The following is a 72,089-nucleotide window of genomic DNA, read 5'->3' as shown; positions in this document are numbered from 1 at the left end:
AAGGGATCGTACTGACCACAGGGCCCGGAGGCGATGGGCCCATTGTAACCCTGGGCATGAATGTGCTGAAAGAGGTCGGACAATTCCTGGCTGAAGGCTGTAACAAAAACAACTGGACCCGTGCCACTCGAGATCCAGCTAACAAGAGAGTATTCCAGCATCTCGTGCGGGTCAGTCAGATTCAAAAATTGCCCGCTACCTCTCAGTACCTTGGTAAGGTATCGATACCACCCGAAGCCACAATGACACTGCCAGTGGGACAGACTGTACTCACTCTACCGGTGCTGGCACATGTGTCCTTAGAGGGCGTGGACATTCAAATTGAACCAATGGAGGGAGAGGAAGCACCCTCTGGACTCCTGGTTGCTCGGACCCTGGCCACCGTGCGGCACGGTCGAGTACCCGTGCGTTGCATCAATTTAAGTGGCACAAGTTTACAGTTGGTGCCCTGACAAGAGGTGGTACGAGTGTGTATAATGCCAGAAGCCCTTACTAGAGCTGACGCTATAGGGCTGGCACCTGTAGAAGGAAAGCCATGGACCCTGGAGGTGTCCCTCAATAGCCAGGAGAATGGAAGAGAACCGTTGGCTGGCGCCACCTCTTGGAGGAAATGGAGGCTAATCTGACTGAGTTTTCTGCTGGACAAGTAAGGCAGATCGAACAACTTCTACAGCGATATCAGGGAGTGTTTGCACAGCATGAAGATGATTTCGGGTGCACTCGGGACATTCAGCACGAAATACCCACCGGAAATACTGCTCCCATCAGAAAGAGATATTGGCAGATCCCACCTCAAATGTACCAGGAGGTGAAAGAGCTGTTGGCCCACATTTTGCGGAACGGTGTGATCCGTGAAAGTCAGAGTCCTTGGGCGGCTCCGATCGTGCTGGTCCTGAAGAAGGATGGTACCCTGAGATTCTGCGTAGACTATCGAAAGCTGAATGCCTGTACAGTACGGGACTCCTATCCACTCTCCTGAATTGAAGAGTCTCTATCTGCACTAGGGAGCGCCAAGTTGTTCTCTTCCCTCGACCTGGCCAGTGGCTATTGGCAGGTCCCAGTAGCTGAGAAGGATCGTCCGAAGACAGCTTTTGTTCTTCCTATGGGCCTGTTTGAGTTCAATTGGATGCCGTTCGGGCTAAAAAATGCGCCGGGAACCTTCCAAAGACTGATGGAGAGATGCTTGGGGGACCTCAACTTTGAAGCCACTTTAATATATCTGGACGATATAATTATCTATTCCGGTACGTTTGAGGTTCATCTCCGCCGATTGGAACAAGTGTTAGAACGGCTTCAAAGGCACGGCCTGAAAATTAAGCCTCGTAAGCGTCGTCTCTTCAAACGAGAAATTGAATATCTGGGGCACACTGTGTCCAGTGCAGGAGTGCACCCCACTGCGGAGAAAGTAGCTGCCGTGCAGAAGTGGCCCACACCCGCCAATCTAAGGGAACTGAGGGCGTTCCTGGGGCTTGCTGGATACTACCGCAGATTCATTAAAGACTTCGCAAAGATTGCGATCCCGCTCAATGAATTGCTGAGAGGAACGGCTGGGGGAGCCAAGCGGCAGCTAACGGACAGATAACATCCCTTTGGCCCACATGGAGAGCGCCAAACTGGGCGCGTTAGAACAGCGGTGGGTCGCAAGGATGTCCAAATACCAATATAAAATCGCCTATCGGTCCAAGGCCCTGAACACTCATGCAGATGCCCTGTCCCGGGTCACTCAGGCGGGGCCGAAGAGGGACAGAGATGAGGAGCTCGAAGGCAACGAGATCCCGGATTTCAGCCAGTTCGCCGCTGCTTTGGTCGACGCCCAGGAGACCAGAGAGGAGCCGAGACCCACTCAAATTCTGGGCCCTTTGTAAAATAGTTAATTATGGATATTCATTTTTCTTAAATCTGAGTTCTATGCATCAGCCATCGTGTCTAGTTGACATGCGCTATTTGTGTGTGTATTTTTAGTTCACTACCATATGTAGAACAGGTGTGCCATACGACTGGCTATAAAAGCCCATGGTACAGAAAGGGGGGGTTCTCTTGCTCTTCCCACCCTACAAGACACAGAATAAGGATCTTCATGCTGAGAAGCAGCTGACATGTAGGCCTGGACACGTGTTGGACAAAGACATGATTTACCAGCCAGAATCCAAGGAAAGATGGGCACTCATGATTGAATCTCTTTGTAACTACTTCATCGATTTTATATTCTGTTTCAATTATTTTTTAATGGACAATTCAAGAATAAATAGATACATTTTTTTATAAGAAAATCTTGAAATTGATACTTTGCGAAGTCCTCAGAAGAGAAAAATAATACAGAAAGAAGTATTATTTAACAATGGTGAGCCAGCCAGTCCTGATTTAAGTGAGTAAGTGAATTTCTTCCCTGAACAAAGGGGGGAGTCCTGACGAGTTGAGCAGCTGTTGTTCACGTGTCAGTAAATTCACTAATTTGTCACGAGAAGCAGAAAGGACCTACAGACTGAGGACTAACAGGAAGCAAAGGTACTAACAAGGAACAGAATCAGACAGGAAAAGAATCAGACAAACTGAAGACAGGACGTGCTGATAAAGAGAAGCTAAGGAATCTTAAGGTAAGCAAAATATGGATATAATTTCTTCTTTTGCTAAACAAAGTAATATTAATTTCAAAGTTAATGTAGGAAATGACTTAGACGTTTTGTGGCTAAGTTTATACAAAGAATGTGAATTGCAGAATTTACAGTTAACTTCTAAATTGGTAAATAGAGAGAAACACAAATTGCAGAATATTCTACATCTTGTACAGGTATTTCATAATTTTGTACTTGAGATGTCTAAGCAGGACAATAGTGTAGAAGAAGTGTCAGATGGTGACAATGATTCTGACTGTAATGTGGAAAATGAACAAGATTTGAGACACGTGTATATAACTGAAGGTGACCTTGGGTCTGACCAAGAGACGGACATACAGAAACCTGACATGGGAGGAGACATGACTGACATACGAGAAACTCACATATTAGGTGATGTGGGAGAAGACGTGAGTGACGTAGGAGGAACGGACGTACAAGAGCCACTAAAAATATCAGAGAATTCAGGAATTACCCAGGCTCAACTACAAATTAAAATGAGGAAAAATTAGCTGAAATTATACAAAATCATGCCAAAATATGATGTCAAAATCCATGCCTGTAGAAATTCAGAGACATTTGAGAGCTTTTCTGATAAGTTTGATTTATCCAATGAGGAGAGGAATCAATTATTTAAAATATGGATTCCTGTGACATTGTCCAGATGTTACTCTCCTAATGGATGGGAAAATGATTCGGACAGGTTAAAATATTTGATTTATTGTGTCACAATGGATTTTCCCAACATAGAAGATCTGCAGAAACTAAGAATTGGTAGGAAGGAATGTACATATACATTCATGTCCATATTTGAACGGTTGTACAAAGCTCTCATCAAAAATGGAAAAGTACAACAAATGATAACAACTTTTGTACAAAAATTCAAATTCCTAAATCCAGTGTCTCAAGTTATGGCATCACAAAAAATTCATTATTTGAATGTGCTCAGTTGCTGGATTTTGTTAGAAAACATGAGAATCGTGAAAAGAAAATAAATCAAGTTAAATTTATAAAACCAGAAAAGGTAAAATCTTACCAAAAGCCAATATCAAACTCTCCTAGACTGAGTCATCCCCATAGTGAACTCTATCAAATACGCAGAAGATTTCATATATGTTATAGGGTCCATCTCTTCACAGAAAGAGTTAAAAATTCAAAGCTATGACTTTTCCCTGGAAAGGAAAATGGCTGAAACTGATGGACAGAGTCAGGTGAGACGACCAGCTGAGAGTGACATCAAGGAATGTGGACAGAAGGACAGACAGTTCTCTGAGGTTTTGAAGGATAGAAAAATGTCTTTCCTAAATAGGGCGTTTATGGAGATATTTGAGAGAGACAGAAGATTTGGTTTAGGGAGTGGCTAAGAAAAAACTGTAATTGTAATGTTGTATCAAAATGTAATACAATGTATCATTATTAATTTATAATCTTATACAGTAAAATTGTAGTTACATGGTTTCTAATAGTTCATATATATATATATATATATATATATATATATATATATATACACTTGTCTAAGTAGAGATTGTGTATAATTGTATATATATATATTTATAGCAATAATTAAAGAAATTATTAATTAGTAAATTAGAATTTCACATATAAATTAAAATAGCAATATTTTGAATTACATTAGAACCAACTAATATATGTATAAGATATTTAAATAATTCTGTTTCTGTATGAATTTGATATTTCATTTTATTTTCTTATATTTCCTTAGAGTTTTCATTCCAAAGCAGGATTTGATCAAACAACTCTAAAATGGATTTATTTCTTTATTCACACAGGAAGTTGAAAATTGCATGATTTATGTGTATAACATTTTAAAATAATAACAATATAACTAGTTGAATTATTTTGTGTTGCTAATATTTTCTGTGCATGAAGTGTTCGTGCTAATTAAAGTAGCTTTACAGCATGACGTGTGACAGCTGCAGCCTTTGAACTTTGAGCTAATAAGTATAGATCCCATTCATTCTATTTCCAGCTGATGTAACTTAAAACCTGGCAGCCAGTGAAAAAAGAATCTAAGTCAAGTCAAGAGTTTTTTTCAAGTGTCTGAAATTTCAGTGACTTACTCTCATATTATATAATATTTACTTGGGGAATATTCAAAGAAATATTAAGATATTAAATTTAATTGATAAATTGGGATACAACAATTTTGGGTTAAATATATATATATCTAAAATTTCATATGTGGAATGTTTGAGTTGAACAGATCTGTGAATGTCAGAGTGAAAATGACAGGGGATGAATGTGAGCAGCTGCTAAGTTATTGAATGTGAGGCCTCATGTGTACGAGAAAAAAAAATGTTTCTTTATGTGAAGGTACAAAAAAATATATTTAATTCTAAGAAAATTATAATACATAATTAGGTATTATCTACATATATATATATATATATTTCTATATTTCTTTAATAATTATTATTTCTTGATTTAACTAATAGTGGATAAGGGAAACCACACATCAAAATGGTTTACAAAGTAAATTTACATTTAGAATCATTTTTCCACATGATAATATCCTTGAATAACTATGATATTATTATTTTTTTAATGGTTACCTAAATAGGTACACACCTCTCTTTAGACAAATCTATGCTACTCATCGATATGAAATTTATGCAAAGTATTTATAGAAGAATAATTATTTTTTGATTTGGTTCTGATATATACATACATTTTATAAAATAATATTTTTTGATATTAAGGGGGAAAAATGTGTTTTTGATCCTGATTACATAATCACTTTTGATCAATACTTATTTTTCACACATTTTAATAAAGGTAAAATATTAATAAGGTACTATGGTATAATTAAGAAGGGTATTACATGCAAAGTTGCATAATTTAATATTTTTTGGTGATACAAGTTTATGACAAATATGAAATCATCCAAATAATGGAGATATAAAGGTATTTTTTATGAAGAATGATTGTTCTGCATTTGTCATTAAAATTTAAAAGCCTTATTTTTGTTTTTATTCTTATTTTTACTCTTAATTTTATTTTTCATTTTTAAAATTTTATTCTTACTTATTTTCTTATTTTTCCATTTTTCATTTTTAATTCTCAATTTTTGATTTTATTTCGGTTCAATATCTCAATTGAGAAAACACATTAATATTTAATAAAGTAATGTCTAGTACAAAGAATATTGCTTCATTAAATATAATGATATAAATTAATAGAAGGAAAAATGTTTACATTTTCTGAGTAAACACAACAATTCATTCATTCATTCATATATTTATTCATTTTAGTTCAGGAGTATACATTCTTTGGTATTATTGGTTTAATAAAGATATAAACACACTGACACCTATGGGTTGGAAAAGGTAATTACACCTATGACATAAAAATATTTTATCACATGAAGAACTTGATTAATAATGAATCATTATCTATTATTGTTTATTATTCCAAACATAATTTATTTAATGTTTTGATAATAATTAGATGGATATTATTGATTGCTATGGTACACTGTGATATTATAGGTTAGAAAAAATTGCCAGATTTGGTATCAGATTAGGGAATGAAGACTTCAATCAAGATATCGCAATTATGAATTTTATCTTAATAAAGACTTTTCATATTTATAAATGAAAGAGACTCTCAAAAGTTACAAGAAGAAGCAACCGATATCCGGAAGTCTCAGAAGGTAACAGGTGTGAACAGGGCCGGCGTCAGCACCCGGCGCACCCGGGCAAATGCCGGGGCCCTGAGCAGGCAGACGGGCCCACTGGCGGTCGCGCACCCCGCTGGGCTATGGGCGGAGGAGAGCGGTGTCAGCGCCCGCCCTTCTCCGCCGCTTGCTCAGGGCCCCGGCAGCCCGATACTTACCTCTCCCCGTGCCTCCGCAGATCAGCTGTCTTCCTGCTCTGCGCTCCCTGTGACGTCTCAGGTCAGAGGGCGCGGTGACGTCTTTACACCGCGCCCTCCCCTGAGCCGTCACAGGGAGCGCTGAGCGGGAAGACGCCGACAACGCTGGAGTTCGGAGCCGAGCAGCGAGCGGCGGGCAGCAGGCAGCGGGCAGCGGGCAGCGGGCAGCAGGTAGCAGGTGAGGAGAAGGGAGGTGAGTATTTGATTTTTTTTTTTTTTTTAATGTATGGAGGCATGGGGCATTATAAAGAGGGGAGGGGGGGCATCCTGCATGGGGCATTATAAAGAGGAAGGGTGACAGCCTGCATGGGGCATTATAAGGTGGGGAACAGCCTGCATGGGGCATTATAAAGAGGGGGGGATTCCTGCTTGGGGCATTATAAAGAGGGGGGGATTCCTGCTTGGGGCATTATAATGAGGAGGGGTGACAGCCTGCATGGGGCATTATAAGGTGGGGACAAGCCTGCATGGGGCATTATAAGGTGGGGAACAGCCTGCACGGGGCATTATAAAGAGAGGGAGGGACATCCTGCATGGGGCATTATAAAGAGGAGGGGTGACAGCCTGCATGGGGCAGTATAAAGAGGAGGGGTGACAGTCTGCATGGGGCAGTATAAAGAGGAGGGGTGACAGCCTGCATGGGGCATTATAAGGTGGGGAACAGCCTGCATGGGGCATTATAAAGAGGAGGGGTGACAGCCTGCATGGGGCAGTATAAAGAGGAGGGGTGACAGCCTGCATGGGGCATTATAAAGAGGAGGGGTGACAGCCTGCATGGGGCAGTATAAAGAGGAGGGGTGACAGCCTGCATGGGGCAGTATAAAGAGGAGGGGTGACAGCCTGCATGGGGCATTATAAGGTGGGGAACAGCCTGCATGGGGCATTATAAAGAGGGGGGGATTTCTGCTTGGGGCATTATAATGAGGAGGGGTGACAGCCTGCATGGGGCATTATAAGGTGGGGACCAGCCTGCATGGGGCATTATAAGGTGGGGAACAGCCTGCACGGGGCATTATACAGAGAGGGGGGGACATCCTGCATGGGGCATTATAAAGAGGAGGGGTGACAGCCTGCATGGGGCAGTATAAAGAGGAGGGGTGACAGCCTGCATGGGGCAGTATAAAGAGGAGGGGTGACAGCCTGCATGGAGCATTATAAAGAGGAGGGGTGACAGCCTGCATGGGGCATTATAAAGAGTGGGGGCAGCCTGTATGGGGCATTATGTGGGGGGTAACAGCCTGCATGGAGCATTAAAAGGGAGGGGCCTGTATGGGGCATTATGTGGGGGGTAACAGCCTGCATGGAGCATTATAAGGGGGGGACAGCCTGTATGGGGCATTATGTGGGGGGTAACAGCCTGCATGCAGCATTATATGGGGACCGGTATCCTGTATGGAGCGTTATATGGGGACCGGTATCCTGTATGGAGCGTTATATGGGGGCCAGTATCTTGTATGGAGCGTTATATGGGGGCCAGTATTCTGTATGGAGCCTTATATGGGGGCCAGTATTCCATATGGAGCCTTATATGGAAGCCAGTATTCCGTATGGAGCCTTATATGGGGGCCAGTATTCCATATGGGGGCCAGTATTCCGTATGGAGCCTTATATGGGGGCCAGTATTCCGTATGGAGCCTTATATGGGGGCCAGTATTCCTTATGGAGCCTTATATGGGGGCCAGTATTCCATATGGAGCCTTATATAGGGGCCAGTATTCCATATGGGGCCTTATATGGGGGCCAGTATTCCGTATGGAGCCTTATATGGGGGCCAGTATTCCGTATGGAGCCTTATATGGGGGCCAGTATTCCGCATGGAGCCTTATATGGGGGCCAGTATTCCGCATGGAGCCTTATATGGGGGTCAGTATTCCGCATGGAGCCTTATATGGGGGTCAGTATTCCGCATGGAGCCTTATATGGGGGTCAGTATTCCGCATGGAGCCTTATATGGGGGTCAATATTCCGCATGGAGCCTTATATGGGGGTCAGTATTCCGTATGGGGCCTTATATGGGGGCCAGTATTCCGTATGGGGTCTTATATGGGGGCCAGTATTCCGTATGGGGTCTTATATGGGGGCCAGTATTCCGTATGGGGTCTTATATGGGGGCCAGTATTCCGTATGAAGCGTTATATGGGGGCCAGTATTCCGTATGGGCGTTATATGGGGACCAGTATTCCGTATGGAGCCTTATATGGGGGCCACTATTCTGTGTGGAGCGATTCACCGGTTTCTGAGCTATTGTGGAATTTACAATAGATATCACTCATGAAGTGAAATCTTTGCATTGTACTATATATATATATTTCTCCGCCGTATCTCTGCATCATGAATCGTGGTATGTGTTAAAGGGGCCCACTGAGACTCTTTCGCCCGGGCGCCAGAAAAACCTGGAGCCGGCCCTGGGTGTGAATGCTGAGTGATAACAGACTGTGTCCATTACATACAATACAATTCACACCACTGATCACCAGGACGGCAGAGGACGATGATCCTATATGTACTGTGTTGTGTTCAAGTTTCATCACGTTCCAGTGGTTTCTCATCACCTGCAACGCTTCAATGAAAGCTGGTGAACAGGTAATACCTGACATATGTGTCCTGTACATAAAGGACTGAGTACTGGTTATGGTGCTATATAAAGCAGGGAAGTGTCTAGTTAACCCTTGCTTTACTGACCAAAGACGTCACATCTGTTCCAAAAGTGACATGAGACCAGTGCGGACGACACGGAAGATTCCAGAACTATCCAACGTAAGTCCAGGTGACATCGCACAGATATTAAAGCTACATTTCATCCATGTACTTTGTTTTCTTATCAATTGACACACATGATCTTTCTAATAAAGAGTACAGTTTATGGACTGCACAATGATGAATACAATTATGGGCTGTACAATATCTACACGCTATCACTTATTTCAAAGGAGTTTTCATCTAAAGACTGTGTTATAAAAGAACCAAGAAGAAGACGAGACGACGACCCGATGACATCAGACGATGACGATTGAACCCGCGATTGCTTCAATTTAGATATAGGGAAGTATAATTATACATATTAAATGAATATTCGTCACGGCTTACCATAACATGAATTCACATCATTATATAACAATAATCAGATATTGATATTATTATTATTATTATGGAAATTTAATGATATTGTCAAGGAAGAAGGAAAGAAAAAATGATTGATGAATGTATCTTCTTTTGAGAATTTTCAGTTAAAGTCCTTATATCCTCAAAAAAAAGGGGGAGAATGTTAAATAGTTAATTATGGATAATAATTTTTCTTAAATCTGAGTTCTATGCATCAGCCATCGTGTCTAGTTGACATGCGCTATTTGTGTGTGTATTTTTAGTTCACTACCATATGTAGAACAGGTGTGCCATACGACTGGCTATAAAAGCCCATGGTACAGAAAGGGGGGGCTCTCTTGTTCTTCCCACCCCACAAGACACAGAAGAAGGTTCATGCTGAGAAGCAGCTGACATGTAGGCCTGGACACGTGCTGGACAAAGACGTGATTTACCAGCCAGGATCCAAGGAAAGATGGGTGAATCTCAACAATTAAGCTAATTATGGACAAATGGACAATTACTTTATAACTAATTATTGTATGTACCTGCTGGAATCTGATTCTTTTTAATGGACAATCTAAGAATAAATAGATACATTTTTTATAACAATATCGTGATATTGATACTTTGAGAAGTCCTCAGTAGAAAAATTAATACAGAAAGAAGTATTATTTAACAGCAGGATCCCTTCTGCGCAGTTAGAAAGCGGGTGGCATTACCAGACAGGCTTTGGGTGCAGGTGGAGGACCGAGAGGAAGCAGAAGCAGTGGAGGAACTTCTAGATAAAGAGGATTGATGCACAACTAGTGGGGACAGCAAGATTTGGACAGCAGCCCCTTGTCCTGCTGTCACCATAGTTACCCAGTGCCCAGTCAGCGACATGTAACGCCCCTGTCCATGCCTACTCGTCCAAGTGTCTGTGGTGAAATGCACCCTGTCACACACAGAGTTTCTCAAAGAAGCGGTGATGTTGTGTGCGACATGCTGGTGGAGCGCAGGCACACCTTTCTTTGAGAAGTAGTGCCGACTGGGCATCTGGTACTGGGGCACTGCGACGGACATAAGGTCTCGAAAATCCTCTGTGTCCACCAGGCGGAAAGGCAGCATTTCTGGAGCCAACAGCTTGCAGATGGTGAAATTCAGCCTCTTAGCTTTGTCATGGCTAGGAGGAAATGGTCTTTTACTTGTCCACATTTGAGGGACCGAGGGCTGGCTGTTCTGCTTAGACGGGGTTGAGTAGGGTGTCCCCGGCAAACTGCCGGTCTGTGAGGAAGATGCAGGCGGAAAAGTTAGGTTGCCTTGATCCAAAGGTGGTGCTCTCGATGTCGAAGAGTGCTCAACACCAGCTGGTGTTTCCACTTCCAAATGAAATGATGACCTGCCAATCACACTGGCTGTTGCGGGTAAAGAGGTGGCAGGTCTGCGTCCAAAAACATGTGTGACTGCTGTCCCCCCAGTCACAGAGGATGAAGAGGCCGCGGATGCACAAGATGGGGCAGATGGTGGTTGGCCCGGCCCACTAGGCCGCATTGTAGCACAGTGAGCTTCCCACTGCAACTTATGCTTCATATCCATGTGACGGTTCATGCATGAAGTACTCAAACTATGGATTTTTTGGCCTCTACTTAGCTTTTGGTGACAAATATTACAGATAACACGAGTTGGGTCATCCTTACCGATCTGAAAAAAAGCCCAGGCTATACAAGGCTTAGAGCCCATTCGACCTGAAGAGCCAGCACGACTTGTGGTCAGAGGCAGAGTTGTGGTGGAGGATGCAGTTGTTGACGTGCTTCCAGTACTACGTCTCTGTCCAGGAAGGCGCAACCTAACTTCGTCGTCAATAGCATCCTCCTCCACCTCCTCTTCTGACCTCATCTACTGGCTGACTGTGGGTTGACAGTAAGTGGGTTCTCCAACCTCGTCATAATCACCCTGTGTGTTCTCACACCCGTCGTCCTCAGAGCCAACCTCTTCCTGCCCTGACCGAAAAATCAAGTTGTCGCTCCAATCAGGTATTTGAGTCTCATCATCGTCTTCATCATTGTCTCCACCATCAAGAGTTACAGTTTGGGAACGAGGGTCTACATTATGCTCAGAACCTTCTTCATCTGGTCCTGGATCCGACACATAAAGATTCTGGGCATCAGTGCAGATCATTTCCTCGTCTGGATTAACAGAAGCTCTGGAGCAGACCTCCGTTTCCCAGGCTATAGTATGAGTAAACAGCTCTGCAGACTCAACCATCTGTGTTACCCCATACTCAGACCGGCAGCTGGAGGCTTGGGAGCTGTGAGGAAGCAAGTGCCATTGGGGTGACACCTCTGAGGACTGGAGTATTTGTGATATTGAAGTTGAGGTGGAGGAGAGCCCACTTGAAGGAGCACTTGATATCCGTTGAAGCACCTGCTGTTTTTGTGCCTCATCTGGAATTTGTAGCGATGGGCGTGTCCGTAAGAAAGGGATCGTATCACATTGTCCACGAAAAGAAGTAGACATCTTAGTTTAGCAGAAAGATGGTCTTTCTTCTGCAAATGTTACTCCCCCCCCACCGCGGGGGGGCTCGACCCACCAGCGGACAGGCACCAGTATTGGGAGAGGGGGGGATGGCCGTCAGGGTCCACCGCGGCTCTGGCACAAACCCGGCGACACGGATGTCGCACGGGCAGGAACGGACTGGCCGTGTCGGCTTCGCACTCCAGCGCAGACCCTCTGCCCGCTCGCGCCCGTAACCTCAAAGGGATGCGCAAGCGGCTTTTCTTCCCAGGGCTGTTCCCCGCCCAGCAGGAACGTGGGGGAGCTCAGGTCGGCCTTCAACTGTACTCCCTTACCTCCCTCGCCCTCTTTCCTTCTTCCGTTCTCCATCTAACCCCACGGCTCTGTGGTGTCCGCTCTCCCTCCAGCTCTCTCCTTCTCACAGGCGGACTACCGCGTGTATTCTCACTGTGGCGAATCTTTTGGGCCCAGGCATAAGAAGTTGTCGAGGTAATGGATAATATGTGCCCCCTTAGAAATGTCCATTACAACCCATTCGAGGAAGCAACTAAACGCCTCAAATAGTGAGCAGGATCTGGACCACCCCATGGGCAAAACAGCGATCTATATAGTATGCTCCTTCCCAGAAGCAGCCCAATAGGTGGACACTATTCGGAGGCACCGGTAGTAAGTAACCGGAACGCCGCATCAATGTCTGTTTTGGCCATTAGGGTGACCCTTCCCAACTTCTTGATCCGCCTGATTGCCTTGTCAAAGGATGTACAGTATATACTACTGTACTTGGTTCTGCGTCGATGTTATCGTTTATTGACCAACCCTTGGATATGACAAATGGTGGATTAGTCCGAATGTATTGGGTTCCTTTTTTGGGTGTTGTTAGGCTGATTTTAGATTTTTACTCCAGCCTTTCTTGATTTTAGAAGGGCATGACATGCCGATATCTGTGTCTCCTCCTCCTTTTACTCCTCCACCTCTTTTCTTTTCGCATGACTATATTTACTTGTCACTTTTCCATGTGTTAGTTGTGTCTTCTGAGCAGTTTGTCAGCTTTTGGACACCTTTGAAGGTGTTTTCTAAGTGTTTCTATGTGTTTTTGTTTGCCTGCCATTGGTTTTAACAGTGTTCGACGGTGTTCGACGAACAGTTCGGCGAACATATGGGTGTTCGATGAACCAAACCGAACCCGAACACTATGGGGGTGGCTCAACTCTACTCTTCACTGGTCTAAGTGCCAGCACACTCTCTCACAACTCTGAACTAACTCAGCTCCTGGCTCCACCTTCCCTATATATATGTCCCTAAAGGGCTCCCTCTGCTGGTGTGAGGTGGAAGGGTGGAGGTCTATGAATGTAGTGAGGGCCTCTTATAGAGAAGTCCATCCATGCACCCTACTGGGTTCTGTGGCACCTAGGCGTAGCAGGGCGCCACATAAGGGCTGTAGTCAGGACCTGGTAGGAGCCCCTACATTCTGCAGCCTCCAATAATATATACCCGAAAGGAGTCCATACATTCTGCTGCCTCCAATAATATATACCCGAAAGGAGCCCATACATTCTGCTGCCTCCAATAATATATACCCGACAGGAGCCCATATATTCTGCTGCCTCCAATAATATATACCCGACAGGAGCCCATACATTCTGCTGCCTCCAATAATATATACCCGACAGGAGCCCATACATTCTGCTGTCTCCAATAATATACACCCGACAGGAGCCCATACATTCTGCTGCCTCCAATAATATATACCCGACAGGAGCCCATACATTCTGCTGCCTCCAATAATATATAGCCGACAGGAGCCCATACATTCTGCTGCATCCAATAATATATACCTGACAGGAGCCCATACATTCTGCTGCCTCCAATAATATATACCCGACAGGAGCCCATACATTCTGCTGCCTCCAATAATATATACCCGATAGGAGCCCATACATTCTGCTGCCTCCAATAATATATACCCGACAGGAGCCCTTACATTCTGCTGCCTCCAATCATATATACCCGACAGTAGCCCATAGATTCTGCTGCCTCCAATAATATATACCCGACAGGAGCCCATACATTCTGCTGCCTCCAATGAGGCAATGCCCCATCACTGTCACACAAACACAAACAAAAGGTATATGGCTCAATGTGCCTGACAGAAGCTGCTTTGGAGGTGGTAGTGACCCCCTTATCATTTGGGCTCCTGCGCAGCTGCACAGGTTGCACCAATCATTTGTCCGTCGCTGGTCCTACAGTTATATGAAAAAGTTTGGGCACCCCTATTAATCTTAAGCTTAATGTTTTATAAAAATTGGTGTTTTTGCAACAGCTTTTTCAGTTTGATATATGTAATAACTGTTGGACACAGTAATGTTTCTGCCTTGAAATGAGGTTTATTGTACTAACAGAAAATGTGCAATCTGCATTCAAACAAAATTTGACAGGCGCATAAGTATGGGCACCCTTATCATTTTCTTGTTTTAAATACTCCTACCTACTTTTTACTGACTTACTAAAGCACTTTTTTGGGTTTTGTAACCTCATTGAGCTTTGAACTTCATAGCCAGGTGTATGCAATCATGAGAAAAGCTACTTAAAGTGGCCACTTGCAAGTTTTTCTCCTGTTTGAATCTCCTCTGAAGAGTGGCATCATGGGCTCCTCAAAACGACTGTCAAATGATCTGAAAACAAAGATTATTCAACATAGTTGTTCAGGGGAAGGATACAAAAAGCTGTCTCAGAGATTTAACCTGTCAGTTTCCACTGTGAGGAACATAGTAAGGAAATGGAAGAACACAGGGAAAGTTCTTGTTAAGGCCAGAAGTGGCAGGCCAAGAAAAACATCAGAAAGGCAGAGAAGAAGAATGGTGAGATCAGTCAAGGACAATCCTCAGACCACCTCCAGAGAGCTGCAGCATCAACTTGCTGCAGATGGTGTCACTGTGCATCGGTCAACTATACAACGCACTTTGCACAAGGAGAAGCTGTATGGGAGAGTGATGCGAAAGAAGCCGTTTCTGCAAGCATGCCACAAACAGAGTCGGCTGAGGTATGCAAAAGCACATTTGGAGAAGCCAATTTCTTTTTGGAAGAAGGTCCTGTAGACTGATGAAACCAAGATTGAGTTGTTTGGTCATACAAAAAGGCGTTATGCATGGCGGCAAAAAAACACAGCATTCCAAGAAAAACACTTGCTACCCACAGTAAAATTTTGTGGAGGTTCCATCATGCTTTGGGGCTGTGTGGCCAATGCCGGCACCGGGAATCTTGTTAAAGTTGAGGGACGCATGAATTCCACTCAGTATCAGCAGATTCTTGACAATAATGTTCAAGAATCAGTGATAAAGTTGAAGTTACGCAGGGGATGGATCTTTCAGCAAGACAATGATCCAAAACACCGCTCCAAATCTACTCAGGCAATCATGCAGAGGAGCAATTACAATGTTCTGGAATGGCCATCCCAGTCCCCAGACATGAATATCATTGAACAACTGGGGGATCATTTGAAGAGGGCTGTCCATGCTCGGCGACCATCAAACTTAACTGAACTGGAATTGTTTTGTAAAGAGGAATGGTCAAAAATACCTTCATCCAGGATCCAGGAACTCATTAAAAGCTACAGGAAGCGACGAGAGGCTGTTATTTTTGCAAAAGGAGGATCTACTAAATATTAATGTCACTTTTCTGGTGAGGTGCCCATACTTATGCACCTGTCAAATTTTGTTTGAATGCAGATTGCACATTTTCTGTTAGTACAATAAACCTCATTTCAAGGCAGAAACATTACTGTGTCCAACAGTTATTACATATATCAAACTGAAATAGCTGTTGCAAAAACACCAATTTTTATAAAACATTAAGCTTAAGATTAATAGGGGTGCCCAAACTTTTTCATATAACTGTATATATATACTGCAGATTAGCATCTCGCTTCAGGTGACGGTCAGAAGTTTATCTCAATGGGTGGCAAAATATTGCCCTGTGAGATGCCTGCCTAAAAATTCTGCCTTAGAATGGGACCGAGTGTGTGAAGCGGGATCAGGAGCTGTGCCTGGTTCACACACAGTAAACGCTGACTGTCACACAGCTGGCATCTGTCTCAAACAGCAATTGCCGGAGCTAAGCATCAAATGCAGCTGTTAACCATTTAGATTCTGCTGTCAATTTCTGACATCGGCATTTAAATGGAGCAGTTCCTGCTAAGGCGATTGTGGGGTACCGATAAGCTGCCGGAGGCCAAGGGAAGGCCTGATCCACTGCCATTTAGGCTTCCCAGTCACATTAAGAGGTGGGAAAAAATATGTTGTTCACCCTTCTCGATTTATTGCAGTCCGTGGACATCGGACTGCACTCGGATGTCTACCGAGTGAGGTAAGATGTTTTCCACGGACCCATAGACTTGCATTGCCAATTTTGATCCAACACTCGGATGAAAATATGACATGTCATCAATTTTTTTTTTTTTTTTCCCCTCGGATGACTGGGTCAAGTGCACAGCCCCATATAATAACATGGATACGAGGGCTATCCGTGAAAACCAAGGATAACACTCGTCCGATATAATAGGTTGTATGCTTGAACCCTTGCTCTGATTCATTCTCAGCTGGACTACCGCAACTCTACTAAATATTCTCTCTCTTACTAAACTCTCCTCTCCAATCCATCCTAAATGCGTCAGCGGGGTTCATATTTCTGTCCACCTGTTACACCGATGCTTCCACCCTGTTCCAGTCATTGCACTGGTTGCATCTGCTAAAGAGTACAATATAAACTTATCAATATCACCCACAACACTCTCCACAGTTCTGTACCACCCTGCATCTCCTCCCTCACCTCTGTCTACCACCCTATCTCCGTTTTCTGTTCTGCTAATGACTGTACCCTGACATTCTCTATAATCCAAACCTCCCACTCAAAAACTTCTCTCATGCTGCTCCAGTTCTCTGAAATGCATTACCCCAAACAATCTGGTTAATTCCCAGTATCCACAGTTTTAAGTGTGCTCCAAAACCACATTTCTTTAGACTAGCCTATCACAGTACCTCACTAATCTAATCATTGCCCGTTCTCTCTTCTTAAATTTTTAGAATCTTGTACCTTCTGTCATCTGTTCTCAACAATCCGTGCACTCAGTAGCACTTTGTATCTGTCCTTATACAGGTACTGGCTGATGACTGGTTCATGAAGTGTTATGTGAATACCCCTATTTATTACAATGACGACTGGACTATACAATACAAGCCCCTTTTGCTCATCCCGCTATTTTCTAATAGATTGTAAGCTCTTGCGAGCAGGGCCCTCACTCCTTTTAGTTTTTGTTGAATTATGTGTTACGATGTAATGTCTGATATTGTTTTTACAAGTATTGTAAATTGCTGCGGAATATGTTGGCGCTATAAAATAATTATTATTTGCACTCATGTATATTTAGAATATGGAAATAATTTTTTATATTCTAGAGTACTGATATAGCAGCCGCCATATGCTGTGCTATGTTAATAGTGGAGCGCACCACATCACTGTGCGCTAGTAGTGGACTACAGCTGTCTTATTAGTGGCTGCTACATCTGGATTTAGAATATTGTAAGCGTTAATTAATAATAGAGAGAAAAAAATGTCTCTGGAGCTCTACACCACGGGCGGACCCTGGGAACCTGTTATAAAAATGTGAATGCTATTCCTGGGAGTACAGCAGTGTTTCTTTACACCTGAATATCTGACAAAAGAGAGAAGTACTGCATAAGGCTAAGTGCCCACGATGCAGAAATGCTGCATCTCCCTGGCAGGAAGAACGCATGCGGATTTTACATGCGTTTTTCTTGCCAGGTAGAAGCGTTTGTCAAGCGTTTTTGCATGCATTTCTGCATGCGGGTTATCAAGCGCTTTTCCAAGCGATTTTAGCATTGCTTATAAAAGTGCTTGACAATTTGGTCACACTATATAAATCCTTGCAACCGGCATGGATTTATATAGTGTGACCAAGTTAATAGTTAAAAAAAAAGAATAACAATGGTAAAAAATAAAAAAAACATTATACTCACCTTCTGATGGCCCCCGGTCATTTCTCCGCTGCGTCCGTTCTCTTGCACGGCTCGCGGTGGTGTGAAAGGACCTTTCATGATGTCATTTAGTCATGTGACAGGTCACGCGACGTTCTATGGTACCCGAGTCCCCTCTTCTCCAGACCCGGGTACCATCCGCACATTGAATCGCTTAATATCCGCATGTGCACATGTAGTCATGCGGATATTAAGCGATTCAATGCAAGTAAATGGCGGCAATTACGCTGCGTGTCCGCAAAATTAATGGACATGCTGCGTATTTTTCAGCAATGATAAGCCGCAGCGGAAATTTCCGCAGCATGTGCACAGCACATGCGGATTATCATTGGGGACCATGCGGCACGTATTACCAAGCGTTTTTTTAAGCGTTTTCGCTGCGGAAATTCGGCGTCAAAAACACTTGAAAAACGCATAGTGAGCACGCAGCCTAACTCTTCAAAGGTGTTGTCCATGATTAGAAACTTGTGTTTTTTGTCTAAAAACAGCACCACAACCTGTCTACAGGTTCCGTGTGGTATTGCAGCTCAGCTCCATTTATTTCAGTAGAGCTGAAGTCCAATGCCAGTCACAATCTATGGACAGATGTGATATTGCTTTTGAAAGAAAACAATAATGTTTTTCTAATCCTGTATGTGAAGATCTGAGGTTGTGGGTTGCAATAATCACCTAGACAAGTTAACGATGCAACAATAGTTTATCTCTTACATCCAAGGTTTTACTACAACTCTAGGTAAATGGCCAAAATACATTGCCCCCAGTGCACAAGATACCCTTCCTGGGGCGGTAGTTCAACTGCCTTTGTACCAGGCGATACTCACTGTTTCCCAATTTTTGGTTGGCTCACAGATTTCGTATCGCCAACCAGTATAGTTTGTATTCACATTCCTCGCTCCTCCAGACGACAAGATAGAACAATAGAGACACAGGTATCCAGTAGCAACAGTCCTTAAGAAAGTTCATCAAATCCAGATGACAGATTCCACAACTGTAGCACATTTATCCAGCCCAGTGATCAACCGATCTTCAAACTCCATAGGCCATTCATCCATGGGTCCAGGACCTCAGCCTAGATCCTTTCCCTTCAACGTCATTTCACCAACTTCCTAAACATGGGGCTTTTTTTCCTCCCTTCATGGGAGCATTTGAGGGTCATCAGAGAGGTTCACATACAGCTATTTGAATTGGTTTTAAAAATAATATTTTTCTTTCATATATTTTCACGCTTTGGGTGCAGTTTTTGTTTATGTCCTAGATTATATTTATGTCTTTTTAGCATTGTATAAATAAAGGTTACATTTTATTATTAGATCCCTTTATGATTTCTGACTTTTTGAGACCTCTATATACATTTGACCATTAACCTGCAGATTAACTGCATATCTGCAGGTTAATAGCCTTTCTTTCACGTGACTGGTTCCCTTGTAGGGTTGTCGTATGAATGCAATCCTTAATAAACCCAATCCTGTCTATGCTATATATACCCCTGTCCAGATCTATATTATAAAAGTATACAGTTGACATCTATCTGATGGATACATTTTTTTGCCAAACCTGTTTTCTAGTTCGCCCGTTATATTCATGCTGCAGCGTGGACTTACTTTACAGAGTGTTTCTTATAGCAGCGTGCTTTAGTAGAGGCATTTCCATGGGGATTTTTCACTTGATGTGATATGCATGTAACATTTTACTGTATATGCCGTGCTGCCAATGTGGTTTTCTGTAAAAAGATGTAGTAAATTAATTATTAAAACACTGCGCTACGACAGCCATCAATTAGATCCCATAATGATACAATAACCAGTACAGTTCTATTATCCTCATTAGACAGTGGTGTACACAGTTTATTGTATAGACCTTTGCTGCACAATGGGACAGTGTTCATTTATGTAAAATAATCCATAGATGTGGGACAGGTCCATAGGGATATGTACAAACACCCTCCATATAAATGTGCATATATAAGCTAACACTGCCCCCTACAGCTTCAGTGGCTGATCTCAGGTGCCCACAGGGAATCAGTGCCCGTGTATTGTTAGTAGACTTCCATTGTAGTCTTTATTAACACATCTACAGCCCTTTGTATTATTCTGAACCTCCATAGAAGTGAATGGAGAAAGCCTATCATGCACAGCCACTTCTATGTTCATATTAACTAGAGATACAGCCTTATCTCGATAGCTGCGGGGGGCTACAGAGGTGGAGCCAACATCTATTAGCCATTTATGGCTTATTTGGTGGATATATCTGAGAGGGAAATAACCCTTTAATTGGGTTATCCACTACTAGACACCATCTATTGATGGGCCAAGGGAGGTGAGAAAACTAAAAGAAATTGATATCTCCAGACCAGCGCTGCATACCCCACTGGTTACCTGAGGTTAACAACCGGTGGGGGCAACGCATGAGTGTTGCAGCTTCTGATTGGTTGCAGCATTCATATTTCATCTAAGCCAGAAGAAGTAGTGCTCACATGACACCCCTGCCAGATGTTGATGTCAGAATAATGGCGGGATACACAACAATGAGTATAAGAGGGCACTGGTTTGGGAGGTGATTTGGGGATTTTTTAATATTTTCCCTTCCTAGGTCCACAAATAAGACCCTACAAGTTCCAGGGAACATAGGTACACAGAACACCCTTTTTGGGCTGTGCATCTTCTCTATATACAGTGGGGAAAAAAGTAAACTGCTCAAAAAAATAAAGGGAGCACTTAAACCACTGAATATAACTCCAAGTAAATCAAACTTCTGTGAAATCAAACTGTCCACTTAGGAAGCAACACTGATTGACAATCAATTTCACATGCTGTTGTGCAAATGGAATAGACAATAGATGGAAATTATTGGCAATTATCAAGACACCCTCAATAAAGGAGTGGTTCTGCAGGTGGGGACCACAGATCACATCTCAGTACCAATGCTTTCTGGCTGATGTTTTGGTCACTTTTGAATGTTGGTTGTGCTTTCACACTCGTGGTAGCATGAGACGGACTCTACAACCCACAGAAGTTGCTCAGGTAGTGCAACTCATCCAACATGGCACATCAATGCAAGCTGTGGCAAGAAGGTTTGCTGCATCTGTCAGCGTAGTGTCCAGAGGCTGGAGGCGCTGCCAGGAGACAAGCCAGTACACCAGGAGACGTGGAGGGGGCCGTAGGAGGGAAACAACCCAGCAGCAGGACCGCTACCTCCGCCATTGTTCAAGGAGGAACAGGAGGAGCACTGCCAGAGCCCTTCAAAATGACCTCCAGCAGGCCACAAATGTGCATGTGTCTGCACAAACGGTTTGAAACAGACTCCATGAGGGTGGTATGAGGGCCCGACGTCCATAGATGGGGGTTGTGCTCACAGCCCAACACCGTGCAGGACACTTGGCATTTTCCACAGAACACCAGGATTGGCAAAGTTGCCACTGGCGCCCTGTGCTCTTCATAGATGAAAGCAGGTTCACACTGAGCTCATGCGACAGACGAGACAGAGTCTGGAGATGCCGTGCAGAGCGCATAGTGGGCAAACAACCTTACGCGGTGAAATGAGCTGCATCTGGATCTCGTCCACCTAAAGGGACTGTCAGCACAGAATGACTGTTCAAACTAAGTCCCAACTCTCGGTGCTTCGGGGCCAATCACTTATATACACCTTCCCACCTGCTTGTTTTCCCTCTATCCACACCCTCCTCTTCTTTGATTGACAGCTCTGGCTTCATAGAACCAGAGAAGGAAGGAGACAGAGGTAAAACAAGCAGGTTGGAAGGTGTATATAAATGATTGGCCCACGCCGTGATCCATGGAGCGCTTGTACTTGGTTTCAACAGTCATTCTGTGCTGACAGTCCCTTTAAAATCAGTGTTTCCCAAACTCCAGTCCCCACGGCCCCCCACAGGTCATGTCTTCAGGATTTCTATAGTATTGCACAGGTGAGAGAATTCCTGATTCCTTGATGATACTTTCATCACATGTGTAATACTGAGGAAATCCTGAAAACCTGACCTGTTGGGGGGAAAACCTGACCTGTTGGGGGCCATGAGGACTGGAGTTTGGGAAACACTGCCTTAAATGGAGCGGTGCTGCAGTTTTATTATTCAGCGATTAGCAGGTCCCCCAACAATTTCTTAAGCAATGAGAAAATGCAGTCCCTAATGATGTCCTCTGACAATAAGCGGATCACGGACAGCAGATGCATTGGGTTCTGCATTTCTTGGAGAATGGGATGGGGCAGCTTCTGTCTTCTCAGTGATACAATCAGGAAGGAGATGCAGCGTGAGACAATCCCTGTCTAGATCTTTGATCTGATCATCAATACAGAGGGCTGATTGGTGAAGACAGAGGGAAAGGCTAATAAGATTATTAAAAAAAAATTAGTTTTTCAGCTGGTACTTCCTCTGGGGTCAGTATGCCAACCTCATTGACTTCACCTCCACACAGGGCGATGCTGGCTACCACGCCTCTGTAGTGATCAAACGTTGAGTCAAACAGCAGGGCTTTAAGAGGGCTGCCCTTTTCAATCTTGGGACTAAAACACAAAAATAAGACATCCTGTTAAGGGGTATAAAGGTAAGTAAACCGCGTTCAGTCCGGGGTGATGAATTCTAAAAGACAAAGTTTATTCTGCCATCACATAACGTTTCGACCTGTTATAGGTCTTTATCAAGTATATACAAAGACATACAGGGATACTGATCCCCCTGGTCAGTGGCCAGAACCCTGTAAATTCCCCTTAAATGGTCCAAAACTGAAACTGTGGGAACAATCGAATCCACTTAGGGTTCAGCAAACTTACAGTCAAGGGTTTGATAAAGTTATCTACACCCTTGTGTCTCCGGAAAGCATGGCGTACGTTCACGTGCTGAAAATGCCGACCAGTGCTGGAGTGAGCGGAGGTCCGCAGCTTGTGAAACTACAGATCCCAGCAGGCTGACGGTCTCTCATCAAGTTATGCTGGGAGCCGCAGTTTCACAAATAGTGCTAGAGGATCCATGTCAGAAATATGAGGCTGAAACTAGGGTTTCTCCCACAAATATGTAATCGGACGTGGAGCAGATGTGCACGTGGATGAGCCATATTCTCTATCTGTGAACATACTACTCTCCTTCACTCAGATTGTAAGTGGTTCTGCAGCGCATCTGTGCAGAGCAAGCTGTCAATCAAAATCCGGGCCAGGTTTACAGCCGTCACCTCCGATATAGTGAGCGGTGCTGTGATCCAAGACTGTAGCCGCTCCGTGCACAACGATGAGTGAAGGCCGGCAGCTGCAGGGAGGAAAGAAGTTAATTTTCTCCCGGTACCTGCATTATCAATAAGGCGGCCATTGTAACAATATTTATCTGCAGATTAACCCTATACCTGCAGGTACATAGCATTTTTCAAGGTGACAGGTTCCCTTTAATAAAGAGAAGATGGATAGAGCCGCATTAGTCCATACTCACGGTGGAAGCCTCCTGACAACTTCTTGAAGAACACTTTCCACATTTGTTCCAAGCTTCGCCGAGATCTAATAGAAATAAACAGAGAAATTAATTTCTTAATACAGTTTAGACCTCGGCTCCAATGAATCACAAGAAATGAAACCTGTTTGAAGCTGACAAGCAATCAAGCCCCTCCGTAAGCCACACAGAACATGGCTACTTATGTCATCTGCAGGTGATTAAAGGAACCTGTCATGTTGAAATGGTATAAGATCTGTAGGGGGATGTTGTAGAGCAGAGAAGTTGATCAGACTGATAGACATATCTGTGGGAAGAGAGTCAGTAAGACTTGCATTTTATGCAGAGAAAGTCCTGCCGTATGTACAGTAGTCCAGTGGGCGGTCCTAAGTGATTGACAGTTCCCTGTATTACCATGCAGGCAAAGATAGCTGTCAATCACCAGCATGACCGCCCACTGGACTCATCTATACAAACAGCAGGATTCCACTGAATAAATTGATACAGGAAAAATATCTATCTTTGTACTGTGTTAGCCAGTAGATAGAAGAGTATTTAGATTTGAGAGTCCTCAGTGGTTGATACTTTTTAATGGCTCACGGAAAAGATGGTAACAAATTGCAAGCTTTCCAGACTACTCAGGTCTCAGGTCGGCCTGATGAAGAGGCCTGAGCAGTTTGGAAAGCTTGCAATTTGTTACCATCTTTTCCGTGAGCCATTAAAGGTATCAACCACTGAGGACTCTCAAATCTAATGAATGAATTACAATTTATACTGAATCTTCTCCCACAAACCTATATATCGTTCTGCTCAGTTTCTCATGGATAAAACCTGTAAGTCTGAATGGGGCTGTAATGTTATTACAATCATGTAAACGCAGATCACAAAATCTTTCAGATGATCTTTTATTTTTAACACTCAAAACCCCTATGGATATTTATGTTTACTAAAGGATTCCTTACCCATTCTTCTGACAGCTCTTCTTTAGGTATGGACACATACCGGCATCCGGCATAAAGACATCTGGAGACTTTTCCTTTTTCTGTGATATTGGATAATCTTGTTCATTTCTAACGCTTTAAATCTTCCAAATTCTTTCCGAAAAATGTATCATAAAGCGACTTCCTCAGGTCAGTTTTGCTTGTGGTTGTGTTACCATTATTTGTGCCAAATGTATCAAAGAGTTGCACGATGTTTGATAAATGTTTATGTAGCACTTCCATCTTTATTTATTTTACTCACTTACCTTCACTCACCATCCTATTCCGCTGCGCTTTACAGACATTATCATCGCTGTCCCCATTGGGGCTCACAATCTACATTCCCTATCAGTATGTCTTTGGAGTGTGGGAGGAAACCGGAGAACCTGGAGGAAACCCACGCAAACACGGGGAGAACATACAAACTTCTTGCAGATGTCATCCTTGGTGGGATTTGAACCCAGGATCCCAGTGCTGCAAAGCAACAATGCTAACCACTGAGCCACTGTGTATCTTTATCCACTGAGCCACTGTGTATCTTTATCCACTGAGCCACTGTGTATCTTTATCCACTGAGCCACTGTGTATCTTTATCCACTGAGCCACTGTGTATCTTTATCCACTGAGCCACCGTGTATCTTTATCCACTGAGCCACCGTGTATATTTATCCACTTTTAACGTCACCCGTCGTTCTTAGACCTGTGTAGCTTACCAAGACAAGTTTCTAAAAGTTGCAAGAGTGCTGTAAAATAGGAAGCTGCACATTTTTGCGCAAAAATGATGCGTTACAAAATAGTTTCGTGTTTTTTTAACGCCAAAAATTGTTAAAAATTCCTCGCTACATTGCCCCTTTTCCAGCCAAATTTTGTAGAAAATAAAATAAAAGACAAGGTACAGACAGCGAAGTTAAATTTGCCTACAGGAATGATTTTGATCTGGAGCGCATTGTACCCGGATACAGTCACTAGCGGGAATGTCAACCATCTTCTCAATTTGTTTCTCCACCCTCTCCGGATCTGCATTCTTCAAGTCTATCTAAGGCTATGTGCCCACGTTGCAGAAATGAAGCAGAAAATTTCTGCTTCATTTCTGCAAGTCCTCTCCCGGAAAAACGCATGCGGAATTCCGCACGCATTTATCGCGCGTTTTTCGTGCGTTTATCTCGCGTATTCCACATGCGGAATTGCCTTGCGTTTTTAATGCATTGCACAAGGCAATTCCGCTTGTGGAAACGCAAAATTAATTGACATGCTGCGGATTTTTGAACGCAGCATAAAAACTGCAGAAAAATCCGCAGCATGTGCATAGAACTTGCGGAATCCCCTTGGGGACCATGGGGTGCTGATTACCATGCGTTTTACAAGCGTTTCCGCTGCGGAAATTCCGCATCAAAAACGCTTGTAATCCGCAACGTGGGCACGCAGCCTAAAAGCAAAAGTATAAATACTAATTATTTATCAAAGCTGGACAAAATCTAGAAACCATATAATAAAACTGGCATAAAATATAGTGCTGAACAAGAGTTTAGGGAGAGATGTACAACTGGCACTGGCCTTTAGAAGGGATTGTGTAATCGCACAAAACTAGCAAAAATGTAAAGTGCCTGTAAAACAAGGAACGTGCAATTTACCTCTTAGTAAAAATCCTATTCTTTCTCAAGAACGGGAGGAATTTTAATTTCATGATTTTTTTTTTAATCAAATAATTTTTATTGAAAAACTCCAAAAACAAATTTTCCATCTTTCAAATAACATACATGACATAGTAATTCCATAGTATAAAACATGAACAAAGTATCTGAACTTCAATTCCCTAACCCACCCTAAACCCAAATCCCAACACTCCAGAGAGAACCATTTTCAGAGCAGTTCTAGAATAACGGACTACAGCATTCGTAGAAGGGGGAAGAAGATAAAAAAGTGACTAACAAAGGGAGAGCAGCGTTTTAATTTTATCATTTACTGCTTGATGCCTGAGCCGGGAAGTGCACGCTTGAAAACTGTTGCAGGCTGCTGTAATCACAGGACACAAGCAAACAGCATGGCATTTCCTATCAGCAGGGAGGAAGTAAAGGGAACAGTAATGAAAGTCTCCTCCTACTCCGCTCCATAATGAAATGAACAGTGTGCATCCTACAAATGCGATGCATACAGCAAACAATTCATTTTCCATACACAGGTTGTGAGTTGACCACTGGATATACACATGTGTATAACTAATTACCAGAACTGGAAATCGAAAAAAACGACGAGCAAGTTTGGGGTGAATCCTGCCTTCATTACTGCACAGCCGCTCATAGAGGGATCGGTACTAGGAACAGCAGGAGTGCCGGCGATGTTCACAGATTTACCTGCTGCGGGACTGAAGGAGTCTGATAGTGTTCGGCTCTAAGCTTTTTACCTTGTTTACGACAGGAATAATTGAAAGCTGTGCTTAAAAGGCGAGGAAGAAGTTGGTCACCGTCTGCGCTTGAATACCCTTAAGGGGGGAAAAAATATATATATACATATATACAAATACTGAAACATCTAAATGCATTAGAACATCAAACCTGGTGAAGCGGTAAATGACTTGTCCTCCAGTGATACAGGCTACTGTCATTCAGTAATTATTTCATAGGAATTTTACATTTTATGTGATCACCACACTAGAATGTAAATGATGAAAACACAACACAACTCCTCACCATATGAAGATATTTTGTGTTTTATAGAACAGCATTTCTGTGGAATAACACGACTGATTTACTGTGTATGCACCATAGCCTTCATTTGATGTCACTTACTGTCACCTGTCACCTTGCCCCAACTCTGCAATCCCCAATATCAGTCCATGACCTCAATGGGGTCACTATAAAATTCTAAAGAGGACTGGTCATGTCTCTATTAGAAAATAGATAAACTTAGGATAGAAACAATATGAGCATATACCCCGCTATAAGTAAGTAAAAAGCAATAGTGAATATATATAATATAGGGTACTTAGTAAACATGGTTTTTGATTTAAAAAAAGCCATCCCACCCGCACCAAGGTGTACCCAGTCAGTTATGTGAAATATATAATAAGATACACTTTAGTACAATATTAGTGTTTTGTCCCTTTAAATCTGCTGCTACTTCTGTCACCATGGTAACTGCTTTCATACTCAGCCAATAGGATTGCTCGGTTTGAATTTGGAAAAAAAAAAGTCCTATATCGTCAGTTTGTTCCTTCTCATCTGAGTGTGAAGACAGACACCTGCGATCAGCGAGAGATTATAGGTATAAGACGTGATATAATATAACGGACGGAGCCACATCCCATCACACGCACTCAGCGACCACAACTGACAGGAATCAGCACATTTACCAGACAATAAGTTATTATTCCCCAACACATGATACGCTGAGACACCAGTGGGGGGCGCCACACTCGTTACATCTCCCATCTGGATGGATCCAGCGACGAGATCCTGATATTTCCCCCCAGCTCTGCTCCTCCATAGGGAATGGCCCAGATGCACGCAGAAAGGACCGAAGTGTAATACTGCTAGAACTCTGCATGATATCACATCCTCCATATATACCACATAATAAAGGGGTGCTCCCACTGGGACAGGTCATCACCTATCCAGAGATCAGTGATAACTTGTTCCAACTAGACATCCCCTTTAATGGAAGAGATCACATCTCTAACAGTCAATACGCTATTCATTCCCAATCTTCCCTGGCCCCAGTAATGCCCCTGAGTATATCGCCAAAATGAGCCAATCATCAAACCCTCTGCTGACTGTTCCCGATGTTTTATAGAGTTTGGAGACGTTGCTACAAGAGAAGATATCAGCGGACACCATGGGGGTGGAGTATTCTGCCAGCGATGGAGCAGGTAGTATCCACCAGTCTGTGATATCTGACCTTCCTCCATATTCTGCTCTTACATGCGTTTCTTCAGCTTTACCCCTTCCCGACATAACCAATTTATGTTTTTTTTCTGTTTTTTCCTCCGCTTTTTCCAACTTTTCTAACTTTTTGATATCTGTCCACATAGTGTGAGGTCTTGTTATTTTGTAGGATGAGCTGTCCTTATAAATGACACCATTCATTTACCACATAGTCCTAGAAAACGGGAAAAACATTCCAAGTGCAGTAAAAGTGCGAAAAAAAAAGCCTGACATTGTTTTTCTGGGAACGGTTTTAACGGCGTACATTGTGTGGTAAAAATGACCTGGTAATAGGATCCTACTCCTCAGTGTGATTACAGCAAGACCAAACTTCTCCAATAGTTTTGGCAAAAGAAAAAAACTTTTTTTTGATGCTGTCACCATTTTTTCTGAGACCCGAAACATTTTCAGTTTTCGGGTTGATGGAGCTGTGTGGGGGCTTATTTTTTGAAGGGCAAGAGGACTTTATTGATAACATTTTGGGACACATATGTCATGGTCATCGCTTCTTACAGGATTTTCTGCAGTATTGAGGCGAACGAAAAAATGCAATTTTGTCTTTTTGAATTTTTTTCTGTGTTCACTGATCGTTTTTTTTTTATATTTTGATAGATTGTATTTCTCTGAAAGAGACCACACCACAAATGTGTATATTTTTATTATCTTTATTTTTAGTGGGAGGTGAGTTGAACGTGTGGGGTTTTAATAAATATATATATACTTTTTTTCACTGTATTTGTATACATCATCTGATTGCTTGTGCTATATACAGCGATACCACAGTAATGCTCCATATAGCAAAACCACGGTCTTCTTTACAGCCCAAATGAAGCGTTATGATGACAGACACGGAGGCTTCAGCAGACCCCCGGATGTCATAGCAGTCCATCGGCGCCCTATGATCGCGTCACAGGAGCGCCGGTGGGCGTATGGAACGACGCGTCCCAATGCTGGCACACTGTTAATGCTGCTGTTAGAGATTGACAGCAGCACTGAACAGGTTAACAGTGGTGGGCAGATCTTCGCTCCACTCGCAGCTGTTAGAGGCAGGTCCTGGTTGTTTGTTACAGCCATTATCTGCCATGTACGGGGCGAGCTGACCCTGCTCCATACACCCGCTACTGACTTATACCATACATGTACGGCAGATGTTGGTAAGGAGTTAAAGCGGTTGTCCAGCTTTGGGGCCATTTTTTTACTTTAATGCAAGTATTTGGGGCTAAAATCGATTTCTGTAATTGAGTTTCATTAAAAATGTTGCCTTCTGTAGCATCTGTGCTGCACTGTCTATTGCTGGCTGCAAAATTAGCTAACTGAGAATCTATCAGTGAGCTCCTTAGTCTTAAGGGAGAGTTTGTAGATCTTTAATCTGTTTTTTTTTCCTGAGTGCCTATTAGCTGATCTATGCCCAAAGAAAACACAAAACTTGAATGTGCAGGGAAACAATAAGTCTGTAATAGTCGGTGTAAAACACTTAATGAAACCTAAATGTAAAAAATTACTTTTAGTAGTAAATACATGACATGAGAAAATATACACTGCTCAAAAAAATAAAGGGAACACTTAAACAACAGAATATAACTCCAAGTAAATCAAACTTCTGTGAAATCAAACTGTCCACTTAGGAAGCAACACTGATTGACAATCAATTTCACATGCTGTTGTGCAAATGGAAGACAATAGATGGAAATTATTGGCAATTATCAAGACACACTCAATAAAGGAGTGGTTCTGCAGGTGGAGACCACAGACCACATCTCAGTACCAATTCTTTCTGGCTGATGTTTTGGTCACTTTTGAATGTTGGTTGTGCTTTCACACTCGTGGTAGCATGAGACGGACTCTACAACCCACAGAAGTTGCTCAGGTAGTGCAGCTCATCCAGGATGGCACATCATTGCGAGCTGTGGCAAGAAGGTTTGCTGCGTCTGTCAGCGTAGTGTCCAGAGGCTGGAGGCGCTACCAGGAGACAGGCCAGTACACCAGGAGACGTGGAGGGGGCCATAGCAGGGCAACAACCCAGCAGCAGGACCCCTACCTCTGCCTTTGTGCAAGGATGAACAGGAGGAGCACTTCCAGAGCCATGCAAAATGACCTCCAGCAGGCCACAAATGTGCATGTGTCTGCATAAACGGTTAGAAACCGACTCCATGAGAGTGGGATGAGGGCCAGACGTCCACAGATGGGGGTTGTGCCCAATGCCAGACCTCATGTGGCTGGAGTATGTCAGCAGTTCCTGCAAGATGAAGGCATTGAAGCTATGGACTAGCCCGCCCATTCCCCAGACCTGAATCCCATTGAGCACATCTGGGACATCATGTCTCACTCCATCCACCAACGTCACGTAGCACCACAGACTGTCCAGGAGTTGGTGGATGCTTTAGTCCAGGTTTGGGAGGAGATCCCACAGGAGACCATCCGCAACCTCATCAGGAGCATGTACAGGCATTGTAGGGAGGTTATACAGGCACGTGGAGGCCACACACAATACTGAGCCTCATTTTGACTTGTTTTAAGGACATTACATCAAAGTTGGATCAGCCTGTAGTGTGTTTTTCCACTTTAATTTTGGGGGTGACTCCGAATCCAGGCCTCCATTGGTTAATAAATTTGATTTCCATTGATGATTTTTGTGTGATTTTGTTGTCAACACATTCAACTTTGTACAGAACAAAGTATTCAATGAGAATATTTCATTCATTCAGATCTAGGATGTGTTATTTGAGTGTTCCCTTTATTTTTTTGAGCAGTGTGTATATATAATATAAATAATTACTGCAGCTTTAATGCTATTTATTACGTCTCAGGAGGAGGACGGAAGAGGAAGAGGACGGAAGAGGCGGAGGACGGAAGAGATGGAGGACGGAAGAGGCGGAGGACAGAAGAGGAGGAGGACAGAAGAGGAGGAGGACGGAAAAGGAGGAGGACGGAAGAGGAGGAGGATGGAAGAGAAGGAGGACGGAAGAGGCGGAGGATGGAAGAGGCGGAGGATGGAAGAGGCAGAGGACAGAAGAGGCGGAGGATGGAAGAGGCGGAGGACGGAAGAGAAGGAGGACGGAAGAGGAGGAGGACGGAAGATGAGGAGGACCGAAGAGGAGGAGGACGTAAGAGGAAGAGGACGGAAGAGGAAGAGGACGAAAGAGGCGGAGGACAGAAAAGGCGGAGGACGGAAGAGGCGGAGGACGGAAGAGGCGGAGGACGGAAGAGGCGGAGGACAGAAGAGGAGGAGGACGGAAGAGAAGGAGGACGGAAGAGGAGGAGGACAGAAGAGGAGGAGGACAGAAGAGGAGGAGGACGGAAGAGGAAGAGGACGGAAGAGGAGGAGGACGAAAGTGGAGGAGGATGGAAGAGGAGGAGGACAGAATAGGAGGAGGAGGACAGAACTGCACCTTAAGATCCCTAGGGGGAAAGGGATGGTAGTAATATAGTGGTAGTATATCCGTATTAGTGTAATATGAGTAATAATACTAGTGATAATAGTAAGAAAGTAATAAAATAACAGTAGTAATAGTAGTAGGTAGAATAGCAGTGTGATCCAGGGTCCTAGGACTGATCGCCTTTTCTCGGGGTCAAGAAGGAATTTTTCCCCTGTGACACAAATTGGCTGAAGGTGTCCTGGGGTTTTTGCCTTCTTCTGGATCAACACTGTAGGTATAGGGCAATATTAGTAGTGATAGGAAAGAAGAATAATACTGTAATAAGATAGCACAATGTAATAATAACCATATCAAATAGATTTATAAAAACAAATTAAAATAACTCCAGTAGTACAATAATTAGTGTAATATTATATAACTTGTAATAACATTAATAGGTTTGATCCAGGGTCCTAGGACTGATCGCCTTTTCCCGGGGTCAAGAAGGAATTTTTCCCCTGTGACACAAATTGGCTGAAGGTGTCCTGGGGTTTTTGCCTTCTTCTGGATCAACACTGTAGGTATAGGGCAGTATTTGTAGTGAAAGGAAAGAAGAATAATACTGTAATAAGATAGCACAATGTAATAATAACCATATCAAATAGATTTATAAAAACAAATTAAAATAACTCCAGTAGTACAATAATTAGTGTAATATTATATAACTTGTAATAACATTATTAGGTTTGATCCAGGGTCCTAGGACTGATCGCCTTTTCCCGGGGTCAAGAAGGAATTTTTCCCCTGTGACACAAATTGGCTGAAGGTGTCCTGGGGTTTTTGCCTTCTTCTGGATCAACAGCTTTAGGCATAGGGATTTTAGTAATACCATTATTAGAATCACAAGATTAATAAAAAAAAAATTAGAATTACATTTTTTTAATTAGTTTTATAACAGTTACAATTAATTGCATTAATGCAATAATAATAAATAGTAAAAATGGTGGTAATAATAATAATACAAAAAACTAGTCCCAGTTAGTAAGTTAGTGTAATGTTAGTGTAGGGACCCATCTGAAGAGGTCGCCTTGACGTTGGCAGATGGGCTCGCACAATTTGCTCAAAATGTGCGCTAAGAACCTCATATTTCTATGTACAGGAGATCTAGCAGTAATACCATTCAGGAGATATCTGTGTACACACATTTTGTTATATACTTTTGTGCAGCACACAGGGCAGGTATACAGGTACAGGGCGAGAGTGTTACAGTGATATTATAACTCGGCCTTAAGGATAAAATGCTGATAACTACAGATCCTGGAAACACATTCGAAACTAGACCTTGTAAGTAACTGGTTCCCAGCTAGTGGTAAATATGTACAGGGCAGTCCGGTACCAAGACCTGCTCTATAGGACACATTATCATCAGGCAGGTCCTTACAAGATCTGCGGCAGAAGTGTGGCTGTGTAACACAGTCCTGCTCCTGCCTCAGCTGCCCACAGTGGAGCCAACCTTGATCCTGGCAGCTTAATCCATTGTATGACACAGTAGGGGGCTTCCACAGCATTTAGGCACTTTAGACAGGAGAGGGAGGCATGATCATGGTGGCAATGAGTTTCTATGGCAGCTGAGATCTAACAATGGACCCCATGACGGCCATTTTACTGCTCCTATTAGACCCCGGCTGAGGAAAGGTCTATGAGGACACCGGTCAGACTTATGTCGCCTGCTCTGCACATATTAGAAATACCTAGGGCTGATTAGTTTGCCATTTGTAAATCTGATCCAGCAGCGTTGGGCTACCACTGACGTGATCAGGGCTATTGAGCTCCTAGATTGGGCAGAGGAGCTCAGTATTCAGCAGGAGCTGGCCGAGGAGAGCAGAGCAACTTGCATGGGGCTGCTGCACAAGAAGCAACTCACAAGGTGGAGATTTACCCGGAGACGCTGTGCTCGGGCTGTGATCTGCTGTGCAGGCTGCATAGTAGATGCCTCGAAGGACCCGAACTTCACCCCTAACAGGCACAGCAGAGCTCGGACGGCTGCAAGTGAACAGAGAGCGGCTGATTAGTAACTGCTGCGTCTCCTGCAGCTCAGATAAGAGCCGCACAGAGCGGGGTTCAGTAATGATGAATATGGGAAGTGTCCGCCCCTCACATGCCCTAAATGCGGCCTCCAGAGGTAAAGTTTCCCCTGTAACCAGCGCCTCCTCCCACCTTCTCTGCTGGCATGCTCCATTACTTAAAGGGGATGTCTGTAGAAAACAAGTTATCACTTATCCACAGGCTCGGTGATCACTTACTGATCGTGGGGTCTGACCGCTGCGAGCCATCGTCTGATCGGGAAGGAGTGGAAAGTCAGGGATCAACTGCTGCTCCATTCATTCTCTATGGGGCTCCGGAAAAGCCGAGCTCAGCGCTTGAATGCCACATAGGGAATGAATGGAGCGGATCCTGGAGTAATAACATGCCCTCCTCTCCTCAGCTTTCTGTCTGTGTAAGTGGCTCAGCCCTTGTCTCCCCTTCTGCTCCGGCTTCTGTGCTGGTCCTTGTGAGGAAGAGGAAACCCTCTGCCCTTCTGCTCCGGCTTCTGTGCTGGTCCCTGTGAGGAAGAGGAAACCCTCTGCCCTTCTGCTCTCAGTCCTCTGCGACTTTTCACAATCGCTCAGTGCACCCATTATATGTAATAAGGATCATTCTTCATCCCTTGTCCAGCTTTCATCCCCCCCAGTCTGACCAGCGGACAAGATAATAAACATGTGAGTGGAAGGTTCACAATTATTAGATGTGTTGTGAAAAGTCTCCACAGCATTATCCGGAGAAAACTGCAGGGTGACCGCTTGTGAAACCAGCACAAAATCCAGCGGACAGCGCTTCCCTGTCCCCCGCCTGTCTCCGTATCCTGGCATTCAGCTATTCCATTTGGTGCTTATTCTGGAAGGAAAACAAAAATATGATGTTCTTACACAGACGCCTGAAGACGCAGCTTTTCATCATCCATGTTGGGCTGTTGTATGACTTGTGGATTACTCTGCTTGCTGGATTCTTGCATTACCACAAACACTGCCTTTATTTTGTGATTTCTGTGCCGCTTCCCACTTCTATTGGCACTGTGATATATCAGCACGTGAGGGCTGCCACAATCATGTGTCAATAGGTTATTGCTGGAGCCTGTGATATAGAGACCATCCTGGACCAGGGAAGACTTGGTACAGAAGCACCTAGAGAGGGGGGTACAGGGGCTTCATTTCAATTTTAAACTTAGCTGGATTGTGTTTAGCTACAAGAATGGAAAGTAAAATAATAAAATCTTAATTTTTTTTTTCTATTTGGCAAAATCGTCCATCAGAGGTTTGGCCACTACCGAAAAGTTTTTGATGAACTTACAGTAGTAGCTGGCGAAACCCAAAAAACTTTGTAATGCCTTTAAGTCTTGAATATAATACCAATCCAGTACCGTCCGGACTTTGGCCAGATCCATGCAAAAACGGTGAATGATAAGAACTAACCCTGAATGGAGAACATACATTTCTCTGGTTTGACAAATAATTTATTATCTTTGAGTATCTGTAAGACCTGCCTGATATGTACCTGATGTGACTGGAGGTAAGTAAATTAATATGTCATCAAGATTGGTTTGTTGTGATCTACCTGCCAGATGACTAAAAATGTCACTAACAGTGTTGAAAGAAAGCGGGAGCATTAGTCAACCCAAATGCCATCACAAGCTTTTCATAGTGCCCCTCAGGAGTATTGAAGGCCATCTTCCACTCATCTCCTCAATGTGAATGAGATTATAAGCCCCCCTGAGGTCTAGTTTAATCAAATCGTAGGAGCCAAATTTTTTTCTAAAGAGGTCGGGGATGAGAGGGAGAGGATATGCATCCCAGACCGTGATCCGATTAAACTCGCGAAAATCAAGGCGGGGGCGCAACCCCCAGTCTTTTTTTTTGACAAATAAAAACCCCACTGCAACGGGAGATGAAGAACGTCTTATAGGGCCCAATGGTAGACTAACTGACCATTCTGTTCTGAACTGCCACCCTAAGATGGCTTCCCATTATATACCTACTGTATAAGTGCTCCCTCTAACGGCTTCCTCCACCCACACCCACTACTGGTTCCCCCTACCTTTGGGTTCCCCCCACTCCAGCCAGGGACAGGGCTCAGCAGCTGCACTCTGCATGTTGGATGCAGGTGTTTTGGGGGGTTCTGTGCAGCACTCCCATCTTACCTGAGTGAAGGGAGACACCACACCTCTGGGTGAGGTGCAGTACCACTGTGGCGACTGAACACTCAGGGGCGCCACATTCCCCCCCCCCAGTAAAACACAGCACGTCCGCGGGCTGGAACAGATCAAAACCAGGCATAACTGACATGCAAAATTTTTAAGATGCATCAGCATATTTGACCATAAAACAACATTTCTTCCCTTTATGGGAGGCACATTTCTTTTAACGTTACTGGTTACATTATAAAACATCATAAGAGTATTGTCATATAAAACAATTTTCAAGACAGTTCCAGCACCAGGGTGCAACAGTAGCAGCATGAGGGACCCGTCCACAACCCCTCAACGTAGGCCCTGGGCATGGCTGCAGGGCATAGACGATCCAATCCTGGACCTCGTCTTCCGCCACGCCAAACGGGTTTTTGTTCTGAGGTATATTTGTAATTATAAAACCAATAGGATGCACTTTAAGAAGTGCTAAACTATGTACAATGTCAACGTCCGGCTTCTCACAGTCCTCAGCCTGTCAGTCTCTGTACCCTGACGGGTAACTGGGTAGCAAACATGAAGTCAACTGCACCCTTCCGGGCAACTTATGTACAGTCCAGTTAACTAAAACAGTTTAACAGTGGGGCCCCCTCCGGGGGAACCCCTGGTTTCTGCAGGCTGACCCAGCCTGGTCATCAGCCTCAGGCTGCAGGGGGACCAGGGATGGAGCAGCGCCAGCCGCATTTGGGACAGGGACATCACTCCGACCTGCTCCCGCGACTGCGTCAGCTCGGCCTGACACCTCCCGGTCTTTACGCAGCTTCTCTCCACCGCCTCTCCTCTTTCGGGGGCGGTCCCATGGCACTTTGCTGTCGGTCACTCCCTGTGTCGGCCTCCCCGCGTTGACGGACACATCTATGCGGACAGTCACTGTTGCAAGGGGCAGGGCCTGCTTTTGGAGCCATTCTGGGACCCGGCCCACGACGGGAGGTTCCATTCTGTTGTTCTTTAGCACGCACATAATGGCGCCCGTTCTTCTGGGGCGGGCGCCACATTCAAGGCAGAAAACACTTCTTTAGGCGCACATTACCCGCAGATGGCAGGCTGGTCACGTATCCTGTTCGTGACGCCAAGTGGTGACTCGCTGCCCCCTGGGCCGCGGGGCACACGGCAGCCGGGCCGTATGGCTGCTTTGGGGAATATCACGGTGGCTGGCCCGGGGCGGTCAGTGCAAAAGGGATTATTTATAGGATTTGTCGTGAAGCCACCTGTGGTGTCTGGTGAGGATCACCAGCGCTGCAACAGTCCTCTGAGGCAGATGTTAGGGCACCTAGAGATGGAACGGCTCCCCACAGGTGGAGCGGGCCTCAGGGCAGTGTAAATAGATGGAGGGTGCGCTGGGCGCTGTAGTGCAGGGAGGGAAATGGCACCAGTGAAGGAATAGACGGAGGCAACTCAGTGCAGTCGTCCAAGATTTTAATTCACAGTTCTTCAGGAAACACAAAATTGCAAGTTACAGGTGAAGGCCTCCCACGTTGCGCCGTGTTCACCCTGGCAGGGGTTCAATCCTTCCTCAGGAAGTTTAGGAATGCTTGGCAGAACCCCACTTTCTCGTGTTCCTACTTTGACCGTCTTCACACTAGGTCCTTCTCCCTGCTGCCCTGCGCTGCCCACTCTCAATCCCGCTCGGGTATGCTGAAGTCCTTCCTGTACGTCGGATCCGGGACCAACCTGACCCCCTGGAGATTAGAATGGGGCAACCGATCCCTCTGTCTTCTGACAGATGCGGGGCGTATGGGTGCTGTCCTGCACGCGCCGTACCCCTGGGATCCCTTCTTAGAATGGAGCCTACTCCCTTCTCCCCTCCGGGGCCTCTATCCCGGGCCCTTCTTGTGGAGCAGAGCTCCTGCTGAGCCTCTGCTCCCAGACAGTCCTCACTGACCGTCTGTACTGTACTAACTGACCATTCTGTTCTGAACTGCCACCCTAAGATTGCTTCCCATTATATACCTACTGTGTGCTCCTTCTAACTGCTTCCTCCACCCACACACACTACTGTTTCCCCCTACCTTTGGGTTTCCCCCACTCCAGCCAGGGACAGGGCTCAGCAGCTGCGCTCTGCATGTTGCCCTTCCAGCCGGTCTGAAGCAGTGTAATGTTGGATGCAGGTGTTTTGGGGGGTTCTCTGCAGCACTCCCATCTTACCTGAGTGAAGGGAGACACCACACCTCTGGGTGAGGTGCAGTAACTCTGTGGCGACTGAACCCTCAGGGGCGCCACATGCCCACGATGCAGAAATGCTCTAGATTTTTCCTGAGTGTTTCTGCATCTCCCTGGCAGAAAAAACGCATGCAGATTTTACATGCGTTTTTCCTGCCAGGGACAAACGTAAGTGAAGCATTTTTCACATGCATGTCCGCATGCGGGTTGTCAACCGCTTTCCAAGCGATTTTAGCATCACTTGGAAAGTGCTTGACAACTTGGTCACACTATATAAATCCTTGCAACCGGCATGTATTTATATAGTGTGAACAAGTTAATAGTTGAAAAAAAGAATAAAAATGGTAAAAAAAAAAAAATAGAATTAGACTTACCGGTAATTCTGTTTCTAAGACCCTCCACGACAGCACACCTGGAGGTAGCCTCCCCATCCTAATTAGGGACAGGAAAACAAGATGTTAAATAGCCCCTCCCTGCTACAATCCCCAGTGTTTTCAAAGGACCACACAGTATGAATGCTCTAAATATTTATTAACACTAAGGATTTTTCCAATCAAAGAAATGGAGGGAACTACCCATGCTGTTGTGGAGGGTCTTAGAAACCGAATTACTGGTAAGTCTAATTCTATTTTCTCCAATCCCCTCCATGACAGCACACCTGGAGTAATACCAAAGAATGAATTTTAGGGAGCGACAACAGCCTGAAGGACTTTCCTTCCAAATGCTAAGTCTCTATTAGATATTACATCTAGTCTATAATGCTTAGCAAAGGTATGGACAGACGACCATGTAGCTGCCCTGCAAATCTGCTCAATGGATGCACTAGCTTTTTCCGCCCAGGAGACCCACATAGCTCTAGTAGAAAGAGCTTTCAAAGATTTCAGAGGAGGCAAATCTTGAACTATGTATGTTTCACAAATTGCTTTCTTAATCCAATTTGCTAGCATATTTTTGCAATTTTCTTTCCTTTATTGGGGCTTCCATATTGGACAAATAGGTTCTGATCCTTCCTCCAGGTTTCAGTCTGCCTCAAATAGCGGATTATAGTCCTTCTTACATCCAACGCGTGGAATTCTTCTTCCTTGCTATTTGATGGATTTTGACAGAATGACGGAAGAATTATTGGCTGAGACATATGAAAATTAGACGACACTTTAGGTAGAAAAGAAGGATCCAACTGGAGGATGATCCTGTCCTCCAAAATACGACAATAAGTCTCTCTGATAGACAGGGCTTGGATTTCACTCACTCTTCTGGCTGTAGTCAGAGCTATAAGCAATGCCGCTTTCCAAGACAATTTGTCTATGTGTGCCTCGGCTATTGGCTCGAAAGGATGCATAGTTAGGCCTTTAAGAACTACGTTGAGATCCCAAGGTGGAACTATTTTAGCTCTTGTTGGATTAATCCAAGAAGCAGCTATCATGAACCTCTTAATCCATCTGTTTTGGGCCAAATCAGCATCAAAATAGGAACTTAAAGGCGAGACTTGGGCCTTCAGCGTGCTTGGTCTTAATCCTTTAGACAGACCGTTCTGTAGGAAATCCAAGATTCTGGCCACGTCAGGCCGAAAGGGATCTAATGGACGAGGCTCATACCATAGCTTGAAAGCTTTCTAGATTTTTCCATAGATGGAAATTGTGACTGGTTTTCTGCTTTTCTGCAGTGTATGTGACTCGCCCCCAGGGGTGTCGCGGGGCACCCGGCAGCCGGGCCTAAGACTGCCTGCGGGGATTATCGCGGTGGCTGGCCCAGGGCGGTCAGTGCCAAAAGGAATTATTTGTAGGGAATTTGTTGTGACGCCACCTGTGGTGTCTGGTGAGGATCACCAGCGCTGCAACAGTCCTCTGAGGCAGATGTCAGGACAGCTTGAGATGGAACGGCTCCCCACAGGTGGAGCAGGCCTCAGGGCAGTATAAATGATGCAGATAGCGCTGAGCATTGTGGTGCAGGGAAAGCGATGGCACAGCAGGAGTAACGGACAGAGACAGGGGATTTGCTTCATTTCCTTTACTGGTACAGCTGTTAGGTACGGTCCAGGGTACTCCAGATGAAGGGCGCACTTTTGGACTTCTCCCCAGGGAGCAGATATAGGGCCTCCTGATCCGTGTCTGTCCCTATGTATGCTCCTGGCCAGCCTGCAACTGGGCCTAGCTTATGTGTCCTGCTTTTACTTCACCAGATGCTCAGAAATAGGACCTCTGGTTGGTAACCACTTTCCCTGGACGTCGGGGCCTTCGTGGTTCCTGATCCTGTGTGTGTCTAGCCTTCAGGTTTGTCAGGGACTTGTAGTCCTCCTGGGATTCCGGTTATCCCCACTGGGTGTAAAGGGTCCCTGTAGGCGCGGATCCGGTGTCCGGTAGATATAATGGGGTGAGCTTATTGTGCTCCTCTGCCCCCTTGGTTTCACTCCCCTTTTTCTCCTTGCCGTCGGCCACACTCGGGGCCCTCACTACTAGGCAGCTGACGTGCTGCGTCTTCACCGCTATCTGAGTGTCGGCACGCTCTCAGGCTCTCTCTCAGCCTGCCTGCTCTGCTCTGACTCTGAGCACTCACTAATCAACTGAGCTGCCTGGCTCCACCTTCCCTATATATATCCCTATCTGGGCTCCCTCTGCTGGTATGAGTTGGAAGGTAGAGGTGTTTGTATCTAGTGAGGGCCTCTTGAGGAGAAATCCATCCATGCACCCTTCTGGGTTCTGTGGCACCAATGCACAGCAGGGCGCCACATTTGGATCACCTGTACTGAGAAGCCTCTGGCTTTTCAGAGGGTGGTCTCAGAAGCCAAGCTGCTAGAGCCAAATTCTGAGGGGCCGGATGGAAAATCTGGCCCTAATGCAGCAGATCGTGGATTCAAGGAAGCATCAATGGATCATCCATTCTTAGACTGCTCAATGTTCCGAACCATGCTCTTTTTGGCCACATTGGAGCTATTAGGATAGTCTTGAGCCCTTCCGACCTGATTTTTTGTAAAGTCCTTGGTATTAACAGAATCAGGGGAAAAGCATTAGCGAGCCCAACTTTCCAAGGGTGAGCGAATGCATCTATCCCTGTTGCTGAATCCTCGGATTTCAAAGAGAAAAAGGCTCTTACTTTTGCGTTTTCCTGGTTCGCAAACAGGTCCACATCTGGGTATTCCCACTTTTGAACAATCATCTGAAATATCTTCGAGTTCATGCTCCACTCCCCTGGATGAATGTATTTTCTGCTCAGAAGATCTGCATGATAGTTGTCGGAGCCCCTCAGATGCAGAGCCGATAAGGATAGTAGATTATGCTCCGCCCAGTGGAAGATCCTTTCGGAGATCATCTGTAACCTCCTGTTTCTTGTACTTCCCTGATGTCTCAAGTGGGCTATAGTTGTCATATTGTCCGAGTAGACTCTGACATTCGACCCCTGAAGCACAGTAGTGGCTGCCCATAGGGTTTCTTCCACCACTTTCATTTCTCTTAAGTTTGAGTACTGCTCTGCTATTTCTTGCGACCAGACCCCTTGGAAGGCCACGTGGGAGACTACTGCTCCCCATCCTCTTTTGCTTGCGTCTGTTTTGACGGATAACAAGGGAAGTTGAATCCATGCTGAACTTTTCTCCAGATTTCCTGGACAGAGCCACCAATTTAAAGATGCTTTCACCTTCTCTGGCAGATGAATTCTGTTGGAGAGGGAACTTGGAGATCTGTCCCAACAGGAAAGGATGTAGTTTTGAAGGACCCTTGAATGCGCTTGAGCCCAAGGTACCGCCTAAATAAATGAGGTCATGGACCCGAGGACGGACATGGCGAATCTTAATGACACTCCTCTCTGGTTCTTTAGTGCATAAAATTTCGACCTCAACTGAATCTGCTTCTCTTTTGGCAGAAAAGAGGCTTGTTGCTGAGAATCCAGGAGAATTCCCAAGGAGGTCTTCCTGGTGGAGGGAATCAGATCTGACTTTTGGTAGTTTATCAACCATCCCAAGGATTCCAGGATCTGGAGGGTCATCTGGAGGTCTCTTTCCAAACTTGAAACCGAGGGAACCATCACCAAAAAATTGTCTAAATATGGGACGATGCAGATATTCAGTTTCCTTAGATAAACCTACTACCTCTGCCATGATCTTTGTAAACAGGCGGGGTGCTGACGAAATGCCGAAGGGGAGTACATTGAATTCAAAATGAAGTACCTCTCGGTTCTGAGTTACAGCAAATCTGAGAAATTCTCTGTAATCCTGATGAATTGGCACGTGGTAGTAAGCCTCTGGCTGGTCTACTGTTGCCACGACAAATCCTTTTCCAATCAATAAGCTGCCATTGAGGAAGGAAGCTCGCAATTCTGCCTCCTACCTTCTTGGCGTCATTGTCTGTCCTGCCTAGAACCTTGAAAGATATTCCTACCTCTTCCCCCTTTTGTGTAACTCCAGCGACCAGTTTTACCCTTGCCTCTGTACTGAAATGCTTGCTGCTGTTGTTGTTGAGGGAGAAGAAATGGTCTCTTTCTGAAACTTTTTGGATTCTTTGGCTCTGGCAGAGACTTCTTCTTGTCGGATGCTTTCTCCAACAACTCGTCTAGCACCGCCCCAAACATATACTCTCCTTTAAATGGAATGGAACAAAGCTTAGATTTTGATGCGTTGTCCCCACTCCACATCTTCAACCACAGAGCTCTTCTCATAGAATTTGATAATGCTGCCGATCTTGCCGCAATCTTGACCGACTCCGCCAAGGCATCCGCTAGGAATCCAGTGGCCTTCTGCAGAAAAGGAAGAGATGCTAGGAGGTCCTCTTGAGTGGTACCTTTCCAGAGATGTTCCTCTAGTTGTTGGAGCCAGAGGAACATGGAACGAGCTACACAAGTTGAAGCGATATTAGTCTTCAGTGAAGCCGCCGATGTTTCCCATGCCTTCCTTAGAAGGCTGTCCATCTTCCTATCCATAGGATTTTTGAGCTGTGACGAGTCTTCAAAGGGAAGGGTTGTTTTCTTCACAACCCTTGCCACCTGTACATCAACCTTCGGGACTTCCATCCATAGCTTAGCCGCCTTTTCATCTAGAGGGAATCTATCTTTCATTTCTCCTGCCATACTAAGCCTTTTCTCAGGTGACTCCCATTCATCCAAAATAAGACTCCAAATGTTGTCATGCACAGGGAACACTACCTTCTTCTTGGATTTCAGACCGCCAAACATTTCATCCTGAATTGTACGGGTTTCCTTCTCCTCTTCCACCTGCATCGTGTCTCTCACCTGCGACAACAATTCCTCCATATTCTCAGACGAAAAGTAATATTTCCTATCTTCCTCATGATCTTCACTTAGGACCCCTTCTTCCGGTTCCTCCATAGACCCTAATTCTGAATCAGAGGTCTCCCTAACCGTATATTTTCTCCTTTTGGGGGGAGATGGACCTTCAGCTCTGGCTTGTGAGAAGGAGGCTAGGGAAGATTGTATTTCCTGCCGAACCATTCCCCTGACTTCTTCCATAAGGGAAGGCTGTTCTTCCTTCACAATGTTGTCAGTGCATTTCCAGCATAGGGGTTTCTTATGCCCTGAAGCCAGCTTTTTTATACAGATGGCACATTTGCGAACTGTAGTGCTTTCTCCCACTGTCGGTGCCGGATCCTTGTCTCCCTAAATTAAAAATAAAAAAAGGGGAGATTTAAAATATATTTAGGATCCTGCTCAAAAGAGAGTGGGGAATAACCTAGGACCTAGTACTTACTGGGGCCGGGTTAGCGCTGGGCTCTGCAGACGCAGGCTTTGGAACAGCACCCTCCATAGTAGCAGAATATTCTGTCCTACCTTAATGGAGTCTTCTCATCTGGGTCTTTTATAGGGGAGACCGAGATCCAGTGCCAAATTTTCACCTATCTGGTGAAGGATCCTCATTTTCAGGGCAAACCGCGGCTTCTCCTTTTGAATTTCCCGCCGCGGCCCCATGCGTTCCACGGTGGAACGCACCAGAAGTGACGTCCCGCTGGCCAAAAGCCTGACTTCCGGCACGCCGCCATGGAGGACAGAGGAGACTCCGGCCGGGGAGCTACAGGAGGCCCCCAGCCCCCAAAACCCTACTCGGCTTTACACGCAGGTGAGTGTGTGTGTGGGGGGTCCCGCTCTCAAGGAGACACGGGAGCTGCAGCCCGGCAGGTAAATTTAATAGGGCCCTGCTTGCCGGCTGCAGGCACCCCAGGTAACCTCTTCATCCCATAGGGACAGGAAAACACTGGGGATTGTAGCGGGAAGGGGCTATTTAACCTCTTGTTTTCCTGTCCCTAATTAGGATGGGGAGGCTACCTCCAGGTGTGCTGTCATGGAGGGGATTGGAGAAAATAACATTATACTTACCTTCTGATGGCCCCCGGTCTTTTCTCCACTGCGTCCGGTCTCTTGTACGGCTTGCGGTGGTGTGAAAGGACCTTCCATGACATCATTTAGTTATGTGACAGGTCACGCGACCGCCGTGACCAGTTGAACATCCGCAACAAGAGCACAGAGAAACAAATCAAGAAGAAACGTCACACTCACCGGAGTGTTGATCAGGTTCAGGAGATACTTCTTTCCCTCGTAAGTGTAAAACAGAGACGCAGTCAGGGCCTTCACCGTAATCCCGCACTCCCTCTCCACCTGCAGCTTGTCCAGAACTTGCTTATTGGAGGAGGCTTTTGGCATACAACCTGAGGGAAGGAGCGAGACACCAGAATCCACACTGTTAGATCGTAGTGGCAGTGTCTCCCTCCATACTAGTCTGTCAATGGTAGCTTGTTTCTGTGTTTTATATATGTATTTTAGGTGTGTAAACCCTCTTCATGTGTACAGCAGCCTGGAATGAACGCTGCTTAAAAAATAAATAATAGAGTAAGGCCTCATTCAGACTTTCATCAGCTTTGTTTTGCATCCGAGAAGCTCTAAACTTTGATTTGGATCAAAGTCCGACAGGTCAACGTGTTTCGGTGAAAAATACGCGGTCCACAGAAATATGTGAACAGCCCTAGACTATAATAGATATGAGCTCTGTGAAAAACATGGATCGAGCTCGTACGAAATCCAACATTTCATTCTATAAATCTACATAAATTAAGTAACGTGCCAAATTGCTTTTTTTTTGGTTTATGTTTTGTTTATGTACGGAGGGAAAGTTCCCAGTGCTAGTGTCTAGCTCACTGATTTTCCTTGCTTGGTGCCTGACGTCCCAAAAAACTGACAGTGAGCTATCAATCAAGATAAAGAGGCTGGTGCTGGGCAGGGAAGCAACCTTGGAAGGCTGAGGCTTGGTTAGTGCTCCGTTACACCCAGAGCACTCAGAAATGCAGCAACAGATAAAAGATATAGAGGTGTCTATGGATTTAGCTTTCCAAATCCTGCATGGTCATGAATGGGAATTGGAGGGAGGGGTATATCTGATGGATACCCTTAAATTGTTAATTGGCAATTGCAGTTCACATAGTTGCATATTACTTAATCATTAGAGCTACAAAAATTTGCACTTCAAGCACCAGTAAAACAGAGGCCAAAAAAGATTCCTTAGAGGCATCTGGTCACTATTAGTGATGATCGAGCGTGTTCTATCAACCCCTTCGGCGAGCACGCTCAGGTGCTCGCCGAGTATTTTGGCATGCTCGGCATTTCTTTTAAGGTCGCCGTGCCTGCAAGTGTCACGGCTGTTAGCGTGCTCGCTGAATGGGTTCATAGAACACGCTCAATCATCACTAGTCACTATACATTAGTATACAATAAAAAAACACATATCACATAGTGAATAACACAGACACTATTCAATACAGCAGGGTTGAGGTGTACTTTGTGGGACAAAATTACAGCATTTTTGAAAGACGCCATTCACTTTACTGTGCAACATATAGAAAAAAAAGGGCAATGAATTCCAAATAAAGTGAAATGGTGCAGAAGAAAACGAAAACATTTTACTGCTTTTAAAAAATTCTAAACTTTGCAAACAAATTGTTTGGCTTGTGTTTCAATTTTCTAAGACCGTTTTTAATACCATTTTGGGGTACAACTTTTTGATTGCTCCATCAAATGTATAGTCGTAAGTTACTTACCGGTAACGGGATTTTTCAGAGACAGCACCACGAGAGAGGGGATCCGCCCACCAAGGAGAGGAAACCTACAGGCTTAAAAGGGCGCCACCTCTCTCCCGCCTCAGTTGGGATTACAGAGCATTGAGAGGACTGCCAGGTTAATAAGCACAGCAAACAATCACAAAATTGCCATACCAGACGACACCTATTGAGTGTGATATTATAATTAATAAAAGGGGAGTGTTCCCACAAACGTGAAAGGAGGAAATATAAGGGTGCTGTCATGGTCTCCGAAAAATTCCATTACCGGTATGTAATTTAAGATTTTATCGGTCGACCATGACAGCACCACGAGAGAATTACAGAGATGAAGTAATCTATTGAAGGACCACAGCCTGGAACACTCTTCTCCCAAAGGTGAGGTCAGCCGATACACCCATATCTAACCTATTGTGTCTATGGAATGTAGAGGGACAGGACCAGGTAGCAGTCTTACATATGTCTTCTATCGAGACACCTGTCTTCTCAGCCCAGGAGGGGAGGGGTGGAATGAGCCTTCAGCCCTTCTGGCACTTCCTCGCCGCTAGATGTACAGACCAAAAGTTTGGACACATCTTCTCATTTAAAGATTCTTCTGTATTTTCATGACTATGAAAATTGTACATTCACACTGAAGACATCAAAACTATGAATTAGCACATGTGGAATTATATACTTAACAAAAAAGTGTGAAACAGCTGAAAATATGTCTTATATTCTAGGTTCTTCAAAGTAGCCACCTTTTGCTTTGATGACTGCTTTGCACACTCTTAGCATTCTCTTGATGAGCTTCAAGAGGTAGTCACCGGAAATTGTTTTCACTTCACAGGTATGCCTTGTCAGGTTTAATAAGTGGGATTTCTTGCCTTATAAATGGGGTTGGGACCATCAGTTGTGTTGTGCAGAAGTCTGGTGGATACACAGCTGATAGTCCTACTGAACAGACTGTTAGAATTTGTATTATGGCAAGAAAAAAGCAGCTAAGTAAAGAAAAACGAGTGGCCATCATTACTTTAAGAAATGAAGGTCAGTCAGTCCGAAAAATTGGGAAAACTTTGAAAGTGTCCCCAAGTGCAGTTGCAAAAACCATCAAGCGCTACAAAGAAACTGGCTCACATGAGGACCGCCCCAGGAAAGGAAGACCAAGAGTCACCTCTGCTTCTGAGGATAAGTTTATCCGAGTCACAGCTTCAGAAATCGCAGTTTAACAGCAGCTCAGATTAGAGACCAGTTCAATGCCACACAGAGTTCTAGCAGCAGACACATCTCTTCAACAACTGTTAAGAGGAGACTTTGTGCAGCAGGCCTTCATGGTAAAATAGCTGCTAGGAAACCACTGCTAAGGACGGGCAACAAGCAGAAGAGACTTGTTTGGGCTAAAGAACACAAGGAATGGACATTAGACCAGTGGAAATCTGTGCTTTGGTCTGATGAGTCCAAATTTGAGATCTTTGGTTCCAACCACCGTGTCTTTGTGCGACGCAGAAAAGGTGAACGGATGGACTCTACATGCCTGGTTCCCACCGTGAAGCATGGAGGAGGAGGTGTGATGGTGTGGGGGTGCTTTGCTGGTGACACGGTTGGGGATTTATTCAAAATTGAAGGCATACTGAACCAGCATGGCTACCACAGCATCTTGCAGCGGCATGCTATTCCATCTGGTTTGCGTTTAGTTGGACCATCATTTATTTTTCAACAGGACAATGACCCCAAACACACCTCCAGGCTGTGTAAGGGCTATTTGACCAAGAAGGAGAGTGATGGGGTGCTACGCCAGATAACCTGGCCTTCACAGTCACCAGACCTGAACCCAGTTGTTTCACACTTTTTTGTTAAATATATAATTCCACATGTGTTAATTCATAGTTTTGATGCCTTCAGTGTGAATGTACAATTTCCATAGTCAAGAAAATACAGAAAAATCTTTAAATGCGAAGGTGTGTCCAAACTTTTGGTCTATACTGTATATGATAGAGAAATGGCCTCCTAATTCCATCTAGCTATGGTGGACTTCGTGACCTTAGACCGTTCCTAGCCCCTTGGTAGGATATAAACAACGAGTTATCTTTCCTAAAGCTTTTGGTAACTGAATGGTACCTAACCACACATCTCCTCACTTCTAACGTATGTAACTCCACCTCTTTCTGGTTACTAGGATGTGGACAAAAGGAGGGTAGGAGGACTTCCTGAAGTCTGTGGAAACGAGTAGCTACCTTAGGGAGAGAGAGTGATTTTTAGACCAGATCCTGCCTATCATCCAGAATTTGAGTAAACGGCGAGGCCATAGACAGGGTCTGGATGTCACTAATACTCCTGGCCGAGGTTAAAGATATTAAAGCGGTCTTAAGAGAGAGGGATTTAAGGGTTGCTGACTATTAGCTCAAACGGCGAGCTAGTCAAGGCCTTTAGAACCAAATTTAAATCCCAGGGAACCAAGCTGCTTTTAATAATGAGTCTAGATCTAAAAGCTGCCTTAATGAACCGAGAAACCCAGTAGCTACAAGCTACATCACAGCTATATAGGGCACCCAAGGCAGAAATCTGTACTTTAAGGGTGCTGGTGGATAACCCTAGTTCAAGACCTTTTTGTAAAAACTCCAAAGATTTGTCCTATTGGCACCCCTTCCCCATCAACCCCAGAACCAGAGAAAGACAAAAACTTTCTCCAACTTGTGGCATAAATCTGGGTTGTAACAGGTTTTCTGCTGTGCAGGATGGTTACTAGACCTTTGGAAAAACCTTTCTGATTTGGCAGTGTCCTTTCAAGTTCCACACCGTCAAGTGGAGGCCAGTTGCTTGAGGATGGAATATCGGACCCCGGAGAAGGAGATATGGAATCTCTGGAAGAACCCAAGGATCAGAGATGGACATGTTCCTCAGGCATGAGAACCAGGGCCTCCTGGGCCAAAAGGGTGCGATCAGCAGAACCCTGGCCTTCTCCTCCCTGATCTTTCTTATTACCATGAGAAGAACAGCCAACCAGGGGGGGAGGAGTCATACACCAGGCTGAAATACCAACGTATCAGGAAAGCGTCCACAGCTAGAGGATTTATGGAACACAAGATCTTTGTCTTCCGATTTAGTTTTGTGGCAAACGGATCTACCTGACCGGAGGCCCCCCCATCTTCGGCTATTTGGGTAAAAATTCCTTGATTTAGTTCCCATTCCCCTTGCATCAGAGGATAGCAGCTTAGGAAATCTGCTCTCATGTTTTCTTTTTCCATTATATGGAGGGCCATCAGGGAAAGGAGGTGACTTTCTGTAATCTGGAAGAGATGATCTGTCACTCTCATCAGCGATCTTGACCATGTATCCCCCTGGTGGTTCACATATGCTACCGCAACTAGATTATCCAAGAGGATCTTTACATTCTGGCCCTGAAGGAAAGGTAAGAAATTATTCACCGCCTTGTCTACCGCCAGAAGTTCTTTTGAATTGGAGGAGAGACCCTTTTCAATATCTGACCAGGTCCCCTGGGCTAATATATCTCCCAGATGGGCTCCCCACCCTCTCGGACTCGCATCTGTGGTAATTGTTCTAGTGACCCTAAGTACCCAGGGAACCCCTCGACATAGGTTAGGCTCATCCTGCCACCACTATAAAGATTTTACTGACCGGGGTGATAAGGACATCTTCCAAGTGCCCCTTAAGAGAAACTTCATTATGTAGCACATCCCACTGTAGAACTGTGGCGCCCCTGAAGGTTCGACTGCCACAGGGATGCTGCACTTCTGTAATGGAGTGTAGTGTTCCTCCTCCGAGGTAAGAACAGCGTGATGGTCGGGACCCAACCTTTGCATCCAACACCACATTTCTCCACCAGGGGGGCTAGTATGCACCAGGTGCTGCCCTCCTGGTTACAGGGAGACTGGGAAACCAAGAGTGAGGGGAACCAGTTAGTGGGTGAGGGTTGAGGACTTACAATTTAGTGACACTTTAAATTTCATATTTAATAAAAAGCCATCTTTGGTTTTGGTCTTTGTGCTGTTAATTACTGTGAGGTATTGTGATCTCCCACCCTGAACGTGGATCCTGTGTGGACCTGCAGTGGATGGAGACACAGCCCTCATACCCTAGCTTTGGGACGGGGGGCAGGTTGCAGACGAGGAATGTCTCAACCCGGTCAAGGATCACGACCAAGAAGGCCCGGAGCTTAAGAGTGTAGCTCCACAGCTAATGGATCCCGGGGAGGATGCAGACGGAGCAGTGCACGCCACCTGTCCTCACCATCTGATATATTCAGAGGGAGTCCGGCTGCAAGAGGGGTATCGGCCCCGACACCCGACCTTGCTTCTCCATGTCCTGGTTGGTAAAGCCTGGTAGGCCCAGAGGATCCCATCGGGTATCGGAAGGAGCGGAGCTGCCACCCGTGCCCTTGTTCTGAGAGGAGTTCAGAGGGAGACCCGGCCTATCTACACACACAGACAGGAGAGGATACGGTCTGTAGTTCAGGAACACTCTGGTGCGGGGTCCCGATTGAATGCTGGACTTGCTCGGAGGTTGTCGGACCCCCATCCCTGGTGACTGCAGGACTCCGTGGGGATCAGGGAGTCGCCTTCCTTCTGCCATCTCTAATGTGAGTAAAGCCTTGGAAGTTCACCCCTATGGCCTCCGGACTGTTTATTCTGCGCTACACCGCGCGACGTGGCATCCGTTCTTCCTCCACTACTACCCCCTCCATCCTTCCTGTCCCTCTGCCCTGAGGCCTTGCTCCGCCTGTGGGGAGTAGTAATAACTCTGGTCGCCGTAACACTATGCCTCAGCGGACTGCAGCGGCGCTGGTGGCCTTCACCAGGTGCCACAGGTGGCGTAGTCGTAAATCAGCCACTCAACCCGGATAAGCCCACACCATCTCTTTTAATGTGACGGCCCTGAGCACGGGTCGGGTCCGGGCCACGGCTGCACCCCATCTCTCCATCACAGGACCCGACTCCGAGTCCCCCATCTCCCAGGGTAAAGAAAAGGGCTTTTTCGAGTAAGAGACGTCACGCTATCACTTGTGGGGGGTTTCTGCTGTTTTCGCATGTCAGGGGCTCTCCAAATGTGATATGGCATCCACTTTTTTCATATGGCATTTTGTTTTCATAATGGCATTACGGCATTCATTTTAATATGGTGATATGGCATTCAGTCTTTTTTGCGTTCAAAAAGTCGAAACGGTGCTCCTTCCCTTCCGAGCCCTGTCATGTGCCCAAACAATAGTTTTCCCCCACATATGGGGTATCAACATGCTCAGTAGAAATTACACAACAAATTTTGTGGTTCATTTTATCTTGTTACCCTTGTGAAAATAAAAAAATTGGGGCTATAGTAAAATTTTTGTGAAAAAAAGTAAAATGTTCATTTTTCTTTCCACATTGCTTTAGTTCCTTTTGGGTATTTTCTGTCATAAAGGCCCCTCAAAGTCACTTCAAATGTGATGTGGTCCCTAAAAAAATGGTTTTGTAAATTTTGTTGGAAAAATTAGAAATCGCTGGTCAACTTTTAAACCTTCTAACTTCCTAACAAAAAAAATGTTTTAAAAATTGTGCTGATGTAAAGTAAACATATGAGAAATGTTATTTATTAACTATTTTGTGTGACATAACTCTCTGGAATTAAAAGTTTGAAAATTGCAAAATTATCAAAATTTTCACCAAATTGTCGCATCAAAATTGGTTACCACTATCATGAAGTACAATATGTCACTAAACACAATCTCAGAATCAGTGGGATCCATTGTAAAATAAGAAGAAAATAATAAAATCCTTATACTCACATGTCCTATGTGTCCCTAGCTGTAATTCTCTGACCGCTGACGCTGAGGAGCCGAGGAGAATGAGCCGCTCCGGCGAGCGGGCCCCGAAGCTGAGCTCAGGAGCGGTGTCCTGTCACTCAGTGAGCGCAGCTCCGGGGCCACTATCCGGGGAACACTTAGGACCATAGGCAGATTATAATGAGGGCAATCTGGGCTACCGCCCGGGGGGTCCATGGCCAAGCTTAAAGGATCCCTCACTTTACACACTTAACATCTTTTATCCATTGTTAAAAAGCATCATAGATTTCAAGCTTTTTTCATAGTGTTTTTCACCCTTGAATTTGTTCCAGAAAATGAAGTATTGCTCCTGGAAAATTAATGTAATTACACATGTGTTGGTATAGATATGTTTATTTCATTTGTATGTAATGGAACAACACAAAAAAACAAACAAAAAAGGCAAATTGGACATAATTTCACACAAAACTCCCAAAATGGGCCAAACCAAAATGTTGGCACTTTTCCAAAGTTGTAGGTAAACAACTTTGTTTCAAGCATATGATGCTCATTCAAACTCACCTGTGGCAAGTAACAGGTTTGAGCAATATGAAATCATACCTGAAGCCAGATAAAAAGGTGAGAAATTTACATATTCTTTGCATTGTATGTGTTATGTTCTGCTACCAGAGCTAAGGAAAGAGAGGAAATCTGTCCCTACGATAGAACTCAGCTGAATCCCTACGATGTAACAGGGAACCTGATCCTGCGATCAGACCTGCTAAAGTCCTAAGCTAGTCTGTACGGAGACCTATAGATGTGGGGAAGGAATCCCTACAAGTACTAAGGACTGGGAGGAAAATGGGACACCTCCTAACAGAAATAGTAGCAGACAGACAAACAAACAAAATATATAGAACACTGAGGTCCGTAGACCAAGCAAACTAACAGAGTTAGATACAGAGCACAGGCTAGCTAGAAAGTAGTTATACAATGAAGTCCAGCAAAGCCAGAAGGGCGGAGCAGGATTAAATAGGCCAACGAGGTCATGAGACCAGCAAAGGAAAAAACCTAAGAGCAAGGTTCTAACAGTACCCCCCCTTCTAAGAGGATCCTCCGGATCCCCTAGGACCAGGCTTATCAGGAAATCTCCTGTGAAACGCTCTGATATGTCTGGACGCGGAAACATCATCTGACCTCACCCAAGAGTTATCCTCGGGTCCGAAACCTTTCCAGGCCACCAGATACTGCAAACTACCTCTATACCGTCTAGAGTTAAGGATGCGAGAAATTTCATATTCCCCGTCCTCCACCACCGGAGGAACAGAGGCAGAGGCGTCACCATCCGACACAACAGCTTTTTTTAACAGAGAGACATGAAATACCGGATTAATTCTCCAGGAGGTAGGAACCTCCAACCTAACAGCAGATTGGTTGACAACCTGAAGCACCTTAAAGGGCCCTACAAACTTGGGACCCAATTTCTTAGAAGGAATCCTCAACCGCAGATTCCTAGAGGACAACCAAACCATGTCACCAACAGCGAACAAAACCTCCTGTCGTTTCCTATCAAAGTAGTCTTTAGATTTTCTGTTGGCCTCCTGAAGATTACCACGCACATCCGTCCAAACTCTCTCCAAATCACCGGAAAAATTCTCCTCCTCAGGCACGGCAGATCCCAACTTGGAGAACGACCCAAACGACGGATGTCTCCCAGAACAACAAAAAAAAGGCGAACAACCAGCAGAAGAAGATGTATGATTGTTCAGAGCAAATTCAGAAAGTGGCAGAAACTCAGACCACCCCTCTTGATTGTCTGCCACAAAACAACGCAAGAACTGCTCAACATCCTGGTTTTTCCTTTCTGTCTGGCCATTAGATTCAGGATGATATCCGGACGAGAACGACAGATGAACTCCCAACCTGTCACAAAAGGCACGCCAAAAACGAGCCACGAACTGAGGACCCCTATCAGAAACAATGTCAGTAGGAACGCCATGAAGTCTGACAATTTCCTTGACAAAGGCCTTAGCGAGAGTTTTAGCGCAGGGCAGTTTGACGAAGGGAACCAAGTGACACATCTTGCTAAAACGGTCCACGACCACCCAGATGACAGTAAAACCCTCAGAGGGGGGAAGGTCAGTTATAAAGTCCATAGCCAAATGTGTCCAAGGAGCACTGGGAACCTCCAAAGGACAAAGCAACCCCGCAGCAGGAGTATGTGAGGACTTAGATCTAGCACATATAGTACATTGACGCACCCACTTAATGACTTCCTTCTGCCATCCAGGCCACCAAAAACTGCGACCCACCAGTCTCTTGGTCTCAGAGATTCCGGGATGACCTGCCAACCGAGATTCGTGACACTCAACAAACAAATCTCTCCTAAAGGTCCCAGGCACAAACAACCTCCCATGAGGAGTGTTAGATGGGGCATTCTCCTGTGCTTTAAGAATCTCATCTTCCAAAACGGAGTCCAAAGCAGCTATCACAACACCTTCTTGTAAAATGTTCTCCTCTTTCTCAGCACCGACTATGGGAGAAAAACTGCGAGACAAGGCATCCGCCTTAACATTCTTAGTACCAGGGATGTAAGTAACGGAGAAATTAAACCGCGAGAAAAACAGTGCCCACCTAGCCTGACGGGCATTCAGGCGCTTGGCAGCATCAAGATATATCAGATTTTTATGATCCGTGAGAACCTGAACGGGAAATTCCGCACCTTCCAAGAAGTGGCGCCAGTGTTCAAATGCGAGTTTAATAGCCAATAATTCCCGATTACCAATATCGTAATTCAGTTCAGTCTCCGAAAAATTTTTTGAAAAAAAGGCACAGGGATGTAATCCATCCCCGTTATCCTGAGACAATACTGCGCCAACCCCCACCGAAGAAGCATCAACCTCAACCAAAAACGGCTTAGTCACATCAGGCTGCATAAGGATGGGAGCAGAGGTGAACCTCTCCTTGAGATACACAAAAGCTTCAATGGCCTCAGAAGACCACTGAACCGCATCAGCACCTTTCCTGGTGAGATCGGTAAGAGGTTTGACAATACTAGAAAAATTTTTTATGAATTTTCTGTAATAATTGGCGAAACCTAAAAACCTCTGTATCGATTTCAAACCAATAGGCCTAGGCCATTCCTGTACAGCTTGAACTTTAAGCGGGTCCATCTCAAAACCTTCGCTGGAGATAATGTAACCCAAAAAACTAATTCTCTGTACAGCGAACTCACATTTCTCCAGCTTAGCAAAAAGCGAATTGTCCATTAACAATTGTAATACCTCACGTACGCTCCGCCAATGAGACTCCAGATCCGGTGAATAAATCAAAATGTCATCCAAATACACAACCACATTTTTGCCGATCAAAGGTCTAAGGATGTCATTAATAAGATTCTGAAAAAATGCAGGAGCATTAGTAAGACCAAAAGGCATAACCAGATTCTCAAAATGACCCACAGGAGTGTTAAAAGCAGTCTTCCATTCGTCACCCTCCTTCATGCGCAACAGATTGTATGCCCCCTTAAGGTCAATTTTAGAGAACCACTTGGCCCCCATTAACTGGTTAAACAGATCAGGAATCAATGGCAGTGGGTAAGGATTGCGTACAGTAATTTTGTTAATCTCACGAAAATCCAGACAAGGACGTAAACCGACGTCCTTTTTTTTTACAAAAAAAAATCCAACCGCCACAGGAGACTTAGAGGGCCTAATGTGACCGGCGGCCAAACTTGTCTGTATGTATTCATCCAAAGCCTTCCTCTCAGGAATAGTAAGGTTAAATAAACGACTTTTAGGAAGAGTCGCTCCAGGGACAAATTCAATAGAACAATCATAGTCTCTATGGGGAGGCAAAACCTGCGATTCCTTCTCAGAAAAAACTCTCCAAAAATCCTGAATAGGAACAGGCAATTCTCCCCTATCCAAAGCTGCAATACACCCGTTACAACACTTGTCATAACATTTATGGCTCCAGGATTTAATTTCATTGGTAGACCAATCCAGTACAGGATTGTGAAATTTTAACCAGGGCAATCCCAATATTACTGGAGAAGGCAAGTTATTCAAAACTACCAAATCCAATTTCTCATGGTGAACACCATTAATAGTGAGAGGAAATTCACAGACCTTGAGAGTAATATTCTTCAAAGGGGAACCATCCACAGAAACCACAGCAATGGGGGATGATAAAGGTTCGGGTTTTAAATTGAGTCTTTCCAAGAATCCCCCATCAATTACATTCAGAGTAGATCCACAATCAACAAACACCCGAAATTCCATTAATTTTTCCTGAGCAATCGTGGAAGCAGCTAAAAATACACCCTTGGAATTTAAACAGGCAATACGGGCATGACTGACCATTTTTTTTTCTTTCTTCATACGAAGCTCACAGCTTTTAATCAAATGACCAGATTTTCCGCAATAGAAACACAAGCCTTCAGAAAATCGACGGTCTTTTTCTTGAGAGCGAGGTGCCACCGATCCAATCTCCATCGATTCACCACTGTTAGTACACACATTCTCATAACCAGAAACTGACATAGCAGAGGATTTGTTCTCATTAACCCTTGCACGCAGTCTCCTATCCACCCGTATAGCTAATTGCATAGCCTGTTGCAAACCTTCAGGTGTAGGATAAGCAATTAGCAGGTCTTTAACCCTTTCATTGAGCCCAGCAAGAAATAGACTTTTCAGAGCAGAATCGTTCCACCCTGTTTGAGTAGACCAACGACGGAAATGAGTACAATATTTTTCCACATTACCTGATCCCTGTCTCAAACGTCTTAACTCAGTCTCAGCTGATGCGACACGGTCAGGATCATCATATAATAGTCCCAAAGCAGAAAAAAAACTATCCACTGATCTGAAGCATGTATCACTAGGTTGCAAAGAAAAGGCCCACTCCTGAGGCTCTTTGCGCAAAAGTGACATTATGAACCCTATGCGCTGGGATTCATCCCCAGAGGACTTGGGTCTCAAACGAAAATACAATAAGCAAGCATTTTTAAATGAAAAAAATTCTCGGTGTTCACCAAAAAATAAATCCAGCAAACATACCTTAGGCTCCAAGAAATGTGCTCCAGGACAGTTACTCACGTGCTGACGGAGCTCGGTCACCTCCAGAGAGAGTCCCTGCAGGCGATGAGCCAAATCCTGAACCGACACCATGATGGAACAGAAAAATCTATCCTTAGAGAATTTGCAGGCTGGACTTACTGTAATGTTCAGCTACCAGAGCTAAGGAAAGAGAGGAAATCTGTCCCTACGATAGAACTCAGCTGAATCCCTACGATGTAACAGGGAACCTGATCCTGCGATCAGACCTGCTAAAGTCCTAAGCTAGTCTGTACGGAGACCTATAGATGTGGGGAAGGAATCCCTACAAGTACTAAGGACTGGGAGGAAAATGGGACACCTCCTAACAGAAATAGTAGCAGACAGACAAACAAACAAAATATATAGAACACTGAGGTCCGTAGACCAAGCAAACTAAAAGAGTTAGATACAGAGCACAGGCTAGCTAGAAAGTAGTTATACAATGAAGTCCAGCAAAGCCAGAAGGGCGGAGCAGGATTAAATAGGCCAACGAGGTCATGAGACCAGCAAAGGAAAAAACCTAAGAGCAAGGTTCTAACAGTATGACTGTGTGTGCCAAACTAAGCATGGAGAACACAAAGAGGAGAAGAGAACTGTCTGAGGAGTTGAGAACCAAAATTGTTGAAAAATATCAACAATCTCAAGGTTACAAATTAATCTCCAGAGATCTTGATGTTCCTTTGTCCATGGTGCGCAACATTATCAAGAAGTTTACAACCCATGGCACTGTAGCTAATCTCTCTGGATGTGGACAGCCGAGAAAAATTGATGAAAAGTTGCAACGCAGGATAGTCCAAATGGTGGATAAGCAACCCCAATCAAGTTCCAAAGATATTCAAGCTGTCCTGCATGCTCAGGGTGCATCAGTGTCAGCGTGAACTATATGTAGTCTTTTGAATGAAATGAATCACCATGGCAGGAGACCCAGGAGGACCCCACTGCTGACATAGATACATAAAAAAGCTAGACTACAATTTACCAATATGTGCGTGAGTAAGCCTAAATCCTTTTGGGAAATCATCTTGTGGACAGATGAAACCAAGATAGAGCTTTTTGGTGAAGCACATCATTCTACTGTTTACCAAAAATGGAATGAGGACTGCAAAGAAAAGAACACAGTACCTACAGTCATATATGGTGGAGGTTCAAAGATGTTTTGGGGTTGTTTTGTTGCCTCTGGCACTCATTGCTTTGACTGCGTGCAAAGCATCATGAAATCTGAAGATTACCAAAGGATTTTGGGTCACAATGTAGTGTCTATTGTCAGAAAGCTGGGTTTGCGTCCTAGGTCATGGGACTTCGAGCAGGACAATTACCCCAAACATATTTCAAGAAGCACCAAGAAATGGATGGGAACAAAGTGCTGGAGAGTTCTGAAGTGGCAGCAATGAGTCCGGATCTAAATCCTTTTGAACACCTGTGGATTTAGATCCGGACTCATTGCTTAGTCCGGATCTAAATTGCTCTTAAAATTGTTCTTGGGAGGAGACACACTTCACATATGGGAGACCTGGGACAGTTTGCAAAAGAAGAGTGGTCTACATACTTTTATATATATATATATATATATATATATATACATATATATATATATATATATATATATATATATATATATATATATATATATATATATATGTATAATACTTGACACCTAATGGGTGCCAAAGGCCAAAGAAGGGGGCATTGTCCTAAGTAGGGGCCACAGAGGGAGACATTATTTTAATTGGAGTCCAAGGAGGGGGACATTAGCACAGAGATAAACAGATGGAATCATCAGGCATAGAGATAAACAGAATGTAAATAAAGACAATACAACCTTTCAACTGCAGGTAAGGACAGCTGTATTGTCTTTATTTACATTCTGTTTATCTCTATGCTTGGTGATACCATCTGTATTTTGTGGGCCATGATTGACTTTGCCCTATATTGACACTTGTCTACCACTTGTGGGCTTTATGGCTTCTCTCTATATGACCTATTGACATATTTATAGATATATACTTTCATGGCATTTTGACTACATTTATTTATGCTGGATACTTTAAGGTATGTACTTGTTATCCACTAATGCTTACTAGATGAATGAATTTTGGATACTGATCCTTTTACTTATTTATTTATTTAATTCTTCATGTATTTATCACTGGGTTCATTGATATGATCTCCTTTTGTAAGTCTTGTTAAACAGAATAAATGATTGACTACCCTTGTTACTAGCACTGCAGGCACCTTCATTGGTTCACTTCCCCTTTATGTGTGTTTTATAAATTTCTTTTAAATAATTCAATAAAAGTTCCAAATCTTTTTATCAAACTTGTGCATCTATACTTCTTTGACCTGATTGAGTGTTTGTTGAATAGAAGTATTGTACCAAATAGGCTTTTTACTTTTTGGACTAATAGAATGGAAGTATTAGTAGGATATTTTGCAATTATTGGGCTTTTGTTTTGCAGTATATGACAACGCCCCCCTGAGGAAGCGATAGGTGAAACACGCATCAAGCTGTGGGTGGCTGCCCGATCTCCATCATTTCCACTTGATCACATTTGATTGATCTTTCTCATTGTGTACCTAGTGGGCACTTATGATTTTGGTTACTTAGTCCCACTTTGGTTTATGCCCACTATGGATAAAATGCACATTACTTCTGTTATACTATAACTGGGCTGCAATCCTCCTCCTCCTCCTAATCTTTGTGCAGTATCACTTCTAATTGTATATCTATATATTTTTATGCTCTAATAAAGATTGTTATTTTCCATGGATTTTGTATCGTTCACCTTATCCGCATTGTTATACATAGTGGGGAAATCTGTCTGTCTTAGGGGATATATACAGTAGACATTATCCATTATGGAGTGTATAGGATTGTAGTGTATAGGATTGTATTTTGCAGTGTATAGTAATATAGGAATGAGGCTTCAGATTCAGGATTGGTTATTACTTTCTATGGACGTCGCTGTATTGTACAGATCTGTAATACTATAGTGTGCAGGGGCCCTGATGCTTTTTAGTCTAATATATATATTTGTTAAAGTAATCAAATTATACAGATCATTACATTGCTGGAGCTACACAATACATCTCCGTATATTCAGAAGAAAACAGAAGAAACTTACAAAAGTCACCAGCAATATAAATAATATAAATTACTACTTAAATAAAATAATCTATGACGATGTGTAATGTGAAGTGTAACCACCAGATCTGATGTTACTATGTAACCATTAGTGTCATTTACATTAGATACAAGGGGGCGGAGCTATTACCACTGACCCCTCCCCCAAATGTAGTGTCCCAGTCCTATATAAAGAGGCCTCTTCCATCTGCTCCTCACTTCTTACCTGTAGTCATACAGAAGCGAGGACCACCATGCAGGCCACTTACCTTCTCCTCCTCTGCTGCGTGACCCCCATATTTTCTGCACCTCGTAAGTCCAGTTCCTTTATCTATTGTCTGATTTCTTACAGCTTCTTAGTATATGTAATAGTTATATCATAATATCTTATGCTCTAGTGGTTTAATCCTGTAAGAATCTAAATCCAACATCAATGTCTTCAATTAATTAAACACTCAAATGCACAATGTTCCATTATATGTATCTATTGTCTGACTTCTTACTGCTTCTTATTATATGTAATATTTGTATGGTAATATCTTATGCTCTATTGTTGTAATCCTGTAAGAATATAAATCCAACATCAATGTGTTCATTTAATTCCACTATTAATTACAGACTCTTCTATGGGGAATCCCTGGGTAGACCTTACTTTGGGCACAGCTTAGGCGGCATTATGTGTCTTTATGTGTGATAGCATTCTTGGACACACCAAGCAGTTAGATATTTCTATCTGTTGATGAATCTTGCTACAAGAACGGCTTCTGCGATTGTCGCCCTCCACATAATGTAGATAGTTTACATTGTGTAACTTATTTTCCAATAATTCTATTGGTCATTACCATAGGTAATAGTAATAGTATATACAGTTATATGAAAAAGTTTGGGCACCCCTATTAATCTTAAGCTTATTGTTTTATAAAAATTGATGTTTTTGCAACAGCTATTTCAGTTTGATATATGGAATAACTGTTGGACACAGTAATGTTTCTGCCTTGAAATGAGGTTTATTGTACTAACAGAAAATGTGCAATCTGCATTCAAACAAAATTTGACATGTGCATAAGTATGGGCACCTCACCAGAAAAGTGACATTAATATTTAGTAGATCCTCCTTTTGCAAAAATAACAGCTTCTAGTTGCTTCCTGTAGCTTTTAATGAGTTCCTGGATCCTGGATGAAGGTATTTTTGACCATTCCTCTTTACAAAACATTTCCAGTTCAGTTAAGTTTGATGGTCGCCGAGCATGGAGAGCCCCCTTCAAATGATCCCACAGATGTTCAATGAACATGATGGAACCTCCACCAAATTTTACTGTGGGTAGCAAGTGTTTTTCTTGGAATGCTGTGTTTTTTTGCCGCCATGCATAACGCCTTTTTGTATGACCAAACAACTCAATCTTGGTTTCATCGGTCCACAGGACCTTCTTCCAAAAAGAAATTGGCTTCTCCAAATGTGCTTTTGCATACCTCAGCCGACTCTGTTTGTGGCGTGCTTGCAGAAACGGCTTCTTTCGCATCACTCTCCCATACAGCTTCTCCTTGTGCAAAGTGTGTTGTATAGTTGACCGATGCACAGTGACACCATCTGCAGCAAGTTGATGCTGCAGCTCTCTGGAGGTGGTGTGAGGATTGTCCTTGACTGACCTCACCATTCTTCTTCTCTGCCTTTCTGATGTTTTTCTTGGCCTTCCACTTCTGGCCTTAACAAGAACTGTCCCTGTGTTCTTCCATTTCCTTACTATGTTCCTCACAGTGGAAACTGACAGGTTAAATCTCAGAGACTGCTTTTTGTATCCTTCCCCTGAACAACTATGTTGAATAATCTTTGTTTTCAGATCATTTGACAGTTGTTTTGAGGAGCCTATGATGCCACTCTTCAGAGGAGATTCAAACAGGAGAACAACTTGCAAGTGGCCACTTTAAGTAGCTTTTCTCATGATTGCATACACCTGGCTTTGAAGTTCAAAGCTCAATGAGGTTACAAAACCAAAAAAAGTGCTTTAGTAAGTCAGTAAAATGTAGGTAGGAGTATTTAAAACAAGAAAATGATAAGGGTGCCCATACTTATGCACCTGTTAAATTTTGTTTGAATGCAGATTGCACATTTTCTGTTAGTACAATAAACCTCATTTCAAGGCAGAAACATTACTGTGTCCAACAGTTATTACATATATCAAACTGAAATAGCAGTTGCAAAAACACAAATTTTTATAAAACATTAAGCTTAAGATTAATAGGGGTGCCCAAACTTTTTCATATAACTGTATTGTAATCGTAATAGTATATATTATAATATTTAGAGTATTCTAAACATAATTACTGTATATATTATAGTTTACTGCTAAGAACAAATGTAATAATTTAACAAGTAATTACAAATTTATAATGTGATATATATTAACTTGATGTTCATGTGCACACTATCTATGAAGTGGCATAAGGAACAAAATGGCTGAATTTTTGCATTTCTACCATGGTTGCACATACACCAATGTGATACATTTGCTGCAATTAGTGACATTTTTAAAGACTAGTAAATTCATGCCCTCTCTCTGATAATTTTAATAAATATCCCCAATTGAGCTGTTTTATAATCTAATTCTTCCCACGTGAATAAACCCCAGCGCGTTGTGTTCCTTAACACACAAAGTTGCTCTTGGATACTAATCTGCTTGTTCTTTTGTAGTTTTAATATTTTTTTGCTGATTAGTAACTAATTATGAAATTGATGGCTGCTAACTATTGAATTTTTTAGTTTTTGAAGGATCTGGATTAGGATCTGGCGAGGAATTTGTCACAATAATCGGTCAAGATGAAGGATCTGGCATTGTCATCACTCCAGAAGGATCTGGCTCTGTAATCGGTCAAGATCAGGGATCTGGCATTGTCATCACTCCAGAATAAGGATCTGGCTCTGTAATCGGTCAAGATGAAGGATCTGGCATTATCATCACTCCAGAAGAAGGATCTGGCGCTATAATCGGTCAAGATGAGGGATCTGGCATTGTGATCACTCCAAAAGAAGGATCTGGCGACATAATCGGTCAAGATGAAGGATCTGGCATTATCATCACTCCAGAAGAAGGATCTGGCACAATAATCAGTCAAGATGAAGGATCTGGCATTGTCATCACTCCAGAAGAAGGATCTGGCGCAATAGTTGGTCAAGATGAAGGATCTGGCATTGTCATCACTCCAGAAGAAGGATCTGGTGCAACAATTGGTCAAGATGAAGGATCTGGCATAATCATCACTCCAGAAGAAGGATCTGGCACTATAATCGGTCAAGATGAAAGATCTGGTATTGTCATCCCTCCAGAAGAAGGATCTGGCACAAAATAATTGATCAAAATGAAGAATCTGGCATTTCAATCCCTCCAGAAGAAGGATCTGGCACACAATAATTGATCAAAATGAAGGATCTGGCATTTCAATCCCTCCAGAAGAAGGATCAGGCATTAGTTATTTCTCTAAAAAATAAACTGGTTGAAAATATATACTATTGGGAAACCAGATCACTTTTGGACATTAAGGAGATGCCCCATCACATGTTTGTTAGTGTGATTTCTTCTTTTAGGTGCTTATTTTATGAACTTAATTCCACAAAGCCGAAATAAGGCAAAGTAATCCAACCTGCACTGTATTCATGCATTTATCTTGTGCCTTGTATCCAGTTCACAGTTGAATATCAGTATCTTATATTTTTTTCAATAATAAAAATAACTTTTGCAACATATTTCACTTCATTTCATATGAATTCTATTAATATTACAATGAGAAAATTAATTTAAAAAACTCCATTTGATCTCTGTAAACCAGGGCCGGACTGGGACAAAAAAGCAGCCCTGCAAGACAAACCCCACCAGCCCACATACTGTAACACTCATTACCCCAGATCAGTAAATTTGGCTATACTTAGTCGTGCCCCTCATCACTCCCTTTAAGGAGTTATTTGATGAGCCACATGTGAATAGTGCAGCAGTGTGTATGATCCACCATAGCCCCACTAACATGGTGCTCTTCAGAGCTCTGGATCTCGGGATTATGGGGGTCTCAGTGGACGGACCCCCAGTGATTGGAAAGTTCTCAGGATAGGGGATACTTGGGATGTTTAAATTAGTTTTCCAATATTTATTCTTATTTTATCATAGGAATATTGAAAATAATAAACCAATATTAACCCAACCAAAGTCTAATGTTGCCTCACGACAACAGGACACAAAAAGTGGTACTGTGCAGTGTATATGTATATACAGGAAACAAGAAGTGGTACTGTGCAGTGTATATATACACGACAGGAGAAGTGGTACTGTGCAGTGTATATATACAGGAAAGGAGAAGTGGGACTGTGCAGTGTATATAAACAGGAGAAGTGGTACTGTGCAGTGTATATACACAGGACAGGAGAAGTGGTACTGTGCAGGAAAGGAGAAGTGATACTGTGCAGTGTATATATACAGGACAGGAGGAGTGGTGCTGTGCAGTGTATATATACAGGAAACAAGAAGTGGTACTGTGCAGTGTATATTTACACGACAGGAGAAGTGGTACTGTGCAGTATATATATATAGGAAAGGAGAAGTGGGACTGTGCAGTGTATATATACAGGAGAAGTGGTACTGTGCAGTGTATATACACAGGACAGGAGAAGTGGTACTGTGCAGTATATATATACAGGAAAGGAGAAGTGGTACTCTGCAGTGTATATATACAGGACAGGAGGAGTGGTGCTGTGCAGTGTATATATACAGGAAACAAGAAGTGGTACTGTGCAGTGTATATTTACACGACAGGAGAAGTGGTACTGTGCAGTATATATATACAGGACAGGAGAAGTGGGACTGTGCAGTGTATATATACAGGAGAAGTGGTACTGTGCAGTGTATATATACAGGAGAATTGGTACTGTGCAGTGTATATGTAGCGCCCCGAGGGTTCGGCCGCTACAGGGGTATTGCACCTCAGACCAGAGGTGTGATATTCCACTCCCGGGTAAGGATGGAGTATGGACCAGGGCTCAGTTAGCTGCATACAGCACACACACCCCATTTCCGAGGGACAGCTCAGCGGTGCTCCCACTAGACAGAAGTGCAGGCACGACCAACTATGTCCCTGTCTGGAGTGGGGAGGGGGGTGGAACACCCAGTGCTGTAGGGGCAGATAGGGGTTGGTTCCTGAGCGTAGATAGGAGCTCATTGGTTGCTGGTCCCCTGGGCTCATGGCTAGAGGGAGGTATAAAAGGTGGGCACCATCTTAGATCTAGGTTCTGTCCAGAGAAGAGAAGACAGGGAGTAGAGGCTCTGTAGGAGCTCTACTCCAGAGTGGGCCTAGTGAGAGGCCGAGGAGGAGAGTGGAGAGAGAGAGAGAGGAGGTGAAGTGGAGCTGAGATTACGTCTCATCCCAGCTCCACGAGAAAGGAACAGAAAAGGAGAAGAAGAGAGAGAGAGAGAAACAGAAGGGCTCAGGAACAAGAAGGTGGAAGGGACCCTAAGAACCCACGAGAATCCAGGGTGCAGGGTCAGGCAGATTAAGGGTACCAGATCCCAAGTTGGTGGAGGAGAAACAACCCTCAGCCAAAGACCGGAGGTCGTGATCATTTATTGGTGCGACACCTCATCAAACCTGCTAGGAAGGCACCATATAGGACAGCGGAGGACGGGGCCCACGTTTAACCGCACAAGTCCGCGGTAGCTGGACAAAAGTGGGTCACTGGTGAGGCAGGCCAGAGAAAGGACAAAAGGGGGTCTTGAGCCATACTCCTGAGCTGTCTGGGGGTTGACCGAGCCCCTCACCTGGTGGACGCAGCACGGCTCGGGCAGTCATTCCCCGCAGAAGTGACTTGGATATTAATCGTGAGTAAAGACCCTGGACTGCAGTACGTTGTCTGTGTGCTTTTTCACTCCTCCGGCATTACCGGTACTGGGACTCTCACCACCATCACTCCCACCATCCACTACACTGCCCTGGGGCCGCACTCTTCCCGTGGGGAGTCACACCATCCCAGCTGCATACATCATCGGCCCCAGCGGTCTGCCCTGCAGCGGCGGTTCCTAATAACCGCAATCCACGGGTGGCGTAGTCGGACATTATCTAAAACATCTAAAAGACTGCCACTGGTCTGACCACCCTGAGCCACGGGACCGGGTCGCCACTACTACCCTCATCGTCTCCCTATTGCCCGGTTCTGAGTGCCCCACGGCCCAGGGGGCGAGTCATATATACACAGGACAGGAGAAGTGGTACTGTGCAGTATACAGTATATACAGGAAAGGAGAAATGGGACTGTGCAGTGTATATATACAGGACTGTGTATATATATAGTGTATATGTACAGTGTATATATACAGGACTGTATTCAGGACTGTATATATACAGTCTATATATACTGTATATATACAGGTATATATACAGGACTGTATATATACAGGACTGTATATATACTGTATATATGTATATATACAGGTACTGTGCAGTGTATATACTGTATACAGGAGAATTGGTACTTTGCAGTGTATATATACAGTACACAGGACAGGAGGAGTGGTGCTGAGAGTAGCACCTGCCTCCTGAGCTCAAGCACTTCCAGGAGGAGGGTCGTCGTCTGCCTCTCTTCTCCCTAGGGAGAGGCAGGCCTACTGGGAGGCCGGCATGGCTTCCCAGCCTCCTATCCCCCAGTCTATGCCGGCGGGGGAGAAGGAGCCTCAACAACCGGCCCAGAAGGGAGTGAGGAGATCGGGAAGGGTGAGGAAGAGTACATCCACCTACTCCAACCCCGAGACTGTTCACCGCCCGCCCAGAGAGGGAGACCGGGGCACCCCAGGCCCCAGGAACAAGAGCCCAGCAAGATCCTGGGGGGAGATGAGCTCTTGCGAGTCCACAAGTTCCTTCTCCTCCCGAGTGGTCGCCACGTTGCGAGAGTACGAGGACGCCGGCAAAGCACTAACCCAGCTGAAAGAGGAGCTGAGGGAGGCCTGGGTCCTGAACACCCGGGCGTCCAACAAGGAAAGACCCGCGACCTCCCAGAGGTTTAAAGCCCTCAGAGACGAGGTGGTCAGGTTAGTGCTCCTCCGGGAGGGGATTGAGAAAAGCGCAGGTCCCTTCCTGGAAAGGTTTAAGAACCAGCGGTGGTTCTCAGAAATGAAGGGGTTAAACACCTCAGGAGAACCGCCAACCGGAGTCCTTAGTGAAGAGGAGGAGGAGGATGAAGAGGTGACTGGAGTTTCAGTTGCTGGAGCCAGTGAGGGGCAGAGCCGGAGCCCAAGTGGTCTCCCTGCAGGGCAGAGGACTCCGACAGCAGAGGCTGGAGTGTTGGGGGAGGAGGAGGAAGGAGGATTGCTGAGGGAGATCCCACTGCTGGAGTTTCCAGTGGACCTGATGCGGTTTTCCTTCGGTGAGAACAAACCAGTGGAGGAGACCAAGAGGAGGAAGAGGAAGACCGGAGGAGCCGCACAGGAGGTGGTGAGTTACAAGTATGTACCAATGTCTGATGTTGTGCCTGCCACCTTCTGTTTAAACCCCACCAAACCTAAAGACACGGGCTCTGCAGTGGGCTTGAGGCAGAGGCAAGGTGGGGAGAGGAGAAGGATGTCCGGCGATGCTGCCATCTGTGCAGGGAACAGTGCAGAGGGCGAGGCTGTGGAGGTACTCACAGCGCCGGACATAGGAAGTTCTGTGGAGTTTCCCTCCCTGCCCTCTGCGGCTAAGCCAGTTATCACCGGGGCTGGGGGGGCCGGGAGGGATGTGAAAAACACATCTGCGAGGAACACTGGGCACACTGCTGCGACAGGGGGGCAGTGTGCCCCAGCGCCCAAAAAGGACACTAAGACCCCAAAGTCTGTGGGTGCAGGGCGGGCAGCGGTGCCCAACAAACAGTCTGCCCAGCACAAGGACCAAAATGCTGCAGTAGGGGGGCAGGGCGCTCCAGGAGACGACCTGCAGAAAGCCAGCAGCAACCAAAGGGAAAAGGGTGTGGTGCTGCAGGGAAAGGAGTCTCTGGAAGTGCTCCCCTCCCCCGGCCCAGCAGGTGTGAGTGCAGAGACACCAGACACAAGGGAGGAAGGAATGGAGGTGACTGTGGAAGGTGCAGAGAACAGCAGAGGTAATGGGGTGACAAGTAAAGGGAATGGAAGTAGTGGTGTAGTGAATGATGGGAGTAGTGGTGGAGCAGATGGTGGGAGTAATGGTGGAGCAGATGGTGGGAGTAGTGGTGGAGTGAATGGTGGGAGTAGTGGGAATGGTGGGAGTAGTGGTGTAGCAAATGGTGGGGGTAGTGGTGGAATGAATGCTGGGAGTAGTGGGAATGGTGGGAGTAGTGGTGTAGCAAATGGTGGGGGTAGTGGTGGAATGAATGGTGGGAGTAGTGATGCAGCAAATGGTGGGAGAAGTAGTGGAGTGAATGATGGGAGTAATGGTCCTGCGAATTGTTGGGAGTAGTAGTGAAGTGAATGGTGGGAGCAGCACTGGTGTTGGTGGGGGGAAAGTAGGTGCTGGTCCCGCTGCCCCCCCCAGCATTGGCGGGGGCTTCAGCACAAAGCTATTCAGGAGCTGTCAGTGCTGGGGGTAGTAGTGCGCCCTCGTCTGGTGGCCCTGGGGATGGTGACTTGCAACAGCAGCTCCTGGACGCCCTGAGGAGAGGGGAGAGCTCCATCACTATAGAGGGGAGGGAGGTTGATCTGTCTTTCTGGATAGAGAGACATGGTCTTTCAGCCTTCCGAGATAGAGGGGCAGAGACTGTCTGGTCTCTGTCGACAACGGGGCAGTGGAGTAACCATAGGAACGTGGTCCGTCTCCAGTGGGTAAGCAAGGATGCCTGTCCTGATAGGTGGAAGGTGGTTGAGCTCCTGCTGGGGATGGGCTTTGCGGCATATGACATCTTTGCCTTGATCCATCCCTACGGGACCTCCTACTTCGATGTCAGCTTCATGAGACCGGAGGGCCTTGAGCTTTTCTGGTCTTGCCATGAGCTGGCTCGGAGTCGCCCCCAATGGCATGGTCTCTTTCCCCTGGCAATAACCCGCCAAGATTCAGTCAGGAAAGTGACCGTTTTGACTAGTAACGAGTCGCTTTCCTGTATGGACATTACGACCTGGGTGAGTCGATACGGAGAGGTCACCAATATTCCCGAAAAGAATCTGAATGGCCATAGTATCTGGTCAGGAGCCTGGACCTTCATGGTGAGATTGAAGGTTTCGGGAAACACTATTACCCATATCCCCTCCTCAACCTTTTTGGGGAGGGATAGGATCTTGATTTTCTACCGGGGGCAGCCTAAGGTCTGTCACAGGTGCGGTAGCCCCACACACTTCAGTGCGCAGTGTACCACCCAGAAATGCGCACTGTGTAGGGACCTTGGTCATCTTGCTGCTGCCTGTCGCAGGATTAGGTGTAACTTGTGTGGTGACCTCGGTCACCCGTTCAGTCGCTCTCCACGTTCCTTCGCCAATGCTGTCCTGAAAGCGGCGAGTGCGGGACAAGCGAAAGCCAGGACTAATCTTGCCGGTGAAGGGACCAGTAGAGGCGGGGAGGCAGGGAACCGGTGAGGAGCAAGCTGCCGCCATCCACCATCAGGCGGCAGGAGCAGCGCCGTGTGGACAGGGGGCAGGGAGTAATGTCCCTAAACTCTGACCCAGGTACTTCACTTGCAGCTGAGGATCCTAAAGACAGTGAATTGAGCGAGGAGGTCAAGAGACTTGAAAGGGAAGAGCGAGAGGACGCCACGTCTTCCCAGGAACCCTCTTCTGGTGACAGTCTAGATGAGGGAGAGGGGGAGTGGTCACAGAAAAAGAAAAAGGGTAACAGGAAAACGGCCAGAGGTAGGAGGGGGACCAGGTCTCGAGCTGCCTCTTTGGAGTGCGACCCCTCTGACTTTCTGGCCGTGATCCAAGCGCCATTGGAGGGTTCAGCCGCCCCCCCTCTGGTGTATCTCTCCAACCGGTTTGGGGCTCTCCAGGACCTCCCTCTGCAGGGGGGAAATGGGGACCCGGGGCCGGAGGTTGCGGACAAGGTGGTTGCGGCTCAGGAGATGGCTGGGTCTTCCTCTCGGGGGCAAATACAAAGCCCTCTGGGGGGACGACTAACCCAGGACCACCAGACGGGGGCAAGAATGTATGTAAGGAGAGAATGGACGAGTCTGTTTGTCTTAAGCGCACTAAAAACCCGTCATTATCGGAGGAAGAGGTTGGGACTGTCAGTGGTGGGAAGAAAAAGGCTATCTAATTCAACCATTCATGATGGCGGCACCCATCCCGTTGACGTTGGCAACTATTAATGTTTGCAGCATAAAGTCAGATGCGGCAAGGTACACGGCCTTTCATTTTCTCGGCCAACTTGACGCCGACATTTTATTTTTGCAGGAGACCAGGTTGACCGATATATCAACCTTGCATAAAGCAAGGCGGGAGTGGAGGCATGGGCCCTCCTACTGGTCTCTTGCGGCCGAGCCGTATAGCGGGGTGGCGGTCCTTTTTAAGACCGCAGCGGTTGAATGCAGACGAGTGATCGAATTAGAAATGGGGAGATGCTTGATCCTAGATGTCTCCATGGGGGGACAAGAGCTTCGGCTCATTAACATCTATGGTCCCCAGTCCAAGTGGGACCGCAAATGTCTCTTCCTGAAGATCAAACCTTTTTTATTTTCGAGTCGGCAGGTGGTCTTCGGAGGGGATTTCAACAATGTCACGAGATCCTGTGATAGAGGAGGTTCCGGAGACCGGCTGTCTTATGACTGGGTCGCGTTAAACAGGATAGTGAGTGAGGCTCGCCTGGTGGATGTCCACATCCGGCACAACCCGGGCAACACGGGATTCACCTTTTCTAGAGGTAGTCAGTGCAGGTCTAGGCTAGACAGGTTTTATTTGAAGGAGGGGGCCGTCTCTTCACCGTTGTCGGTTGTGGAGGTGGAGTTCTCCGATCACTGTTTGATTATGTTTTCTCTGAACGTTACAGAGACTCCTCGGATGGGAAGAGGTTATTGGAAGCTGAATTCGTCACTCCTTGAGGAAGAAGCTGTAAGACGTTCTTTTGAGGAATTATTTCAGAGCCAGGTACCATTGCTGGGCCTAAGTAACACTAAGTCAGAGTGGTGGGAGATGTTCAAAAATCGGGTGGCGAGATTCTTCCGGCAGCTCTCGAACTTCAGAAGCCTGAACAGGGATCGCCTGTATCAGAGCCTGAGGAGGAAACTCGAGCATCTTGTCTTGACTGGAGGTAGCCGCTAGGAGATCTCCAGAGTGAAGTCCTTGCTGAAGAGGTGTCAGTACGATAGGCACGCATCTATGGTTTTCGAGAGGGACTACGGGAAGTACTGCTCGCCCGACCCTTACAGAAACTGTAAGATGTCAGTGAATAGTAAGATAGTGACGGGGCTGGTGGACAGTACGGGGTCCCTGAGAAGGTCCAGGTCAGTGATCTTGGAGGTCGTCAGTTCCTACTACTCGTACCTCTTGGGAAAGAGGGAGCTTGATCGTGACGGGATGTCGGCTTTCCTGACTGAATCTGTTCCTGAGCCAGGGGCTGACCTCTCGCTGGGCGATTTGGCAGAAGCGATCAAAGAAGAGGAAGTGAGACTGGCGATCGATGGGCTTAGGCCCAAAAAGTCGCCAGGTCCGGATGGCTTAACATCCGAGTTCTTTAGGACCTTTAGGGACTCTTTGGTCCCCCTCTTGACTCAGGTGCTTAACGAGTGTCTCTCCTCGGGCACTCTGCCGAGATCGTTAAGGAGGTCAGCTTTGATCATTTTGTCAAAGGGTAAGGATCCGTCACGCATTGAGAACTGGCGTCCCATAGCACTTCTCAATGTGGACAGGAAGATTTTGGCTAAGATACTTTTCAAC

This window comes from Phyllobates terribilis, unplaced genomic scaffold (genome assembly GCF_046119375.1).
Source record: "Phyllobates terribilis strain yellow unplaced genomic scaffold, ASM4611937v1 Scaffold_139__1_contigs__length_4784569, whole genome shotgun sequence".
In the NCBI taxonomy this organism is placed as follows: Eukaryota; Metazoa; Chordata; class Amphibia; order Anura; family Dendrobatidae; genus Phyllobates; species Phyllobates terribilis.
The sequence above is the reverse complement of the archived record's forward strand: the minus strand, read 5'-3'. Positions refer to the sequence as shown.